The 72,089-nt window shown below is 34.6% G+C and overlaps 1 protein-coding gene across 1 annotated transcript; it reads right to left on the reverse strand.

Annotated features, from left to right (window-relative positions):
- Positions 1–11,123: 11,123 nt before the first annotated feature.
- On the reverse strand, positions 11,124–47,097 carry LOC134246102 (neuroglian-like). Its single transcript, XM_062728378.1, has 4 exons — positions 46,792–47,097; positions 39,768–40,138; positions 28,238–28,472; positions 11,124–11,314 (listed from the first exon to the last, which is right to left on the reverse strand). Exons 1-4 carry the CDS (start codon positions 47,015–47,017, stop codon positions 11,139–11,141), a joined length of 1,008 nt encoding a protein of 335 aa, XP_062584362.1. The 5' UTR covers positions 47,018–47,097; the 3' UTR covers positions 11,124–11,138.
- Positions 47,098–72,089: the final 24,992 nt, after the last annotated feature.

Below are 72,089 nucleotides of genomic sequence, written 5' to 3' on the forward strand. Positions count from 1 at the left end.
TCCATAGCGGCGCAACCTTGAACACGACGTTTTTGCGACCTATGTGTAACTGAGAAAAACTATTTTGATATGAACATTTGACATCCAAAAATCCCGTTAATTCAGGTAAGTGTCTGGACACAATTGTTCATAAAATACGAAATTTTCACTTCATTCTGGAAGTTCTATGAAATTTTATCGCAAATTTTACACGGAACGTCCAAGCAAATGAGGCCTTGAAAATGACGTCAAAAGGGGGGAGGAGCTTCCATTTTCAACATTCTATAAAGTTTTGCCCCTGAAAAAAACTGGTTATACCTAAAATATCTTGAAACTGGCTACAGAGAAATAAAATGCATCAAGAGTACTTGTCTTTTAATGTCAAAATAGATTCAGAAAGAAAAGGGATACACGGTTAATGTCGATGTGCAGTCAAGGTGTGAAAAATCAATCACGTCAAAAATGACGTTAATCATGCGTTGTAGATATTGAACTCCCAGAAGCAAATTATGCCGGCACAATCAAGCGCGGATCTCTCCCAATGTATTAATCCATTTGGAATATTATATTCATTGAAGGCCACAGTTCATGACATTGTAAAGTCATATAAACAAGGCGGGTTTAAGTCCTTACTCAGCTCCAGGGTTTCTCATTAAGAAAGTGTATGAGGTAGAACAAGCAGACAATGAAAAAAACAATGACGTTATCGGACGTCATGAAAATAAACGTCGACAGCGCCGGGTGATCATACAGTGTCGTTTTCATTTTATGATAATTTGGCAAATAATGGACGTATCAAGCTAAAATTATCAACATTTCTTCGTGTTTTGTTGTTTTATGTTCCATATAAATTTTGAAAGCACAGACTACATAATACAAATTTTATAGCCTCAGTCCACGAACTTTTTGATAACCCCTCGTATACTTAGTTACTTTGTTTAATAACCAGGAACGGAGAAGATTTTCAAAGAATTAATGCATTTTCACTATAAGGTCAATAGAGCCCCTCCCTAACACCAGAATCCCTGACCCTGGGGCCATAAAATTCACAATTTTGTGAGAGGCATTCTTCCTCATCATAACTATATACTTAGTTACTTTTGTTAAACCCAGGAGCAGAGAAGAAGATTTTTCAAAGATTTTATGTATTTTCACTATATAATCAATAGAGCCCTGCCCTAACACCAGAACCACTGATCCTTGGGGCCATAAAATTCACAATTTTGGAAGAGGAATTCTTCCTCATCATAACTATATACTTGGTTGGTTTGTTTAATACCCATGAGTAAAGAAGAAGAATTTTTTGCAAAGAAATAATGCATTTTCACTATATAATCAATAGAGCGAACCCGGAGCGGACCGTTTCGGGTTCGCTCGGGGTCTGCTGGGCTGACCCCGAGCGAACCCGGAGCGCACCCAAAGCGAACCCATAGCGGACCTCGAGCGAACCCGAAGCGGACCCAGAGAGCGAACCCCAAATTCAGTAGCGGTCCCAGAGAGTGAACGCGCGTTCGGTATTTCTTTACAGAGCTGTCAATCAGTATTAGCGATTAACCAATCAGCGCGTCAACCAATCAAAATAGCATATTGATCTGTCGATTGGGATGAAAGATCGAACGTGTCGATTTAATTCAATATAAATCCAAACATTGTACATACAAGCAAAACGTGTAAAGTTAAAGTGTAAATCTATTATGATAATAAAAATATTATATTATATTTATTTATTTTATTTCTCCTGTTTTTATTTTATATTTTATATATTCATTTTTTTTTTTTTTTATTAAAGCAATTAATAAATTATATATTTTAATTTTCCACGTAGAATGATACATGAATATTTACGTATTTATTTTCTTTAGTTCTTTATACCAGTATTTAAAGCCCATGGGTAAATACATCAGTCAATGCGTAAAAAAAAGAATTCAATAATTGGTATTACAATTTTTTTTCTGACAAAAAGAGGAGAGAAGAAAAATAGTTGGTATTTGACAATTATTGTAAAATTTCATCATCTCAAAAACAGGACTACTAACAGTACAATATTTACGTACCCATTATTCAATAATTTTATTTCCATTTTCTCTATTTACATGTTCCTTTAAATTATTTAAAATTCACAACAAAATTATTGATTTTTCTAATTGTGCATGAAAAAAAAAATTACATGTACATGTACGTCTTCCTATATATTTTTGAAAAAAAAATTATTGCAGCAGGCTTATAGAAAATAGATTGGGAGGACGACTCATAGAAATTTAAGAAAAAGTCATCAGGTTTTTTTTTTTTTTTATTAAAATCTAGATTATGATGAGAGTTAGTGCATTTAAGATATCTCTCTCTCTTTCTCTCTCTCTCTCTTGGTCTTGATGTTTCCTGTATTTATTTATATTCAAATATTTAAAAATATATTTTTTATAGATAATTTTTAATTTCATTAATGTGTGTGTGTGTGTGTGTGAGGGTGTGTGTGTGTGTGTGTGTGTGAAGTAGGGGGATATATTATTATATTGATTTCCTAGCGGACAGGGAGAACAATCATTATTATTTGTCATTTTATTTTTTTTTTTTCATTCTGATTAAAATCATACTCGAGCGTAAAAAAGATATGATTTTTTTTTGAAAATGTCCTGTAAATATTTATTACGAACTTTTATTGTGTGATTACTATGAATGAAATCTTATTATATCACGTGTACAAAAGGTTAATGTAATTTATAGATGCGATGTCATAATTCACGTGTCTGGCAAAGATTTAAACTACGATTTTCAAAACTTTAGGAATAACAAATATAATCTTAAAGTAGATAATGCATGACTTTAAGAGGCATTTTGTTTAGATGCTAACTTCAGTATCACTTGCACGCCATTCGATACATTTAAATTAATTCAACACCTTTTTCTTCCTCTCCTGTTTTTGTTTTCACGTTATAACTTAAGAAAAATAAATGCCTAATAACCCGCTGTCAAATACATGTAGCTTTGAATTTCTCGGGATCGAAATTCCGAGATCGGAGATATCAAGGAAATCAATTATACATGTAAATCTACGTCGAATGTTCTATTGAATTTTTGAAAATTTACATGTATCAATGTTCTCCATAATGTCACTGCTTACATGTACAGTGTACATGTATCGATCGACGCATAAACAACAATGATCGATCACAATTCCATTACTGTATCGGAATAAACAAGGGGTGGGGCTTAGTGGCGGCAAGATTAATGCGGGGTCCGCTTCACGCATCAGTGCGTAAAGCGGTCCCAGAAAGCAAACGCCAGGTTCGTTCTAGCGGACCCAGAGCTGACCCCGAGCGAACGCGGAGCGAACCCAGATCGCACCCAAAGCTCACCCAGAGCGGTCTTAAAATTTCTGAAATCGAACCCGAAGCGGACCCGGAGCGAACTCTAAATGAGGAAGCGAACCCAGGGTCTTGAGAAGAAGATTTTAAATAGATTTTTCCTATGTAAAAGTTTGATCAGCCTCTGGTGTTAGGGCTCATGATTTGAACAAACTTGAATCTACACTACCTCAGAGGACTTCCATATTAGTTTCATCTTTCCTGGTCTAATGGTTCTGGAGAAGAAGATTTTAAAAAAATTCCTATATATTCCTAGGTAAAAAACTTTGATCTGCCATATTGTGGCCCCGCCCTACCCCAGTGGGTCATGATTTGAACAAACATGAATCTACACTACCTGAGGATGCTTTCATATGAGTTTCATCTTTCCTGGTCTAATGGTTCTAGAGAAGAAGATTTAAAAAAAAATCTTCCTATACATTCCTAGGTACAGTACAGGCCTCACAAAACACGAGGCCCCGTGGCAGATTCAAGCCCACGTTTTGGCGTGGACCTTGAACCATGTCGGCATCTTTGAAGTCAGCGTTTCTGTGCACTGTGCAACACAGTGTGTCACTGTTCTGATGATAAATATTTTTAAACATTTTCATTGTCCTTATTTAATCAAATTAAAGCAACTTCCTTTTGAAATGTTTGTTGTACTTTTCCATAAATTAATATTGGTAATTTATCGTATACGGATATTTAAACTAATAAGATGTCTTAAAATTTAATATCGACGTACTTGTGTTCAGCAAAAAAAATGTACAATCTCGTTTCAAGTTAAATCCTAATTATATTAGACATAAAAAAGTTCAATATACTATCATTATGTAACACTAAGAGGAAACACACTTTCATAAATGCATTACTTGATAGTTTCTACTTTCCCTTTTAATTTTAATCGTGTTGAATTAAATTGTTGATACAAGATCGTTTTTCCCTATGCATGCATTCATATGTAGTACATATCCGATGTGTAAATTTACTAAGTCAATTAATTAGGGATGTCAAATCGGTCAATTTTTGATACTCGGTTACTCGGACGTTTTTCCGATCGAGTACCCGGGTACTCGGTAAAAGTGTAAATTAATATGAACAAGTAAATTGATGAATGTAAAACATTGTAAACTCTTGTAGAAATAAAACCACATGCCCTGATATGTACCCGTAAATGCATTTCTGTTGTAACAATGATGATCACTTCGTGCCCGACGAAATTTAATACATTTTTTTAAGTTCACCTATCAGATAAACACAATAAATAAAATCGTAAGTGGTTCACGGTGTTTTTGTTAAAAAAAATCTACTCCATAATTGTAATGTAACTCCTTGTTGCGTTTGACGTCCAGGTATCAGTCGTACAGTTTGACTTGAACTTGACCAATTTCTAACAGAGCGGATTTACGATTTTCGTATACTTTTCGATCCTAAATTTTATAGTATAACGGGACGGTATTTTGTAGTGCAACGATGGACATAAGTTTTTAAAGCCTTTGCCTTCAACCATTTACAAGAACAAGTACATTTATTGGCATGTAATCAAACACAATCATATCAACAATCGCGCATGTGATATCATCTATCTCTTTTCCCGCGAATTTACGGCTTCTCAGAGAATTGACAAAATTATTTAATCATTACAGATCTTAAACGATTTTCAGTGAAAACAAATAATTAAAGCAAATCAAAAAATTAGGGTAGAAGACGGCCGAAGGTGAGAAAAGCCAGGTAACAGGTGCTTGGTCACGATAATTACTGTATAAACACTGCCACGGGCGATAACGGTCATTTAGAGGAGTAGGAAACCCTAATTACTGCATGTACAAGTGCAATGAGTATTTTACGTTTAAAACAGATTGTTTAATGCATTAATAAATAAGCTGAGAAATCTTCAAAAATATACATCCGAGTAACCGAGTACCGATTTTAGTATTCGATACTCGGACGATCGATCGAGTACCCGGTTAACCGGGTACTCGTTGACATCCCTACAATTAATTATTTTGTAAGAATTTAAAAAAAAAATATATGTACTGTGTCTTGAATAAAATTTAAAAAACAAGAGGCCAAAGGGCCTTGAATCGCTCTTTGATAAATTGTACAATCTATCAATTCTATTAGAAGCCTCCAACTCTAAGTATCATAAGACCCAAAATGCATCAACTGACAAAGTTTGATAACATTTAGCCAGTTAAGACTGAAGATATTATAATATAATTTTAAAATACCATAAGTAGGTCACAGTGACCTATCTTTTGATTGAAATTTTCTGAGGACTCAAGAGGCATTAATTGACAAAGACTGATGATTCTAAGTAAATAAGTACCTGAGATATTCAACAGTAGGTCACCATGACCTACTTTTGGTTTGACATTCTCCGAAAACCCAAGATGCATCAACTGACAAAGCTTGATGATTCTAAGCCAGTAAATACCAGAGATAATTAAATATAGCCATCAAATGTCAAAAGTAGGTCACTGTGACCTTCTTTTTCATCGACATTCTCTGAAAATCTAATATGCATCAACTGACAAAGTTTAATGATTCTAAGCCAATAAGTACCAGAGAGATACTTATATATAACCATAAAATGTCAAAAGTAGGTCACAGTGACCTACTTTTTGGTCGACAATCTCCGAGAACCCAAGATGCCTCAACTGACAAAGTTTGATGATTCTAAGTCAATAAGTACCTGAAATACTTAAATGTAGCCATAAAATGTCAAAAGTAGGTCATCGTGACCTACATTTTGATTGACGTTTTCCGCAGACCCAAGACGCATCAACTGACAAAGTTTGATGATCATACATCTGAAAGTATTCAAAATGTGCCTTTTAAACAATTTGAAAACAAATGCCTGCAAAATTCAACAAGAGGCCCACAGGCCTTATAGGTCACCTGAATATCATGTAACAACTTTCCAGCGATCCTATTTGGTTCATGTTTTAATCCAAAAGCCATGAAATTCACAAATTTTGAAAGAGGCACCATTGCCTATCAAAGGGCAGATTTCAAAGCATTAATTTATTTGTAGTCAAAGTACCCCCATGGTGCCCCTGACCCAGTGGCCCTGAATTTATCTATTTTGAAAGAGGCCCCTCTCTTCATTATAAGGCCAGCATTTTTTTTTTTATGTTTAGGTTTAGTTATGAACATGAGAATAAAAAAGTCCCGAAGGAAAAGGAAATAAAAAAAATTTTTTTGATAAATCAATTGTACATTCTTTTTTTATGCTATTCTAATAGGCTCCTTACCACTGGACACATAATGCTTACAAATAGGAAAGTAGAACATTTAATTGCTTATTTCATCATCTGCCAGTTTGGGCCAGTTATATAAATTTTGTGATGTTGGTCAAAATATATTTTAAAAAATCAATTCTTTAAAAGTCTTTCAATATATCTCCATTCTTTTAATATGTGTTAGGTGAATGTGTAGACATTGTTCTAAAATCTACTTGATGCCTAAAATTATAATTCCTATAATAAAACAGACAGGGAGTATTGGGGAGTACGGTGAACATTTTTTCAATTAAGTGCAAAATAATTTCTCTGGCTGATACAAATGATACTACATGCCTGTATATATTTGTATATTCTTGCCTTTTAATAGTTGAATTTTTTTTATTTCTTCAGGTTATTGTTCATTTCTTCTGACCTCAAATGGACTTAACTTCTCCCATAGTTTTATTCATTACATCTGATGCATAAGCAACCCTTATCTGAAGAATGATGCTTAGACTGTAAGCTATAACAGAGACCTAAACAATGTCGCTGGCAATATGCAATAGCTACCACGGGCAGTTTAAAACCTGGGGGAGGAAAGTAATTTACAGACAGATACTTTTGAAACGAATACATAATTATCTCACCAGCATGTCATTGTGCAACAAAGTCGTCAGCATTTTATTTGTCCTTTGAACAGGTGAAACATTTTGAATGGCACTCGTATCGACGAATTTTACACTAAACCAAGCTATCTTCTCAGATCTAGCTTTATTTACCCGCCGTTTCATCTTAAAACCGGAAGTGCGAGTTCGTAAATTTGAAATCTTGATCCCGACTCATATTTGACATCGGAAAGAAAAAAATTGTTTTATTTTTTTCTGAAAATTCAAAACCTTGAGCGGAGGCTTTGTACAACTGAAAATAAAATAAATCCTGGCCTTAAATATGTAATTAGATCATTAGCATATTAACCAGGAGCAAAGGATAAGATGTTCAAAGAATTCATGCAATTCACTATATAATCATTAGAGCCCCACCCTAAAACAAGAACCCTGACCCTGGGGCCATAAAATTCACAATTTTGGTAGAGGCACCATGACCATATACCATCGCCAAATGAATTTGTATCAAGGTCATGACACACCCTTGGGCCATGGGCAATCTTTGTGTGAAATGAGAGCCTACCAAGTTTATCCATAAGAAAGATATGGACCGGACACGAATTATGAAATTTTTCTTCCAGTGACCTTGAAGTTCCATAAATGACCTTGGGTAAAGGTCATGACACACTCTTGGGCCATGGGCAATCTTTGTGTGAAAGGAGAGCCTACCAAGTTTATTCATAAGAAAGATATGGACCGGACACGAATTATGAAATTTTTCTTCCATTGACCTTGAACTTCCCCAAACGACCTTGGGTCAAGGTCATGACCCACCCTTGGGCCATGGGCAATCTTTGTGTGAAATGAGAGCCTACCAAGTTTATCCATAAGAAAGATATGGACCGGACACGAATTATGAAATTTTTCTTCCAGTGACCTTGAAGTTCCCCAGATGACCTTGGGCAAAGGTCATGACACACCCTTGTGGCCATGGGCAATCTTTGTGTGAAAGGAGAACCTACCAACTTTATCCATAAGAAAGATATGGACCAGACACGAATTATGAAATTTTTCTTCCAGTGACCTTGAACTTCCCCAAACGACCTTGGGTCAAGGTCATGACCCACCCTTGGGCCATGGGCAATCTTTGTGTGAAATGAGAACCTACCAACTTTATCCATAAGAAAGATATGGACCAGACACAAATTATGAAATTTTTCTTCCAGTGACCTTGAACTTCCCCAAACGACCTTGGTTCAAGGTCATGACACACCCTTGGGTCATGGGCAATCTTTGTGTGAAATGAGAACCTACCAAGTTTATCCGTAAGAAAGATATGGACCGGACACGAATTATGAAATTTTTCTTCCAGTGACCTTGAAGTTTCTTAAATGACCTTGGATCAAGGTCATGACACACCCTTAGGTCATGGGCAATCTTTGTGTGGAGTAGTATATTCTTATGTCCCTCTGTAAGAAAGATATGGACCGGACACGATTGCACAGACAGACAAGGTGATTCCTATATACCCCCCCAAACTTCGTTTGCGGGGGTATAATGATTCTTAGCCAATTAGTACCCGAGATACTTAAATCTAGCCATAAAATGTCAAAAGTAGGTCACAGTGACCTACTTTTTGGTTGACATTTTCTGAAGACCAAAGATGCATCAACTGACAAAATTTGATGATCATAGGTCTAATAGTATTCAAAATATGCCTTTTAAACAATTTGAAAACAAAATGCCTGCAAAGTTCAAAAAGTAGGTCACAGTGACCTACTTTTGATAAATATGTTTTAAGGCCTCTAGATGCATCAACTTACAAGATTTGGTGATTCTAAACCTCTTAGTGTCTGAAATAATGGGATTAAATGTTTTAGAAAAGATTAGCCATAAAATTCAAAAAGTAGGACACGGTGACCTACTTTTGAGTTGATGTTGTTTGTGGACCCAAGATGCACCAACTGACAAAGATTTATGATCATAGGCCTTAAAGTGTCCAAAATATGCCCAAAATCAATTTGAAAACAAAAGCCCGTAAAATTCAAAAAGTAGGTCACTGTGACCTACTTTTGTATTAACATGATGTCAAGTCCTGAGATGCATCAACTTACAAGATTTGATGATCCTAGTCTTTATAGTAAGCAAAATATCAACGTTTTTAATAAGTGTAAATTTTGGTCAACTTTGAAGTGACCTTGAGACCACGCCCTTTTTACCAGGGTCATGCCTTGAACAATTTTTAATCTTCAACATATCCCAACCCTTGAATATAAGTTTGGTGAAAATCTGCCTGGTGGTTCTGGAGAAGAAGATTTTTTAGCAACCAGTACTTTTGGTTTTATTTTTGTTGATTATCTCCTCTTGTTTTAGGGTCCCACCCCTAATTTTAGTACAAATGGTAGCCCTTAGGCCAAGGATACCCTGTGACAAATTTGACAATAATTGGCCAAGGGGTTCTTGAATTATGGCCCATATTCTAAAAAGTTAATGCACACCGCACGACGCACACTGCACAAATGGCCATAGCATTAGCTCTTTGAGCCTTTGGCTCAGAAAAGCTAAAAATCACCAGCCGAATTTTTGTCAAATGAAATGCACTAACTTCAGTACGAATATTAATTCATTCTGAGATATACATGTATCATATGAAAAATGAAAAGAAAAAAAATTTTTGCAAAAACATATACTGTTATAGATATTTAGCGATTTTAGAAATGATTTTATCCCCCCCTTTCTTGAAAGCCATACGAATCAGCTGGTTAAAACTTTATCAGTAGTCTGAAAATTTATGTTATGTTTTTAAAAATCTTAATCTATGAGATATATGCTTTTTTGTGTCTGAAAAGGGCTAAATAAATTAACAAAGTACATGTAAGTTTATAATCATTGTTGTAGTGAAACCTGGAAGAATTTTACTTGATATCAGTTGATGGTGTTATACACTTGCTGTGGTCAGAGCTGAAGAATTTGAAAGGTGTGATAAACATACGGCACCCCTGGCCCACCGGCAGAGACCCAATATATTTTTGAAACAGGTATGAACTCAGAACTGACCACAAGAATGTTTCAAGTCACAAGATAAATTCTTTCCGCGTAAACAGACTTTCAGAGTCACCTAGCGTCATGGGATTTTGATTGACAGGTGATGCACAAGGATTTCGTGCATACAGCATACATGTATACAGAGAACGAATTGATTGCATCAAATGGGTTTAATATGAACCAAAGTTGTGGAAATTAAATAGAATTATAGAATGAATAATCTTGACTTCCGTAACTTAAATAAAATGAAGAATTTTTAAAAAAAAATTACAGACTATATATATGTAAGAAGGGGTTGTATGAGTCTCTCTCTCTCTTTGGTATTGCTTTTTACACACTTTACAAGAAAAGAAAACCTTATTAAAATAAAGAAAATCCTTCTTAAATAATTACTTACACTGAAAGGATTTTAAAAACATAAAGTAGTAAACACTAGTCTATGAAAATAATGTTTGCTGTTGCCAGAAATACGCTTGGAAATTATTGCATTGATTTCATATTACTGTCGTATTTCGTACTACATACAGTCTATGTGACAGGAATGCAGCTCACAGAAATTTCTCTTAGTAAACATGGCAACACCATTCATGGAAATCAAACTGATGCACTTAATTATGTATCTTAATGTAGTCTTCCTGTGTGTCAAGTTATACTGAATTCAGATCAGAAACTGAAGGTGGAGTAATGTTTCTTCAAGGAATTTCACAGAAATTTCTATTTTTAGTAACCAAGGCAACACCGTTCATCTAAATCAAAAACTGATGATAGAATTATGTATCTTAGTGTAGTCTACTTGTGTGCCAAGTTATATTGAAATCAGACCAAAACTGTAGGAGGAGAAGCATTTTGAAAAATTGTTTACAAACAGAAGGACAGACAGACAGCTAGATGGAGGGACATCTTACTATCACATAAGTACTTTTAGTCTCTGACCAGTAGAGCTAAAAATGGGGAAAAATGATATCTTTTATTTTTCTAATACTTACTACATATCCATCAAACTTTCCTTTCAACTCAGTAGAATTAGATGGAACTGCATCCCAAACAAATGTAGCTGTTTCATGTGTAAATGATTGTGTTTCATCCAATGCAAAATTCTTTGGCCTAATGGTTGGTACTGAAAACATTATACATAGTATATTAAATTTCTGATATAAAAATCCATCAAATGAATCTCTCCAATTCTTTAAGTGTGAAAACAAGAGACCCAAGGGCCACCAGTTTTTTTTTTTTTCACCTTTGCAATACCTATTGTGACCCAAACTTCTGCCAGGGGGTCATGATTTGGACAATTTAGAACCTACACTACCCAATAGTCTGGTCCTGATTTTTAAAAAGAAGGCTAGAAATAACTTCGAACGGCAAATAATTATTATTTGGTCCAGCATAGATTTTAACCTATTTCAAGTATGCTGAATCCAAAAAAATATGCTGGCGTTCATGAAAATAAAGAGGTCAAAATGGCGATTCAACATGGCGGACATCCAATTTTTTTCTAATTTTCTCTTAATGTCATTCAAAATGGAGAAGTAATGTGCGAATATCTCACTGAGTGTAATACAACTATAAAATTGATAATAGAATGCTAACATTATTAGTTTAACTCAGAAAATTTAGTTGTTTCTACACTTAATTCGAATTTTCTCTGATTTATGTCAATTGTTTCTATATTCTGCTTTGGTAAGGATTTTACATTTGCAAATAACTATACACTGCAGATTTGTATTTTTTTTCTCTGCATCTCACTATTCTACAATTGAATGATGGTAATGTAATGTGTTTTGTGGGTTCGACCACGGATGAAGTGTATAGATAAAGAATTTTCCTTTACGTTACTTGATGTATTCATCTGATTGGATTAAATATAAGAACAAACACAATCAATAACTAGAAAGTCTGCTATTGCAAGCAATAGCATATGTCACCCCGTACTGGACCAGACTTTCATTTTTATCATCACTAAAAACAATACCCATTAGCTAAGCTTGGACAACCATCGAGTCGTATCAGTCCTTTCCGTTGGAAACGGAAGACCTTAATTACAAAATTCCGGGTAAGGTTCAGTCAAAACATGGCTGACGCAAAATAATTCCTGAATTTTCCCCTTCAATTCGAGCATTTCTGCATTGCACAGGGCTGATGTTTGTTATGAGATGATAAATCATGTGTAAACTTTCTCAGTTTAGCGGAATCATGAACATTTTCGGCGAGATGAATGTTTTGTTTACAGTGGTGATGAAGGCTTCGCGCACCTGCAGGAGTGGATCCAAGGATTTATGAATGAATAAAAACTATGGAAAAGACGTACCAATTTTCTAATTTATACATGCATTATCTAATGAAATTATTAATATACAAGTAATGGATATACAAGAAAACACGAAATGCTAATAAATGCAGCTGACAATCGTTAATTTTTTACAGATAAAATAAAATAATTATAAAATGTAGAGACAAGACAGAAGAAAAATGAATGTTGGCAAAATACGAGGGGCATTTCAAAAGTTCTGGCAACTGTTTCATAAAAAGTTAACCGTTTTACGAAAATTATTGAGTTTGATATCATTGGAAAGATCAGAAAAATATACACATATTGTGACATCACCTTATAATTTTTATGACGTAATAACTCCGAAAATGACGTCAGAATATAGAATGTTTAGCATACTGAAAAGTTGCGTTTTTATCCACATGAGACAATCGTAAAATTGCTGCCAAAGGCTTATTTGAAAAAATATTTCAAAGAAAATTTTAATTTGCAAAGAGGTAGAGTAGGACTATGATACTGTTTATCAGCAATTCCATTATTCATTGTATGGTTTGTTTACGAGCATGGTTTATGTCCGGTTATGCTATCATAAACATTCATTTAAGATTTTTATTTACCTGATACGGTTGGATTTTCTGTCTTTTATATAGCTCTCCATTGTTTGAAATAAAACATGTTCTGTATTAAACTGAAGTATATTAATGCAGTTTTCATGAAATATATTTTGAGTAACAGCACTCTTACCGTTTACGAATAAAATGTACTAAATCTTGTCCCCGACTTGATTCTGTGCCTATTTTTTCCATACAAATTCAACTTCAGCGCCCCAAACCTCACTACTGCTTTTGACTTTTGAATCCAAAAAATGAATATAAGTTAGTCAGACATGTAAAGTCTTATTTATTTTCCCAACATTAAAATTTGCGAATATGTGGAGGTACGGTTGGGTTACAACTGCGCTGCCGCCATTTTGGATTTTACGACAAAATATGGGGCACACTAAACTTACCTACTATTAAGCCTTCATCGATACCACAAATCTGGTTAAAATACCTGACGAATTTATGCCATCAATTTTGTAACACGATCACCTATTTTTCTTTGATTGTCAACTTTGTCTTTTTCTCACATTTAGGTCTCTTTTCCGCAAAAGTTTGAGCGAGATTTGATAAAACCATGGTAAGTTTGACACTCGCTAAAACCATTTCAGAACAAGAAGATCTCCGAAATAAAATACCATATGATAGATTGTAGTCTATGTAAATGTTCCACCAACTGGCATTTGCGTCCGTTAGCTTGCGTCCGAGTAATGAGCAAAAGTTGTCTTGAAAATTTTAATTTTTTCAAATTGTCTTTTGTTACGTCATTTTTATGGTCAGTATGCTAAACATTCTATATTCTGACGTCATTTTCGGAGTTATTACGTCATAAAAATTATAAAGTGACGTCACAATATGTATATATTTTTCTGATCTTTCCAATGATATCAAACTCAATAATTTCCGTAAAATGGTTAATCTTTTATGAAACAGTTGCCAGAACTTTTGAAATGCCCCTCGTATCAAATAACATCAGGGGAACTGAATTTTATGAATGAAACTTTTAAAACGTTACTTGTAAGTTGTATATGATATATCTGTGTATTCTACCTGGCTGTGCGCTTCCTACGGTGGGGGGGGGGGGGGGGGGTTCTCTTGAACATAGAACCTTAGCCATAACCTTTGAACGGTAAGGGCTAGGGATTTCCTATTTCAAATATGTATTCTTGTGAAAAGAACTTTTATTGGATACGAAGAACTTTGACCTAGACCTTGGAGAACACGTGTACATCTTAACCTTTTTTTCTGTTTATTTTCTATGGCAACTGTGAGCGACTCATTACAATTATTTTAAAAATAGAAATCACTTTGACACATTGCAAGGAATTAACATTGAAAGTTTCAAAACGATTGCTTGAGTATAAGTTATTGAGAAAATTGAAATAAAAGAATTTTAACTCTCCCCTGGTTTCCATGGCAATAACTGATTATTTGAAAATTTTAAATGCGAATCGCATAACTACAATTACTAATCACTGAAATAAAAAAGTTTCATGACGAATGTTCAAGGGACCAGAGAGAACACTCGTGGACAAAATTCGTCGCTTTTTGCAGGTTTCCATGGCAACGGTAGCCATTTTGAAACTGAATGACCACATGGCACAACAACAACCAGTGATCATCCTTTGAGGAAAGTTTCAGGAAGATTGTCCCAGCCATCTCCAAGAAAACGCCTGGACAAAAAAAACATGCGTACAATCGCAATATGTCGTCCCCGACTTCATCTGGGGCGACATAATAATCAACAACACAGTGATTTAAACTTATCGTCTATATAATCATAATTTTCCTTAGTTTGTTATCTTCCTACTCCAAGTACTAAGGATCTGTGTTACACAAATGGTCCGTCTGCAGAACTTTGAGACACCCCAAATGAGAAAACACAAATACCTTACTAAAGAGACATCCTCTTCTTATGATGGCTTCTCCACAACTGAACACAGGGACTTGAATGAGCCAGCTTAAGGGGGGACCTATGTCGTTCTACGTCAAAGCAGCGTTATGTGACGTCACAATAGCGACGTTTGCTTTTACCTGTTGACTTTTGCAACTGTGGTATAGGCTTACCATTGTTTATATTCAATAGCGTACACAATTTACAAAAAGAAAATTTATACATCTTTAATAGCAGCTTCATTTGATTAATGGAGTTTGTTAATATTAGAAATCTCTTCCTTGGGTTGATAATTCGATCATAGCAATTTCAGTTGTGAAAAAATACCTCGATAATATGCTGATATAAGTGCAAAAAGATAAGATAAAATTCAGCAAAGAAAGCGGCTTAAATCACAGAAATATGTTTAATTTTATATTTACCATTAATTGTATTTTCTCGATAAAACTAAGAAAAAAATTTAAAAATGTACTTGTACCTATATTTGCCTAATGATTAGCACATTTAGATTTAATTGTATATAAAGTCATTCCTAGGATAATTCTTAGAGGAGTTAAATTGGTTGTTGACGAGGAAGAGGTGGGGGGGGGGGGGCAGAATGATTGGAATCAAACAGAAAAGATTAAATCAGTGCAAATTGTAACTAATCAAAACGAATACTTGTTTTCCGCAAAATAGTGTTAAATTCAGATGTTTGTCAGTGCTTACTTACCCTTGTCTTAGTGCAGAAAGGTCAATATTTATGACACAAGAGTATGAAAATAAAACTTCACATTTCTCGTTTATTTTATCATAAAGGTATACTTTTTTCTTTATTAAAATAAAGAGATAATTCATTTCTTTCAAAAAATATGAATTACAACATTTTCACACAAAGACTTTTTCAGATATTACTTTTTATGCATGTCAGAATTGCAAAAAATACGACAAGAAAAATGGGGTAATACTTACATTGTGCTCCATTATAATTTTTCATGCGAGATGAATTACAATGATTTTACCCTCGTTTTAAAGATACAAGTCAAATAATTTAAATACATGTTGATTTTGAATGTGATTTGACATTTTTGATTCTTTATAGCGCATATTTGTGGTAGAACAATAATGTCTGAAAATAATCTATTTTTAGCATTTTACACTGTTTTTGCACGTGCTCCTGTGTAAAAATAAGCATATAAAGGTATTGTTTTTAATACCTAAAAATTAAGAGCAAGTGGTCATGAAAGAAATGTCAAAGTTTTGAAAATTTCACACAAAGACTTTTCGGACATAGGTCCCCCCTTAATATATACTTTCCCAAGATCTGCTGAGTTAGATCTTGATCTTCTGAATGTTTGATACATTGACTGGACTAGGAGATAACTTTTGATTGCTAAAACTATTTTAAACCCTCATTATATAAATATTAACTCGATCAAAGGAATTTCACTATAGTAACAAGAGGCCCACGGGCCTTATAGGTCACCTGAGTATCATGTAACAACTTTCCAGCGATTGTATTTGGTTCGTGTTTTAATCCAAAAGCCATGAAATTCACAAATTTTGAAAGAGGCACCATTGCTTATCAAAGGGCAGATTTCAAAGCATTAATTTATTTTTAGTCAAAGTACCCCCCTGGTACCCCTGACCCAGCAGCCCTGAAATTATCTATTTTGAAGGAGGCCCCTTTCGTCATTATAAGGCCAGCATTTTTTTATGTTTAGGTTTAGTTATGAACATGAGAATAAAAAAGTCCCGAAGGAGAAGGAAATAAAAATTTTTTTTTGATACATCAATTATTAACATTTGTACATTCTTTTTTAATGCTATCCTAATAGGCTCCTTACCACTGGACACATAATGCTTACAAATAGGAAAGTAGAACATTTAATTGCTTATTTCATCATCTGCCAGTTTGGGCCAGTTATATAAATTTGTGATGTTGATCAAAATATATTTTTAAAAATCAATTCTTTAAAAGTCTTTCAATATATCTTCATTTTTTTTAATATGTGTTATGTGAATGTGTAGACATTGTTCTAAAATTTACTTGATGCCTAAAATTATAATTCCTATCATAAAACAGACAGGGAGTATTGGGGAGTAGGGTCAACATTTTTTCAACTGAGTGTAAAATAATTTTTCTGGCTGATACAAATGATACTACATGCATGTATATATTTGTATATATTCTTGCCTTTTAATAGTTGAATTTTTTTTATTTCTTCAGGTTATCGTTTATTTCTTCCTCAAATTGACTTCACTTCTCCCATAGTTTTATTCATTACATCTGATGCATAATTGAACCCTGTTCTGAAGAATGATGCTTAGACTGTAAGCTATAACAGAGACCTAAACAATGTCGCTGGCAATATGCAATAGCTACCACGGGCAGTTAAAGACCTGGGGGAGGAAAATAATTTACAGTTACTTTTGAAATGAATACATAATTATCTCACCAGCATGTCATTGTGCAACAAAGTCGTCAGCATTTTATTTGTCCTTTGAACGGGTGAAATGTTTTGAATGGCACTCTTATCGACGAATTTTACACTAAACCAAGCTATCTTCTCAGATCTAGCTTTATTTACCCGCCGTTTCATCGTAAAACCGGAAGTGCGAGTTCGTAAATTTGAAATCTCGATCCCGACTCAAATTTGACATCAAAAAGAAAAAAAAAATGTTTTATTTTTTTCTGAAAATTCAAAACCTTGAGCGGAGGGTTTGTAAAACTAAAAATAAAATAAATCCTGGCCTTAAATATGTAATTAGATCATTAGCATATTAACCAGGGGCAAAGGATAAGATGTTCAAAGAATTCATGCATTTCACTATATAATCATTAGAGCCCCACCCTAAACAAGAACCCCTGACCCTGGGGCCATAAAATTCAAAATTTTGATAGAGGCACTCTTGCTTATCATAACTATGTACTTAGTTTGTTTATTTAATACCCAGGAGCAGAGAAGAAGATTTTCAAAGAATTCATGTATTTTCACTATATAATCAATAGAGCCCCGCCCTAACACCAGAACCCCTGACCCTGGGGCCATAAAATTCACAATTTTGGTAGAGGCACTCTTGCTCATCATAACTATGTACTTAGTTGGTTTATTTAATACCCAGGAGCAGAGAAGAAGATTTTCAAAGAAATAATGCATTTTCACTACCTACTTATTTAGCCCCACCCTAGCACTAGAACCCCTGACCCAAGGGCCATGAATTTCACAATTTTGGTAGAGGACTCATTGCTGATTACAATCATGCAAACAGTTTGACTGCTTGTTGTCCAGGAGTAAAGAAGAAGATTTTTAAAGATTGCATTAATTTTAGTGGTTTTGGCCCCACCCCTCAGGCCCCAGGGGGGCAGGAATCATGAAATTCACAATTTTTGTTCCCCTCCACCCATAGATGCTTTGTGCCAAATTTGGTTGAAATTGGTTCAGTGGTTGCAGAGAAGAAGCTGAAAATGTTCAAATGTTAACACACGACGAACGACGCACGCTGACGGACGAAAATAGATAGCAATAGGTCACCTGAGTTTACTCAGGTGACCTAATAAAGCTGTAGGTTGAAAGTCAAAATGGCGATTCAAAATGGCTGATATTCAATTTTTTTTCAAATTATTTCTTAATGTCGTTTACATAGGAGAAAGGATTTGTGTATATCGAACTGAGCATAGTACAAATACATGTATATAAAATGACAATAAAACCATAATGTTATCACTTTAATTCGGAAAATTTGGTGGTTTAGATTTGAAATGTCAGTGTTAATTAGCTCAAAATGGCGATTCTAAATAACGTCATATATACTCGAATTTCGTAAAATACTAAAAACTGCTTAATTCTGAGTCGTTTTGCAGAAAATAAATTACAATTTGTTTTTTTTTATTAAAAAAAATAATATTCAAATATGCAATGAAAGTTGGAGAATATTTTTGTTAATGACTTATGGTTTTTATGACACGGATCTTTGTTTAATTACTTCTATTATTATTTAGATAAACTTTTGACGACAATTCCAAAGACATTTTACCTATTACCTGTCTCACCATGCTTCTTCATATAAACTGTTAATAATACCATACAATTATTGCTGTTTAGAGGACAATATGACAAGTATAAGCTACCCAAAGAGCAGTATTCCCCCGAGCATTAGGGCGAGTGAACATTGTAGTTCGAGGGTTGCTAAATCATATCAGTTGTTAGAAATTCTTGATCCATTGTCCAGTGTAAAAAAAAATAAATCTTTATAATGTTCATGTGGAAGGTCTAGTACAACATAACTTAGTATGGTTTTTAAAATGATGGACCACAACCAATTAGAGAGCTAGGAATTGTTACATCACATAAATCTGAATATATTATAATATCCAAATATCAACATATTTATTAAAAATTATCAGTATAATATACGTAAACCATATTTGTTCTTGATTGTCCAGGTCTGATTCCATATCCCTGCATTTGCATTTTGTAATTCTCAGTCACTCAACAATTCATTTGCATTCACAAATATTTCATGTTGTGAACGGATAATCTTGTATTGAACAGTGTATTTAAATTTAAATTTTGAAATTTACAAAATCTGAAAGGGGAAAATGTGTATGTTCAATTTCCCCTTTATTCTTTATACAACCTTACACTATCCTAACAAAGAAGTGTGGATCAAGTTGCCTTGTAAAGTTCTTAGAGTGTTCAAGAAAATTTTGTTGTCAAGAGAAGTGTGGACTAGATCAAAGTCAAGAATGGCTTAGGCCTATTGGTACGAAAGCTTGTACATGATAGGAATCATGAGGAATCTGCAGGTTCTCTTAAATTGGACAATTATACAACTTTTCTCACCAAACAATGCATACAATGTGATTCCAGATGATAAAGTTTGAGAATTTTCTTGCTAATAGAATGGCCTTTCTACCCAAAAAGACACATCTATACGGTCACAAAATAGAAATCTACAAGTCTTTAATATCAGAGATTTTTTTTTCATTTTGCATAAGGTTTTGGAAAACAAAATACACTTTTAACATTTGAACATAAATGTGTTGTTCCTTGAGTGTTGAAAATACCAAAATTCCGAAGACAGACTTAAACTAATAGCAAATAAAGCTGGAATAGAAGATTTTAGGGGATAATACTTAGCTCTTACAAGTGCTAATTTCAAAAGCTAGTACAAAGGGTTCAATGAAATCAGACAAGAATTTCTTCAGTTATATTTGATGGTGTGCTGAGGGATGTGGAAGTGCGAGTTGTTAATAACAGCGATTCAGGATTTATTTTAGGTGGACGGGCCGGCCTGGGCTCAAATGCTTTGGAACACCGTCAAAAGTTGAGTTTGTTTAAACTATTTTGAGTAAAAAAATGAAACTTTTCTAGTATTTTTTGTTTGTTCATATTTTATGGACTAATCAATATAATCGGCTAAACTCAGAAGAAAGGGAAACCAAGGAAAATTCCTTTCCCTATTAACTTTGCTATACCTTGGAAAAAACAAATTACCCTGTCTCCTCACATCAACCATTATGAAAAACATTGTTACTGCAAGCTGTGTGTGGAAGGGCTAGGGTGAGGGGAGATTGGATGACTGAAGATGGACTGGAATGTGGTGATATTGGTTAAGTCGTTGTTCGCTGGGTGAAGAAGCAGTCTTTAGCTCTTCAAGCAGTGCCCTAGTACTGTTTATGAGTACTCTCTTGCACCTCTACCTGTTATCATACAAGTATATAGATATGTCATTGCTCATTCTTTCTAGAGATAGACACCTGTAGAATGCTAGTGGAACCTTTCTAAAGCCTGCAATTTTTCCTTTTAAATTGTTTCGGCAATAAATCTGTCTTTTCCAGAGCTTCAGAAAAATATATATATTGAATACAATTCATTTATTGTAATACATATCAATGGACGATTGAGGAGAAGGGAAATTAACTGATAAAAAAACGTCTTTAAGTTGCATTACAAATACACAGTGGCCACTTATGTGCATCAAAAATCATTTAGAAATTGTGCTTCCCATTCTGTTTATATGCATGCAAAGCGAGCACAATGCCAGGTAGTATGTGATATAAATATATAGTGGAAGCCTCGTATTACTAAGACCAATCAGATGGGATGGTTGTTCTTGGTTGGTTTCTGCCAACTTATGGATGGGCCAGTGCAGAGATTTTTCCAAAAATTTAAATTGTAAGTTATAGCTGCACCATCATTCGGTCGTAGAATAGTGAGATGCAGAGAAAAAATACAGATCTGCAGTGTTTGGATATTTGCAAATGTAAAATCCTTACCAAAGCAGAATATAGACACAATAGACAAATAAATCAGAGAATATTCGAATTAAGTGTAGAAACGACTAAATTTTCTAAGTTAAATTAATAATATTAGCATTCTATTATCATTTTTATAGTTGTATTTCACTCAGTGAGATATTCACACATTACTTCTCCATTTTGAACAACATTAAGAGAAATTAGAAAAATTGGATGTCCACCATTTTGAATCGCCATTTTGACCTCTTTAACGCCATTTTCATGAAGGCCAGCATATTTTTTCAGATTTACCATACTCGAAATAGGTTAAAAAACTATGCTGGAACAAATAATAATTATTTGCCGTTAGAAGTATTTTTTCCTATAAATCGGATCAGACTACAAGGATGTTTCAACATATTTTCCAGTTTTTCTGGCCCAGTGGTTCTTGAGAAGAAATTTTTAAAAGGCTTTCCTATATATTTCAATGTAAAAGTTAGATTCCCTTAATGTGGCCCAACCATAGCCCCTGGGGCCATGAATTGAACAATGAAGCATTGAATTCATATTTTTGATTGTTGTACAGTCCCAAAACACACCTGACCATGCTGATAAATTGAATATGGCATGTTACTGCAGTATGATGTTTTGTTGGCATGGACAGTTGTATTATAGGACTGATAACATTCAACAAGAAGATCATGGGCCGCATCGCTCACCTGAGCACTGTGGCTAGGAAAAAAGTAGAAATCAGTTTATTTCTGCAAAGTTTAAAACCAAAAGTGGTCCCAACCAATCCTTAAAAGATTGAACAAACTTGAATATACACTAACTAAGGATCTTTATTGCCCTTTACATTTGAACTTACTTTGTGGCTTTGATGAGCCATCATTGTGCCCCCCCCCCTCCCGGCTTTGCTTTTCTTTGAGAAAAAGATTTTTAAAGAATTTTTCTATATATTTCTATGTAAAATTGGATCCGCCATTGTAGCCCCGCCCTACCCCCAAGGGTCATGATCTGAACAAACTTGAATCTACACTACACAACTACACCACTACACAAGAATGCTTCCATATAAATATGATCCATTATGCCTTTGCCATTCTTGAGAAGAAGATTCTGAAAGAATTTTTCTATATATTTCTATGTAAAATTTTGATTCCCCATTGTGGCCCTGCCCTACCCCCGGGGGTCATGATTTGAACAAACTTGAATCTACACTACATTAGGATGCTTCCATATAAATATGATCGATTATGCCTTTGCTATTCTTGAGAAGAAGATTTTTAATGAATTTTCCTATATATATTTCTATTATGTAAAATTTTAATTACCCACTATCATCTATATGCCAAAATTTGCACCGGGCTGCTAAAATAACCCGCTATACAGGTATTTGTTGACAATATGACATAATGTGTTAAGTGACATATTTCATAGGAATACAAGAGGCCCAAGGGCCTTGAATCACTCTTCTGATAAATTGTACAATCTATCAATTCTATTAGAAGCCTCTAACTCTATTAGTATCATAAGACCCAAAATGCATCAACTGACAAAGTTTGATAATATTTAGCCAGTTAAGACTGAAGATATTATATTATAATTATAAAATACCATAAGTAGGTCACATTGACCTACCTTTTGATTGAAATTTTCTGAGGACTCAAGATACATTAATTGACAAAGACTGATGATTCTAAGTAAATAAGTACTTGAGGTATTCAAAAGTAGGTCACCATGACCTACTTTTTGGTCGACATTCTTCGAAAACCCAGATGCATCATCTGACAAAGTTTGACTATTCTAAACCAATAAGTACCAGAGATAATTAAATATAGCCCTACTTTTTGGTCAACAATCTCCGAAAACCCAAGCTGCATTAACTGACAAAGTTTGATGATTCTAAGCTAATACGTACCTGAGATATGTAAAAGTAGGTCACCATGACCTACTTTTTGGTCGACATTCTCTGAAAACCCAAGATGCCTCAGCTGACAAAGTTTGATGATTCTTAGCCAATAAGTGCCTGAGATACTTAAATATAGCCATAAAATGTCAAAGTAGGTCACTGTGACCTACTTTTTGGTCGACAATCTCCGAAAACCCTAGATGCATTAACTGACAAGGTTTGATGATTCTAGGTAAATAAGTACCAGAGATACTTAATTTTAGGCACAAAATGTCAAAAGTAGGTCACCATGACCTACTTTTTGGTCATTACTCTCTGAAAACCCAAGATGCATCAACTAACCAAGTTTGATAATTCTAAGCCAATAAGTACCGGAGATACTTAAATAAAGTCATAAAATGTTGAAAGTAGGTCATCATGACCTACATTTAAGTCGACAATTTTTTTAAGACCCAAGATGCATCTTCTGACCAAGTTTGATGATAGTAGGTCTGAAGGTAATCAAAATATGCATTTTAAACAATTTGAGAACAAATGCAGGCAAAATTCAAAATACAGGTCACAGTGACTTACTTTTTCATAAATATGTTTTAAGGTCCCAAGATGCATCAACTTACAAGATTTGATGATTCTAAACATCTCAGTGTCTGAAATAATGGGATTAAATGTTTTTAAAAGGATAAGTCATAAAGTTCAAAAAGTAGGACACGGTGACCTACTTTTGAGTTGACGTTGTTTGAGGACCCAAGATGCATCAACTGGCAAAGTTTGATGATCACAGGCCTTAAAGTTTCCAAAATATGCCTTCAAATCAATTTGAAAACAAATGCCCGCAAAATTTAAAAAGTAGGTCACCGTGACCTACTTTTGAGTCAACATGATGTGAAGACCTAAGATGCATCAACTTACAAGATTTGATGATCCTAGTCCTTATAGTAAGTATAATATATGTATATACGTTTTTATTGTAAATTCAGGTCAACTTTGAAGTGACCTTGAGACCACGCCCTTTGCCCCAGGGTAATTCCCCATGCAAATTTTAATCTTCGACATATCCTGATCCTTGTATGTAAGTTTGATGAAAATTTGCCTGCTGGTTATGGAGCAGAAGATTTTTTAGCAACCAGTACTTTTGGTTTTGTTTTCCTGATTATCTCCCCTTGTTTAAGGGTCCCAACCCTTATTTTAGTATAAATGGTAGCCCTTGGGCCAAGGATACCCTGTAACAAATTTGGCACTGATTGGCCAAGGGGTTCTTGAGTTATGGCCCATATTCTAAAAAGTTTACGCACACCGCACAAATGGCCATAGCATTAAGCTCTTTGAGCCTTTGGCTCAGAAGAGCATTAAAATGCAAAAATGGGTCTGCTAATAGCGAGACACAATTGGAAGCCATCAAAATTTTGAAAGATTGTTGGAGAACTTGATCTCCAAGAACTTCATGGATATTGTCAATTTACAGGATATTTACAGCAAATTTTTGTATCTGATGGTTTGGGCATATGTTAGTCTGTTTGTCCTATTTGTGAGGTGTTGATGTTTCCCATTTGTCTCCTCTGGATGGGGCGCTTGTCCATAACTTGTAAGTTATCAACAAGTTTGGGGCGTATCTGTTCTCCCATCTTTTAGGCAAATTCTTCTAGTCATACATGGATTCGTATTTTTCCTTTTCCTTATGTATATTAATATCCTTGTCAGGTATATATTCAACAATGGACATGCATAACTTTTGTACTTTTTGGTTAATTTGTTTGGCATTTTGATAAATGCCCATTTAAAACAAACATTTTGTTTTTTATATTTGCAACAAAAAACAGAGCAGAGTAGACTCATGGATGGAGATATAAATTACATTAAGGAAGGTTGAAGATGATGGTATAATACAAGTTTACCTCAAAATATATAACATTTCCAGGAGCAAACTAATAAGGAGAGATCATATTTAATTTTAAACAAGATTCGACGAAGATCTTAAGGTAGGACAAGGTGGATCCTACTTCAACACATTTCTTAAAAAGTACTGGAGAAAAAAAGATTAATATTACTATATTTACAACAATGAATGATCCCTGTAAGAAAAACAAGAGGTCCAGGGGCCACATCGCTCACCTGAGCAATTGCCTAGGTAAAAGCAAATGTAAAACCTTGATCACCCATTGTGGCCACATCCTTGCCCAAGGGGTCATGATTTGAACAAAATTGAATCTTCCCTTTCAGAAGATGCTTCTGCATGAGTTTAATCTTTCATGGCCCAGTGAATCTTGAGGAGAATAGTTTTAAAGATTTTTCCTATTTATTCTTATGTTGAACTTTGATCACCCATTGTGGCCCCAACCTACCTCTCGGGGTCATGATTTGAACAAACTTGAATCTACATTACCTGAGGATGATTCTACATGAGTTTCATCTTTCCTGGCCCAGTGGTTCTGGAGAAGAAAATTTTAAAAGATTTTTCCCATGTATTCTTATGTTAAACTTCTATACCCCATTGTGGCTCCACCCTACTCCCGGGGGTCATGATTTGAACAAACTTGAATCTACATTATCTGAGGATGATTCCACATGAGTTTCAATTTTCCTGGCCCAGTGGTTCTGGAGAAGAAGATTAATTTTTAAAGATTTTCACCAAGTATTCATATGTTAAACTTTGATACCCCATTATGGCCCCACCTTACCCCCCGGGGTCATGATTTGAACAAATTTAAATCTTCATTACTTAAAGATGATTCCACATGAGATTCATCTTTCCTAGCCCAGTGGTTCTGGAGAAGAAGATCTTTAAAGATTTTTAATATGTATTTCTATATTGAATTTTGATACCCCATTGTAACCCCACCCTACCCTGAGGGGTTTTGATTTGAACAAATTTGAATCTACACTACCTGAGGATGATTCCACGTGAGTTTCATCTTTCTTGGTCCAGTGGTTCTGGAGAAGATTTTTAAAAGTTGCCATAAATTTTTCATAAATTCATAATTATCTCCCCTTGGAAGAGGGCTTGGCCCTTCATTTGAACAAACTTGAATCCCCTTCACCCAAATATACTTTGTGGCAAGTTTGATTGAAATTGGCCCAGTGGTTCTTGAGAAGATGAAAATTTGAAAAGTTTATGACGACAACAGACAACGGACAAATTTTGATCAGAAAAGCTCACTTGAGCCCTCGGCTCAGGTGAGCTAATAATAAGTTTTGACATGTTTGTGTCATATTTTGTGAAAAAATCAGAGAATCCTATATATTGGTCACTTGGGGGCTTACATTTTGGAATGTGTTTATATACTCTATCAAAGTGCAATGTACAAGCATGTACCGGGTAACAGTCTGTTATAAAATGCAGTGTAACTTTTGTTCCATAAATAGTTGAGGGCTGACATTTGGACACATATATAAGGAGTCTCCATTCCTTATGTACAGGTACTACAAATGTCAAGGTCACATCAAGAGGTCAAAGGTCAAATATTGTGGCGTCATCTACTGAATCTTAGTTTTTTTGCCATTGATTTTTTTTTAATCATCAAAATATCTGAAACCACTGGTTCAATTTTCTATATTTTTACACATTTTATTCTCCCTTACAGAAAAAACTAATAGAAACTTAAAAGTGTTTTATAATCCACTTATTAGCAATTTATAAGTCACTTTTAAGTTTTGAAATTTACTTATAAGTGTACTATAAGTCAAAGTAAGTATAAGTGAGGAACGGATTTCGTTAATACTTCACTTATAAGTAAAGATGAGCTACATATCAGTGAATATTTCACTTATACCTCACTTATAAGTGAAGATCAGTATGGTATGAGCAAGTATAAGTGTGGACTTTGAATTTTTACCCTACACTAGACTTCTCTCAAGGAGCACTATGGGTATTCAAGGTAGCCAATCAGAAAGTTTGTCTCTGCAGAGATCAGCAACAAGAATTTGAAACCAAGTTTGTGTCTGTGAAAGGATGTTGGAGATTTTAGATTTATTTTGAGTATGCCTTCTCATCAGGTACAACAAGTTTGAGGTTCTATTAACATCATCTCTCTATTTTAATTTCCTTTGCCTGAAATTTTGAATCAATTGACTCAGTTGCTTTCAGATTTCATAAATTTGAAGAAGCCTCAAGGTCATTAATCTTATTGCCTTTTTGTTCAACATCTTGTTTGTAAACTGAATTAATAATAAGTATGCATCATCAAAGGAATGTCATATAAAAGGGATTTTTTTCATAAAATTTTTACTTGATTATTTCATCTAAAGTGCAAATACATGTGTATATGTAAAAAATAGCTTTGAACATATCATGCAACCCTTGCATGGTTGGAAGTTCTGTTCTAAATTAAGATCTTACAGGTAGTGTTGTACTTCACTTATAAGTGACTTATAGATGACTAATACTTCATAGAGTATGAAGGGTTAATGCTTGACTTATAAGTCACTTATAGTCACTTATAAGTGACTATACTTGCATAAAGTATAAGTGGCTAATACTGGCTTATAAGTCACTTATAGCCAGTTATAGGTCAAGCAGTTCATTTGCATATAAAATCCTAATGAGTAATTTACTAGTCACTTATAAGTTAAATGTATCAGTGAAGTGTAAGTCCAGAATAAACAACTTATAAGTAAAAGAATAAATCACTTATAAGTCACTTATCAGAAATTTCTGTAAGGGCTAGGACCCATTTAAATCATTCTGTTGAGTTTTTGTAAAAATTGAATTATACATTTCCTCTTAAGAAAACTTAAACTGTCGAAAATTTACATGTGAATTTTCAATTCCGATGCTATGTATGTTCTATTTTTACTTAATATTTTACTCAAATTTTACAGTATCAATGTGACTTACTGATTTAAGTAACAAAAAGGTTATCTTTATTAAAAGTATTACACAAATTTGCAATAGATCAATTGACAATTCTAAAATAAGGCTCATTCTAAAGTTGAATGTCAGATTTCACAATCTTCTTACAGGGGTCTGATAGGCTATATTTCAGACTATGTGGGGAAAAACTGTGTGGTTGAATTTCTTTCATATCATATATAATGAGAGATTTTGTATCCAGAACAAAATATCAAAGTTTCAGGAAAATTGGATTTGAGGAAAAATTTGGCTCATCTATTGTGTCCTACCTTAAAGCACCATGCACAATTAACTTACCACCCATTCCTGAATACCCAAAGATTTCTACTGGCCCTGGTAGGGGTGTGCCTTTTATGTTCCATGCTGCTACTTTTACTCCATACTTTTGGTAAGTGTCATTAGTTTTAATTAGCTTTGAATTCTTTTCCCCAGCCACAATATATGAACTGATTTTGTCATCTTTTGCATGAAGTTTTCTCACAAATATTTTGTATGAGAAGTTCTCTCCATTGAAATCCATTGGATCCATTGCCTTAAAAGAGAATAAATTCTAGATAAACTATGACATACATGCAGTTTGTCTTCATGAGAAAAGAACCCTTAAATTAAGGTCAAAATTCCACAAAATAACTTTTTTGTAAATTTTGATAGGCCAACACAATCATTCTGAATGCAAATAAGAAATTGGGTATCATTTTAAAACTTTTACCAGGATGTAAATACAAAGTTGGTCATGTGATCAAATTCAATATAAGTTGGAAGATTTTTTTAATTTACCTATTAAATAAATACTGTTATTCAGTGATCATGAAGCTAAAATAGGCATATCATGGAAAATTTGCCGGCAGAGCATTTGCTATTCCTAAAGATCGACATTTTCACTAAATAATTGTTATTAAGAATATCAGAGGAAATCCTTGCCTGCAAAAAGGCACTGTTGCTTGTCTACAGTGACTGAAAATATGACAAACAAGGTTGATTTTTTATAATATTAGGTCAAACTCCAAGATCAAAAGGGTCAAATTTGTTGGTATCTAATAAAAATTCTTTTCTCAAGGATTAAATATGTGAAGTATGAAAGCCCTATCCTTACCATCTTTGCTAGCCAAGGATTTCTGATACGCTACTCTCCTCACGAACTCTTGGCGTACAGTGTTCATAGAAGTTGGGTTTTTTTTTTCTCGATCGGTTGATCAATCATCAAATCAGTTTTTTGTAAATGATGATATTTGCATTCAGGATACTTCTTGACTCTTTCATCTCAGAAATGAAAAACGCAAGTGAACAAGTATCCGTAAGAATAACATGCAATTCTATGAATAGATATGGTGTCATCCAATATCTTCTAAATATGTGATTAAGAATCTATATTAAAGCTTCCGATTTGTACTATAAATAATAAACAAACTTAACTCAATTATTTCTTCTTAAATATTCTTGAAAAAAAATTTGATTTAATTTTTTTAAACATGCATCTTTATTTCTGTCGATGACGCAATCTGTGCGTACCTGATTGATTCCAGATCACGTGACGAAAACAATCTCATCTTTTGACTTCATTGTATACCAAGGGTTCATGAGGAGTGTAGCGTATCAGAAACCCTTGGCTAGCGAAGATGTATCCTTACAAAAGTTCTGGTCAAGGATTGTTTTTAAAAAGTAAGTCAAACTCCAAGGTCAAGGTCAAAGAATCAATGTTCTCGTTATCAAATGAAAGGTCTTTTCACTAGGATTACATATTTGAAGTTTGAAAGCCCTTGCCGTTTAAAAGTTATGTCTGAAGTTAAAGGTTTTTTTTAAACCAAAAATCTCCAAGGTCAAGGTCAAAATGTCAAAGTTGGTGGTGTCCAATTTGGAAGGTCTTGTCAAAAAGAATTGTATATGTGAAGTATGAAAGTCCTAGTTTCTTCAAATTTTATGGCCAGAGTAAAAGTTTGAAATTTTTGTGTAAAAGTGTGTCAAACTCCAAGGTCAAGGTCAAAAGGTTGATTTTGGTGGTACCCAAAGAAAGGTATAGTCACATAAAAGTCATATAAAAGTCATAGCTCCACTAAATCAAAAGTTATGGGCAAGGTTAATGGACAAACAGACAGACAGACATGACAAATACTATATACCCCAAATCTTTGAATATGGGGCAAAAAGAATCAGTAGATCTGATTAATAATTATTCAACCTTATCTCTGTCAATAAATCAATAAATCAGATACAATATACAATCAAAGTATAATTTTGCTTCTTTACCACATCTAACAGTCATTTGAATACAAACTGCGCAGTCTTCAACTATTCTTATTAAGGATGATTCTCTTTAAAGTCATTTCCAGCCTAATATGAAATCATTTAAACACTCTGCAGGCAACACAATGTGATTTTACATAATTTTAATCCCTCTATTTAAAGTTACACAATGAGTCAAAATCATGTGTTTCTTTCAAGATATCTGTATCATACAGCGAAAGATTTATGAAAATTATGATTATAGCGAAAGTATGACAATTCAACTGCACTGTACAGTGAGAAAAGACTACACAATAAAAGTGACAGAAAAACAAAGGTTGTACATTGTATCTACAATTTTGTTGTTTTTGTGTATGTCAAGGTCACTCCACTTTTATTTTTTAGATAAAACCTGTAAACAACAATTAACTGCATGGAGCATAAAAAAGTGAGAATTATGTTCTAACAACTTTTTATAAAGATTAACTCAAAATTCTTGGGCTATCGATATACAGACTTTGGGCAGAAGAGTATTCACAACTGCGTCATTTTTTAAACATGTTTACAGCATGTTGAACAATTTGGGTTGTCTCTCTTAGTGGGTTGTCTCTCTTAGTATATGCATGTGTAATGGTTTGGGCCGTGGATATCGGCCTGGATAGCTCAATCGAAAGAGCACCTGACTAGTGATACAAAGGTCCCTGGTTTGATTCCCGGTCCAGCCATACATTTTCTCCTTTCCTGTTACAGATTTGGTGCTGTTGACCATCCCTGGACTTGCAGGTGAAAGTCCTGCCAGTGGCAAATAGGAACTTGGGTTGTGTCATCAAGGGTGGAAACAATTAAAGGAGGGAGGAATGTAATGGTTTGGGCTGTGGATATCGGCCTGGATAGCTCAGTTGGAGGAGCACCTGACTAGTGATGCCAACTTACATGCCAACTTTCCCAATTTAGACAGGATCCTCCCGATTTTACCCTTTCATCCAGCCTTCCCAATCGGGAGAGAAAAATTGCCCCAATTTGAAAAAATTTACCCTAAAATTTCCGATTTTAAAAGTTTAAGGGATAAGAATATCAGACTTATTTATTCAATGCACACAGATAAACATGATAAAGTTCAGTGTTTATTTAACAGGTCGGAGAGAATACTCGAAATCGGGTATTATCCGTGAAATCGCGTATAATACCCGATATTAGGGTATCGTTGAATCCGCGAATTCGGGTATTCCGTGCAACTTTCTATAAAAACTAAAGAATAAAGCAGTTACTGTTACTTGTACATCAGTATCTTGTGGATTTATTTTTAGTTAACCTAATTTATATGGTTGTCAAATAAGTTTAAAATCACACGACAAACACTGCTGGGGTAAGAAAGAGGACACAATATGGCATTATTTTTTTTCAATATAATTTCCAAAAATAAATAACTACACTTCGTTTGTATTTATTTCCCATTAAAGTATTCCATATACTTAATTTTCTAATTTGTGCACTATTCACAAAATGTGAAACTTTAAAGAAATTGAACGACTAACATCGTGTTATGTATTTTTTACTGAAAAATGTATGGCGTCCCTTTCACGTGAAATATAAATTATTATACCCCACGCAACTAGTTGCGTGAGGTATAATGTTTTTGACCAGTCCGTCAGAGTGTCAGTCAGTCAGTCAGTCCTCTTTTTTTGTCAGCGCAACTCCTCATAAACTGCTGCACAGAATTTCGTCAAACTTTGCAGGTATTTAGGACACAATGTGTAGATGTGCATATTACCAGGAAATTCCAATTCCATTTTTTTCCCCCGGAATTTCCGCACTTTTTAACTTAGGCATTTGGCCATACCTTGAATATAGAGATGAACAGTTTGTCAGCGCAACTCCTCATAAACCGCTGCACAGAATTTCGTCAAACTTTGCAGATATTTAGGACACAATATGTCGTTGTGCATATTACCAGGAAATTCCGATTCCTTTATTTTTTCCAGGAATTTCCGCACTAAAAACTTAGGTTTTTTGGCCATACCTTTTATACAGTTTGTCTGCACAACTCCTCTTAAACCGCTGCACATTATTTCGTCAAACTTTGCAGATATTTAGGACACAATATGTAGATGTGCATATTACCAGGAAATTCCGATTCCTTTATTTTTCCTGGGAATTTCCGCACTAATAACTTAGGTTTTTGGCCATACCTTTTATACAGTTTGTCAGCACAACTCCTCATAAACCGCTGCAGAGAATTTCGTTAAACTTTGCAGATATTTAGGACACAATGTGTAGATGTGCATATTACCAGGAAATTCCGAATCCTTTATTTTTTCCGGGAATTTCTGCACTCAAAACTTAGGTTTTGGGCCATACCTTTTACATAGAGATGAACAGTTTGTCAGAGCAACTCCTCATAAACCACTGCACAGAATTTCGTCAAACTTTTCAGATATTTAGGACACAATGTGTAGATGTGCATATTACCAGGAAATTCCGATTCCTTTATTTTTTCTTAGAATTTCCACACTTTTCAACTTAGATATTTGGCCATACCTTGAATATAGAGATGAACATTTTGTCAGCGCAACTCCTCATAAACCGCGCTGCACCGAATTTCGTCAAACTTTGCAGATATTTAGGTCACAATTTGTAGATGTGCATATTACCGGGAAATTCCGAATGCTTTATTTTTTCCCGGGATTTTCAGCACTTTGAGTTTTGGGGGAGGGTGGGGTATGTGAGCTTGCTCACTTTTTCTTTCATTCCTAACAGTATAGAGAGTACAGTATAAGCGAGTCATAATTGTACATCTCTGCCATAATAGAATTGTAACGTTATTATAAAGAAGAAAACAAAATAAGATTAAATAAATACCCAAGGGAAAACAGGTTGAAAATAGCTAATTGAAGGTGAGTATCTTTTTTATGTAAATTTAGCATGGAAATGTTTATTCTAAGACAACGTAAATTTTTTGGTTGCATTTTAATCGATACAAGACATGCTATTTTACCTCTAATTCATGCATTTGTGTGAAAATTAAGAGCGAGATATCATGTGAACAGGATTTTCTTTTTTTTTTTTTTTTTTTTTTTGTCAAAAGTCAAATGTGTACATCTTTTCATGAGCTTATAATATATTGAATTTCTCAATATAGATCGAGGTACAGTCATATTCAAATATGAATTACATAGTCAAGTTTTCACATTTCTTATAGTTTTTACGTTTATGAACATGTTAATGAACAAACTGAAATAATGGAAACTTTTGTCTTACTTTTTGGGATTATAATTCCTCATCGAACATTAAAATTTCATAAAAATTGTAGCCACTTCCTTTCTTTATTACACTATTTGATAGACAGGGTAGAGTTTACCTTCTGTTGTCCATTTAAAGCATTTTTTTTTTTATATCGCTGTCTTAAAACCTCATTATAATATGCTATACAACGCACTATCTGAATGGTTCTAGACAATCACTATGTCACAGTTTTCTTTTAGTTATTTTATCTGTGATACTTATTACTCATGGCAATAACTTTTCCTAATGCTCATCTACAATGAAAAATTGTGTTAAAAATAAACATGAATTTTAGTTACTTGTAGTATCATATTGTGTTAGAAAATAACAGGTTGCTTTTTGTTTACCTATATGATTTTTATTTAATGAATAAAATCCCTACAATTAAAAATATATAACCGAGTTTAACCGACCGTGACATTCAAAGACGTATAGCAAAAAACTTTGCATTAACATTTAATTAAATGATTGCGAAAGGAGAGGTCTCTTGGACACATGCAGAACACAGTCGAGGTTGTTTTGTCAGAGGTAGTCAAGAAGCCTTTAGCCCCCCTCCCTCCTTTTGAAGTCGCTAAGAAATGGTTAAATATTGATGACTTAGTGAAATTAAACGATCATCAGTTATGTTCTCTCATAAGCTGTACTCCTGAAACTATCACTGTCTCTGCTAAAATGTCAAAGAGATATACTGCAAATATGTATGAATGATAAAAAAAAAAGATTTTCAAAAAAAAAAGAAAAAGAGGGTTTTTTTAGCCGAAATTTTAGACATTTTTATCATTACATTATTTATACATTCATAAATGAATTTAATTTTATGCACAAGATGAATGTGAAAGTAATTAATGTCGCATAATTAGATACGATAGACAATCCCTTGTTTATACATGGCATTATATATCTTGTGTGTGAAATGTGTTTCCGTATAATTTGATTTATTTACAAATTGTTCATGTTTGTCGTGTTGATGTGGAATTATTATAAATTCCCGAATTCTGATACTTTACAATTCTGTTGTGTTGGGAATGAACATGAGGAAGATGCATATACTTTCAACATTATGAAAAATATAAAGCAAATCGAACGCCTTTTTGTGTGCAGATCATGAAATGTTCTGAGCTCCATGGGTATTTGTTGTTCTGAGCGCATTAATCTTGACGCCCAAATTCTTACTTGCCTAGTGATACCTTTAGAAAACATTTGTATCTAGATGAAAGTTAACTCGGCAACATCCACCATCCCATTGTTCTAGTTTTATTAGGTGATTACACCTCCTATACCCAATTTCACGGATTCAACGATACCCTAATATCGAGTATTATACGCGATTTCACAGATAATACCCGATTTCGAGTATTCTCTCCGACCTGTTTAATGCATGCAGAAGACTGAGAGGTGTTTTACCCACAGGAAATCACTTCTCATTTGAACACACACACAGCTGTCCAGGTACAGGTAACATATAGCCTGGAGCAGTAAGGGGATTTAAAGGGTATGTAAAGTGAAAAACAACAAGGGATAATTGTTAGTCATTTGATTAAAAACAAAAATCAAGGACAACAAGAGGCCTACAGGCCTTAAAGGTCACCTGAGTATCATGTAACAACTTTCCAACAATTGAATTAGGTTTGTGTTTTAAACCAGAAGCCATGAAATTTACAATTTTGAAAGAGGCACCATTGCTTATCACAATTATAAACAAAGCATGCTTACTCTATATATTTAACATCCAGACGTAGATCAAAGTAACAAAGAGAAAATGCACTTCTACTTTAAAACCAGATGTGCACCCCACCTCAAAGGAACCACTGACCCTGGGGCAACATATTTGAAAATTTTGGAAATTTTATCATAAATTTATTTCATCATAAATGGTTGATTGTTAGCTAAGAGCAGATTTCAAAACATTAATTTATTTTCAGACTATGTAACTCCCCCATCCCCCCCCCACCCCTGACGATACCCCCGACACAGGGAGCATGAAATTAATCATTTTTCTAGATGCATCTTCATCATAAATATATATACTTGGATCATTAGCATAATACCCATGAGCAAAGGAAAAGATTTTCAAATAATTTATGTATTTTCACTATATAATCAAAAGAGCCCCCCCCCCTTTTCCCCCTTTCCCCCTTCACCAAATAGCAAATCCCGACACAGGGGCCATGAAATTCACGATTTGGTTGAGACATAATAACTATATACTAGGTTAGTTTATTTAATACCCAGGAGCAGAGAAGAAGATTTTCAAAGAATTAATGCATTTCACTATATAATGAATAGAGCCCCACCCTAACACTAGAACCCCTGGCCCTGGGGCCATAAGTTTCACAACTTTGGAAGAGGCACTCTTGCTCATCATAACTATGCACTCAGTTAGTTTATTTAATACCCAGGAGCAGAGAAGAAGATTTTCAAAGAATTAATGCATTTTCACTATATAATCAATAGAGCCCCTACCTAACACCAGAACCCCTGACCCTGATGGGGCCATGAAATTCACAATTTTGGAAGAGGCACTCTTATTCATAGTAACTATGTACTTAGTTAGTTTATTTGATACCCAGGAGCAGAGAAGAAGATTTTCAAAGAATTAATGCATTTCACTATATAATGAATAGAGCCCCACCCTAACACTAGAACCCCGGGCCTGGCCCTGGGGCCATAAATTTCACAACTTTGGAAGAGGCACTCTTGCTCATCATAACTATGTACTTAGTTAGTTTATTTAATACCCAGGAGCAGAGAAGAAGATTTTCAAAGAATTAATGCATTTTCACTATATACTGTAAACCAACTTTTATTCGCGTGCGAGAAATTTTCGCGAAGTTCGCGACAGCCTCGTCATCGCGAATATTTCTCGCCGCGAACCAGTTTTTAAAGTCTCTCTTTCTATTTAAAACAGATCGAAAAAGGCTTGATCGCGAAAATAAGTCGTCGCTAACTAGTTTATCCCTGGTAAATCGCGTAATAAAGTCGTCGCGAATAAAAGTTGGTTTACAGTAATCAATAGAGCCACACCCTAACACTAGAACCCCTGATCCTGGGGCCATAAAATTCACAATATTGGAAAAGGCACTCTTGCTCATCATAACTACGTACTTAGTTTGTTTATTTAATACCCAGGAGCAGAGAAGAAGATTTCAAAGAATTAATGCATTTTCACTATATAATCAACAGAGCCACACCCTAACACTAGAACCCCTGATCCTGGGGCCATAAAATTCACAATATTGGAAAAGGCACTCTTGCTCATCATAACTCCGTACTTAGTTAGTTTATTTAATACCCAGGAGCAGAGAAGAAGATTTTCAAAGAATTAATGCATTTTCACTATACAGGTAACTCTCGATACCTTGAAGTCCGTGGGACCGAGGAAAAACTTCGAGAGATTAAGAGTTCGAGTTTTCAAGAGTCTGGAATTTTCCGGGTTTGCTTGGCCACTTTTAAAATTAGTCTTACTGGATGTAATGATTTTCATGCAGTACTAACTTTTCACACGTGGTTTTTATAAAACAGCGATATGATTTCGTATTTTAGATGAATATTTATTAATCTGAGTAAAGCTGAAAATGTACTTTGTCATTTTATGTTTATCTTTTAATTCTTTATAATATGGACATCATACTACGCATTTGTTAAATGAAAAACGACATTTTACAGTGCTGCATGGTACATAGCATTGTGTTTTTTTCAAATCAGGTGCATTGAACAAAGTTCCGTAAGCATGGTAAGTATTTGTCCAACAATAGTCGTCATATTGACACTGAGGCTGTTTCTGGATTTTCATATTTCGTTTAACTTTGACACGAACTCGAAATAAAAACTAAATTTACTGTATCGTCTTGTAATCTGCAATTACAATTTCTCAGTGACACTGCGTTTCTAAATTATCGTAATACAGTTGATGATAATTATTTTAATAGCATTTAGGCAACATAAGATTAATAATAAATCAATTATCACCTTGCAGTATAAGTGTCACCAGAATAAACATCCTGTTTCACGAGACACGCTTCTTCCGCCTGCATGGGGCCATTAAATGTCCAGGTAAAGTTGCTAATTATGTAACACATTATATAGACACATAGCCACTTCGAGGTATCGAGGGTAAATTTCAATAGAATATACATAGCGGGACTGCATTTTGACATCGAGGGATCAAGGGTTTCGAGAGATCAAGAGTTCGAGAAATCAAGAGTAAATTTGCTTAGTTATATAGGGGAAAAAATTGGGACTGGACACTCACTTCGACCGTTCAAGAACTTCGAGAGATCGAAGTTCGAGCCATCAAGAGTTACCTGTATAATCAATAGAGCCCCACCCTAACACCAGAGCCCCCTGACCCTGGGGCCATGAAATTCACAATTTTGGAAGAGGCGCTCTTATTCATAATAACTAGGTACTTATTTAGTTTATTTAATACCCAGGAGCAGAGAAAAAGATTTTCAAAGAATTAATGCATATTCACTTTATAGTCAATAGAGCCCTGCCCTAACACTAGCTGCAGATCTGTAGCGTTATGGTTTTATATATTTGTCTTTGACCACAACACTACAGATCCCGTAATGCAAAAAAGATGCAATTTACGGTGCAATATTTTTTGCGTACTTTTTGGGAGAATTTCTTCACTTTCTAGCATTGGTCAATCAACTACCTATCACCCTAATTCTAGACACATTCTGTAGCCAATATGTATATTTTATCTATCTCCCAACCATTTATAGTTGTCTCTACAAGCAATAATCTCGCTTGAAGTGAATTATCAGCAATCTAACATATAATTTTAATCAAGCGAGTTTATCACTTGTTGAGACGACTATAAAGGGTAGGTAGATAAATTAAATATACAGATAAGTTAAATAAAGTGCTAGAATTAGGGAGTGAAAGGTAGTTAATTTACCAATGCTGGAAAGTGGAGAAATTCTTCCCAAAAGTGCGCAAAAAATATTGCGCCATAAATTGCACCTTTTTCGCATTACAGGATCTGTAGAATTATGGTCAGAGACAAATATATAAAAGCATAATGCTACAGATCTGCAGCTACCCTAACACTAGAACCCCTGACCCTGGGGTCATAAAATTCATAACTTTGGAAGAGGCACTCTTGCTCATAAATAACTATGTACTTAGTTAGTTTATTTAATACCCAGGAGCAGAGAAGATTTTCAAAGATTTAATGCATTTTCATTATGACTATTCAATAGAGCCCCACCCTAACACCAGAGCCCCTAACCCTGGGGCCATGCATTTCACAATTTTGGTAAAGGACTCAATGCTAATGACATTCATGCCAACAGTTTGTCTGCTTGATGTCCAGGAGTAAAGAAGAATATTTTCAAAGATTTCATTAATTTTAGTGGTTTTGGCCCCACCCCTCAGGCCCCAGGGGGGCAGAGACCATAAAATTCACAATTTTTGTTCCCCTTTAGGTGTAGATGCTGTATACCAAATTTGGTTGAAATTGATTAAGTGGTTTCAGAGAAGAAGCTGAAAATATTCAAATGTTGTCCAGGAATATAGAAAAAGATTTTTAAAGATTTCATTAATTTTAGTGGTTTTGGCCCCACCCCTCCTGCCCCAGGGGGTAGGGGACCATAAAATTCTTAATTTTTGTTCCCCTTCATCCATAGATTCAGTATATCAAATTTTGTAGAAATTGGTTCAGTGGTTTCAGAGAAGAAGCTGAAAATGTTCAAATGTTAACACACAACGAATGAAAACAGATTGCAAGTGACTAAGGTGACCTAGAAATCACTGCTTAAGGTCACAAAATGAAGTCAATTTTTCTGGTGATTTTATACATCATAATACCGATGTCATTAAGCCCAGTTCTGCAAGAGAGTGGTGGAGATGTGCGTCTGTCATATTAGATTTCTCTATCTCAGATATCAGAAGGGTTTTACCCTTGGCATTCAATGTCAAACGTGTCTGTTTTCTCATCTCCAATATCAGCATGAAATGAACTATTTTACATTTACTTTTGTTTACTTATTATTGCAGTTTACATAATTTGTGTTTGGTTGTTTACAGCACTGACTTGCAAGTGAGAATTCGACGATAATTTATAAAACTTTCTCTTCTACTTTGGAAGCAGTTACTTTTGTTGCTGTAAAGAATGTTTAACAATAGCATGTATCATATAACTCTCTCTCTACACAGTTGGTAAAAACTGATTACTCTGAGCAGTTACTAAGTATACAGCTTATATATGGGCCGGTTAAATATATGAACGGAATAAAAGAATATGCCTGCAAGAAACGTTATTAAGAAGAACGAAATAGTTAAACAAAATTTTTGGTATTAAGCTCAATAACAATACCTTCCATTCTATGAATAGATATCCTTCTTTCCAATTCTTTATTTTCACGCCATCTGGATGTCTGGCTGGTTTCTTTGCATCTGTTTTACACAGGGTTGTTGGTTTTGATGCAATACTAAATCCTTTTACATTTAATGCTTTAATTCTGAAGGTATACTCAACCCCAGCAGAAAGAGGTAAACCATTAATTTGTGTTCTATTATCTGAAGTTTGAAACAGAAAAATCCACTCATCTGGGTGAAAAGGTGTATTGTATTCAATAGTATAATTAACAATTGGATGGAAATTGTTAAACCCTGCAGACCACTTTAGTCCCAACTTCCAGTCTCCACAACTTGTGATCTTAACATCATTTGGAGGATGAGGAGGTGCTACAAAGAGATTACATGTACCAATAAAAAAATTTGTTTAAAAAAGAAATAAAGTAGTGTTAGTACTGTTATTGGGACTTTTACTCCCCAAAATACAGAGCATAGTTAAACTAGAAATTAGGGCTGTGCAATATTACCGGTATATCGGTATATCGCTCCCCAAAATACAGAGCATAGATATTTATAAAAATATATAAAATAGAAATGTGGCTCCAGAGAAATGCACAATGCAACCCAAGGCACTTCTGTATTGCAACATGCAAAATAAGAGGTCTTTTTATCATTTTTTGGCCACACTGCTCACCTAAGCACATGGGCTAGATAACAAGCTTTAATTTTAGGCCCATATAGTATGTATTGTTTTAATCATTAAGTTACATTTTATGCTATTTCAATAAAACAACTCCCCCCCCCAAAAAAAAAAAAAAAACGTATAAAGAATATACCACGCATAAACTTTTTTTTCAATTTGAAAATACATCAAATGAGTACATTTTGCAATGTGGTCTTATCCCCCCCCCCCCCTTTGAACTTGAAAAAAAGCAATATAGTAATCAGTTAATTATGGTTTTTGAAAAGTTTAAACCTAGCAGTGGTCCAAACCAATCCTTCACCTGAGCAAAGGGAAAGGGTATAATTTGGTCCAAACCAATCCTTAAAAGGGAAACAAACTTGAATCTACACTAACTAAGGATGCTTGCATATTTCTTTGACTACCTGTGGCTTTATTGCCCTTTACATTTGAACTAACATTGTGGCCCCGCCCTACCCCCTGGGGTCATGACTTGAACTACACTACCTGAGAATGCTTCCATATGAATAGGACTAATCATTGAAAAGAAGATTTTTTAAAAAAATTTCTACATGTTTCTATGTAAAACTTGGATTCCATGTTATGACCCGCCCTACCCCCTGCGGTCATGATTTGAACTAAATTGAATGTCCACTACCTGAAGATGCTTCCATAAAAACATGATCATTCATGCCTTTGCTATTCTTGAGAAGAAGATTTTTAAAGAATTTCCTATATATTTCTATGTAAAACTTTGATCGCCCATTGTGGCCCTGCCCTACCCCCTGGGGTCATGACTTGAACAAAACTGAATCTACACTACCTGAGGATGCTTCCCTATAAGTTTCAGGTTTCCTGGCACAGTGGTTCTCGAGAAGAAGATTTTTAAAACATACCATCAAATTTTCACTATTTCTGAATTATCTCCCCTTTAATAGGGGCGTGGCCCTTCATTTGAACAAATTTGAATCCCCTTTACCTAAGAATACTTTGTGCCAAGTTTGGTTGAAATTGGTCCAGTGGTTCTTGAGAAGAAGTCGAAAATGTGAAAAGTTAACGACAACAGACAACGGACAAATTTTCTAACAACAGGCCCATGGGCCTTATAGGTCACCTGAGCATCATGCAACAACTTTCAAATGATTGAATTTGGTTCATGTTTTTAGCTAGATGCTCTGGCATTCACAATTTTGAAAGAGGCACATTGCTAATCATAACTATACACTTAGCAAATGTTTAGATTGTTTACTTAATACCTATAAGCAGGGTAAGGGAATAGAAATGCATGTCAACTAATCAGTAATATTCAGCAATAATCAGGAGTGCCCCTACCACAAATGAACCCCTGACCCTAGGTCTACACATTGCACATTTTTGAAAATGCACACTTGCTTATCAAAAATGTTTGATTAATACCAAGGAGCAGATTTCAAACAATTCATTTTTAGTATATAAGTAAAGCACCCTCCCCCTTCTTTGGTATCTCTGACCCAGGGGCCTTGAAATTCACAATTCTGGAAGAAAAGCCCTTGCATATACATAATCATATATCTGCTTATTACCCAGGAGTAGTCAACATTCTCAGAAAACCCTAGAGAAAAAGATTTTTATAGATGTAATGTATTTTCACTATATAATCATTATAGAGCCACACCCTAACACCATAACCCCTGACCTTGGGGCCATAAAATTCACAATTTTGGTAGAAGCATTCTTGCTCATCATAACTATGTCCTTAATTAGTTTATTTAATACCCTGAAGCAGAGAAGAAGCTTTTCAAAGAAACCAGAAGTCTCTGTCGAGACTGTAGCTCTACTGGTTTGTACTTATCAAAAACCATTGCACTATTTTATGAACCTTAGTGTAGTCTACTTGTGTGCCAACTTATTTTGATATCAAACTAAAATTGTAGGAGGAGTAGCGTTTTTAAGGAATTTAACAGAAAATTCTATTTTTAGTAACCATGGCAACACGGTTCATCGAAATAAAAAACCGATGCACTATTCTATGTATCTTAGTGTAGTCTACTTATGTGCCAAGTTATATTGAAATCAGACCAAAACTGTAGAAGGATTAGCGTTTTTAAGGAATTTCACAGAAAATTCTATTTTTAGTAACCATGGCAACACCGTTCATCAAAATTAAAAACCGATGCACTATTCTATGTATCTTTGTGTAGTCTACTTGTGTGCCAAGTAATACTGAAAACAGACTAAAATTGTAGGAGGAGTAGCGTTTTGAAAAATTGTTTACAGACAGACGGACAGACAGACAGACAGACAGACAGACAGACGGACGGACGGACGCCGGACGCATTACTATCGCATAAGCTCTTCTGGTCTCTGACCAGTAGAGCTAAAAATTATGTATCTTAGTGTAGTCTACTTGTGTGCCAAATTATTTTGAAATCAAATTGAAACTGTAGGAGGAGTAGCATTTTGAAAAATTGTTTACAGACGGACAGACAGACAGACCAACGATGGATGCAATACTATTGCATAAGCTCTTCTGGTCTCTGACCAGTAGAGCTAACAAGAGGCCCAGGGGCCACATCGCTCACCTGAGCAAATCGGCTAGGAAAATTAAGCACACATCAGATTAGAACTGAAAAGTTTACTGAAGGGGGGAAGGGGGGGGGGCTTGAATTTTAACACTACTTGAGAATGCCTTCATATTTAATACTGCAAATGACTTTGCTGTTCTTGATCAAAAGATTTCTTAAAAACATTTTCTTCCTAAATATAACTTCATAATAATTTGAATTTGATTCCCCATTGTTTCCCTCCCTACCCCAAAGGCCATGATTTGAATAACTTAAATCTTCAATACATGAGGATGCTTTAATGTCAATATGACTAAACATAGCTTTTCTGTTCTTGGGATTTTTCCCTTTATTTTCTATTAAAACTTTGATTACACCATTGTGGCCCCACCCTACCTTTGGTGGTTATGATTTGAACAAATTTAATTCTACACTACCCGAAAATACTTCCATATAAATACTGGAATCACTAATCATGGCTTTGCTAGAAAAAAAGAAGATTTTTTTAAATATATCTTAATGTAAAACTTGGATCCCCCAATGTGGCCCCACCCTATCCCTTGGGGTTATGATTTGAACAAACTAGAATATATAGTACATGAGGATGATTCCACATTAATATCACTAATCATGGCTTTGAAGTACTTGAGAAGACAATTTTTAAAAATTTCCATATCTAGTCCTATGTAAAACTTTGATCAGCCATTTTGGCCCCCCCCCCCCCCCCCCCCCGCGGGGTCATAATTTGAACAAACTTGAATCTGCACTACCTGAGGATGATTCCACATGAGTTTCATCTTTCCTGGTCCAGTGGTTCTTAAGAAGATTTTTTTATAAAGATTTTCCCTATATACTCCTTTGTAAAACTTTGATCAGCTATTGTGGCCCCACCCTACCCCCCGGGGTCATGATTTGAACAAACTTGGATCTACACTACCTGAGGATGATTCCACATGAGTTTCATCTTTCCTGGCCCAATGGCTCCTGAGAAGAAGAGTTTTTTTTTTATCCCGCTTCAGACAAATTTGTCGATTACTGATTGGATAAAAGCTAATCACATGACGCCCTGAAATTTTCCGTATTACGTCTCCGTTTCCATATTACGTCTCCGTTGAGGCGTAATATGAAAATCGGGCACGCGATTCCGTTTGAAGCGTTGTTATTGTAAATAAAAATGGCGGCTAAGAAACGGTTAACGTAGGTAGCTAAGTTGAATTTCTTGTTACCGTAACGATATTTTATGTTGATTGTTATTGGATTAAAACTCATATTTTCATAATATGCACAAATATTTTTTTTTATATTGAAAAAGGTCTTCAGCGGGATAAATTCGTTACACAGTCAGTTACTGACCTAATACGGATTCATACAGGATGTGAAATGGAAATCCGTATTGGGACTCGGCTTCGCCTCGCCCAATACGGATTTCCATTTCACACCCTGTATGAATCCGTATTAGGTCACTAACTGACTGTGTAACTAATAATATATTCCTATGTAAAACTTTGATCAGTCATTGTGGCCCCACCCTACCGCTAGGGCTCATGATTTGAACAAACTTGAATCTTCACTACATGAGGTTGATTCCGCATGAGTTTCATCTTTCATGGCCCAGTGGTTCTTTAGAAGAAGATTTTTAAAGATTTTCCCTATTTACTCCTATGTAAAACTTTGATCCGCCATTGTTGCCCCACCCTAGCACCAGGGGTCATGATTTGAACAAACTTGAATCTACACTACATGAGGATGATTCCACTTGAGTTTCATCTGTCTTGGCCCAGTGGTTCTTGAGAAGAAGATTTTTTAAAAATGCCATTAATTTTTCACTAATTCATAATTATATCCCCTTGGAAGAGGGCGTGGCCCTTCATTTGAATAAACTTCATGCCCCTTCACCTAAGGATACTTTGTGGCAAGTTTGGTTGAAATTGGCCCTGTGGTTCTTGAGAAGAAGATGAAAATGTGAAAAGTTTGCGACAACGACAACAACGACAACAACAACCACAACGACAGATGACGGACAAATTTTGATCAGAAAAGCTCACTTGAGCCTTCAGCTCAGATGAGCTAAAAACCTTGAATTTACACTACCTGAGGATGCTTCCATATAAGTATGACTCTTCATGGCTTTGCTATTCTTGAGAAGAAGATTTTTAAAGAATTTTTCCTATATTTCTATGTAAAACTTTGGTCAGCCATTGTAACCCCCTCTCTACCCCCTGAGGTCATGATTGGAACAAAGTTGAATCTACTTCACCTGACAGGTTGATAACACATGAGTTTCATCTTAACTGACCAAATGGTTCTGGAAAAGATTTTAAAAGATTTTTCCTATAAATTCCTATGTAAAACTTTGATCCCTGATTGGGATCCTTTGATTTTAGCTCTGCCCTATCCCCAGGGGTCATGATTTAAACAAACTTAAATCTAAACTACCTGAGGATGCTTCAACAGAGTTTCATTTTTCCTGGTCCAATGGTTCTTGAGAGGAAGGTTTTTAAAATATGCCAATAACTTTTTACTTATTCATAACTAATCTCTCCTTTGAATTGGGATCAAGGATGAATGATCAAGGATAATTTGTGTGAAGTTTGGTTAAAATTGGTCCAGTGGTTTTTGAGAAGAAGAAATGTCAAAAGTTTAAGACTACAATGAGAATGACAACAACGACAGACAACAGACATAATTGATAAGAATAGCTCACTTTAGCCTTCGGCTCAGAATTCACAATTTTGGAAGGGGCAGCCTTATTCAACATAACTATGTACTTGGTTAGTTTTTTTATTATTCAGGAGCAGAGAAGAAGATTTTAAAAGAAATAATTCATTTTCAATATAAATCTATATAGCCCCGCCTTAGCAATAGAACCCCGACCCTGGTGCTATGAAATTTATAATTTTTGAAGAGGCAGCCTTATTCAACATAAATTTGCACTTTGGTAGTTTATTTCATACCCAGGAGAAGAGAAGAAGATTTTCAAGGAATTTATGCATTTTCACTACATAATCTATATAGTCCCATCCTGCTACTGAAACCCCTGACCCTGAGGCCATGAATTTCACAGTTTTGGAAGAGGAAGTCATTTTCAACATAACTATGCACTTGTTTAGTTTATTTAATGCCCAAGAGCAAAGAAGAAGAATTTCAAAGAATTTATGCATTTTACTATATAATCTATATAGCCCGCCCTGTCGCTGAAACCCCTGACCCTAGGGCCATGAATTTCACAATTTTAGGAAGAGGCAGTCATTTTCAACATAACTATGCACTTGTTACTTTATTTAATACCCAGAAGCAGAAAAGAAGAATTTCAAAGAAATAATGCATTTTCACTTTATAATCTATTTAGCCCCGCCCTGTCACTGAAACCCCTGACCCTGGGGCCATGAATTTCACAATTTTGGTAGAGGACTCAATGCTGATCACAATCATATCAACAGTTTGACTGCTTAATGTTCATGAATAGAGAAGAAGATTTTTATAGATTGCACTAATTTTAGTGGTTTTGGCCCCACCCATCCCCAGGTAGACAGGGACCATGAAATTCATAATTTTTGTTCCCCTTCACCCATAGATGCTATATGCCAAATTTGGTTGAAATTGGTCCAGTGGTTTCAGAGAAGAAGATGAAAATGTTCAAATGTTAATACACGACAAATGATGGATGACGGCGGATGAAAACGATAGCAATAGGTTACCTGAGTTTACTGAGGTGACCTAAAACTCACTTAAAATAACATCTCCCAAGCCTAGATAATGAGGAAAATTTGAATTTTATAAGAGACAATTACAGTTTGACTAAATTGGAAGTTACCTACCTTTCACTTTCAACCTAACAGTTCTTTGATCTTCATCAATTCTATTACTGGCAATACATGTGTAGTTTCCTGAGTGTATGCTTTTGACTTTCAGAATTTTAAGCACTGTGCAGTTTTTCTCACAGCTCAGCTGGTTGACACCCAAGTCTTGCAAGTGTTGACCATTCTTTCTCCATGTGTATTTAATGTTTTCTTTTGGATCCGACATAGCAAAACAAGAAAACATGACATCTGTGCCTTCATCAACAGTTTTTTCATTGATCCAGTGTATTATTTTGGTTTTGTCTTTAAAGAGAAATTAAGAAGTATTCATGAAGACAAACAAATAATTCAGTTGTATGAACAAAAATATAGTAAAAATTAATTAAATTTGTCCAAAAGAGACAAATTCATTATCCTTGTATAAAATATGATAAATTTAATGATCTTGTAGGAAAACAAGTGATTATTTTTCCAATTTAACATTTTGGTCTTTTGAGTGATAACCTTATATATTTTATGCAATGACAGCTAGTGCATGAGCACTGCAGTCCAAACTATTCTAAAGTTATTGATTGTGAGAAATCTACAAGGGTTGTTAACAAGAGGCCCATTGGCCACATCACTCACATGAGTACCTTTGGCCATGCTATTCTTTGCCAGATTTCCCCATTGTAATACGTAATGTGACCCCACTCTACCCCCTTGGGTCATAATTTGGAGAAAATCTAAACTACCCCAGGATGCTTCCACATAAGTTTCAGGTTTTCTGGTCCAGTGGTTCTTGAGAAGACTTTGAAAGATTCTTCCTATATATTTCATTGTAAAACTTTGATTCCCTATTGTGCCCCCCCCCTACCCCCAGGGTTCATGTTTTTAACAAGTTAGAATCTACACAGCAGCATGCTTCCACATAAGTTTCAGCTTTTCTGGCCAAGTGGTTCTTAAGAAGAAGATTTTTCCTACATATTTCAAATGTAAAACTTGGATTCCCTATTATGGCCCATCCTACCCACGGAGGTCATAATTTGAACAATTTTACTTTACATATGGATGCTTCATCATAAGTTTCAGCTTTTCTGGCCTAGAGGTTCTTGAGAAGATTTTCAAAGTTTTTTCCTTTACCGGTATACTTCAATGTTAAAATTGTTTTTCCTATTGTGGCCCCGCCCTTACCCCAGAGGGTCATTATTTGAATAATTTAGAATCTACTCTACTTAAGAATACTTCCACATAGGTTTCAGCTTTTCTGGGGCTCAGTGGTTCTTGAGATGAAGATTTTTCAAGATTTTTCCTATATACTGTATCCGGGTTATTTTCGCCCCGTGTTATTTTCACCCTTTCACACTTGCAAACAATTTTGCCCCGTTTTAAATTCACCCAGTCGTAGTTTTGTTTAAGAAATTATACTGTATTCTTTGAATTCGCCCCGTTTTAAATTCGCCCAAATGATAGTAGGGAGAAAGGGGCGAAAATAAAACGGGGGCGAAAATTTCCCTGTATACAGTATTTCAATATTGTGGCCTGCCCTACCCATGTCGGATATGATTTTTTGAGAAGCCCAAGGGCCTTGAATGGCTCTTTTTATAAATTATACATTTTATCACTTCTTTTCGAAGCCTCTAATTATCCTGAATATATAAATAAAACCTTGAAATTGCAAAAGTAGGCCATCATGACTTGCGTACATTTTGGTTTAAGCACTCTGAGAGCCCAGGATAATCAACTGGCAAAGTGTGATGATTCTAAGCCCCTTATTGATATTATCCGAGGACTAATTGACAATTAGTTTAATGATTCTAAGCAAATTGGTTCCTGAGATATTTAAATATAGCTTTAAAATGTCAAAAGTAGGTCACTGTGACCTACTTTTTGGTTGACTATCTCCGAAAACCTAAGATGCATCAACTGACAAAGTTTAATGATTCTAAGCCAATAAGTACAAGTGATTCTTAAAAATAGCTATAAAATTTCAAAAGTAGGTCACAGTGACCTACTTTTTCATCAACTTTCTCCGAAAACCCAAGATATATCAACTGATGAAGTTTTGATGATTCTAAGCCAATAAGTACCCGAGGTACTTATATATAGCCATAAAATGTCAAAAGTAGGTCATTGCAGTGACCTTCTTTTTGGTCAATATTCTCCAAAGATCCAAGATGCATCAACTGACAAAGTTTTATGATTCTAAGCCTACGAATATTTGAATATAGCCATAATATTTCAAAAGTAGGTCACAGTGACCTACTTTTTGGTCAACAATCTCCAAAAACCCAAGATGCATCAACTGACAAAGTTTTATGATTCTATAAGCTTATAAGTACCTGAGATACTTTAATGAAGTCATAAAATGTAATAAATAGGTCACGGTGACAAACTTTTTGGTCAACAATCTCTGAAAAGCCAAGATGCATCTGTAGTAGATGTATATTTTATTAAATAATTTAATAAATGATAAATAAATTTAAGATAGTTAAAAAAATTAAAATCTTAAGTCTTTCTATTACTTAAATTATGAAGTGTTACCACCCATCCCTCTTGATCCACCTAAACATTTCACACAGACATTTCATTCGTTTTAGATTTGCATTCTATTGGTCAAGAGTTTTACATTGTCAGTGATTATTACTCAGTTTGAAAGATCCCAGAGTCTTAGTCATGTAGAGAGCTAGATCTGGTGAATTACTGAATTATTTGAAATCTACATTATTTATATTCTTGACATTTTCTGGACAGAGACATGTAAGTACTAATATTTTAACCTTTTATATTAATTGATTAGAATGTGATATACATGAGAAACTACGAATTTGATACTTGGTAAAAATTATGTGTATAGAATATTTTATGTCTATGATTAGATCAGATGTGGATAAATCTGATACAGTAGAGACCCGTTATTACGATGTTCACTTTGTCACGGTAAAATATCGTAATACCGAGGGCAACGTAATAAAAGTTCCCTATAAAATCCAGTAAAACTTCGTTTGGAAAACGTGTACAGGGGGTATATTTCTCTCCTTCTGTCTCCTTTTTATGCTCAAATTCTTCTCCAATATGCCATATACACTTAATTCATTGATTACTTATCTTTAAAACTTATTTTCATGATGCTATTTCTTCTTTTTCCATCTTAGTAAAAGCATAGAGCACATTTTTTAATAGAAACTTCGACAATCTTCCTTTAATTGCTGCCATTTTCTGTAACATGTACTTTCACTTTCGTTTCTGTCCAGATAATGCGTTCGTGAAAATTTCAATGTCTTCGTAGTCATAGTCATTTCTATATAAACAACAACCAAATTTCTGATTATTTTTTTCTCTTTGTATTCAATTAAAAGTCATTTCTAAATAAACAACAACATTTTTTTTATTCAAATAAAAAGGTCAAAGTAAATAGACAAGCAATCTGTCAAAATAATTTTTTTTTAATTACTGAACAGAGGTCAATTAGCAGTTCAGCAATTATCGATTTGTATTTCTGCTGACAACTGAGAGGTAGTCCAAGCCACTATCCAAGCTGTTAAAACGTTTGTAGTGGAGTTCAAAATTTGTCCAAATTATGTTTGATACCCAAGCTGTTTATTTACGCAGTTTATTTGCAAACGAAATTACACATTATGTGTACCTGTGTACAGCATACATGCATAATATTAAATATAACCTTTTATTCATTTAATTAATTTATTAAACTAAGTATGAAATAAAGAAAAGAATTTAAAAAAAAAGAATTACAGCGATAGATAAAGAAGAAGCTAGGTTTATGAGTAAACTTTAATTGTTTAACAATGGCTTTGGCACGTCTCCAAATCTACTGGGCTCGCTGGAACAGTCCAGGTGGGTGCAATCAAGCGTCACTAATCACCAAACTGCCCTGTTAGTTAACACTCTCTCAGAGCACAGGTGTTCCAATGTTTATTTAGCGTCTCCTTAAGTGTCTACCAGCAATCAACACTGAATAAACACGGAGTGAAAAGATTTTTGACAGAATTTTTACATCGTATTACTGAGACCTGGCGATTTTGGACAACGTAATAAACAGTTCTTTTTTGTATAGATTTGTTAAGAAATGGATTTGTGCTTTGAATTTACAACGTAATAAGCGTTCTATCGTATAAAACCGTCACCGTAATAGCGAGTCTCTACTGTAATTCATATGATTTAATATATTCAGATCCAATTAAATGTAAATAAAAGTCAATATTTTCATATTAAAGAAATATTTTTGTGTAAATACAGAGTTATTGTAAAGAGCATATCTTTAGGAATTTATTTATTATTGATATAGTGTAACATCATTTTATTATCTGGAAAGACCCATACAGTATGTCAGATGGACTTGGTTCCACAAACCGGTATGCATGATTACTGTTTTTATGTTCCCCAAACGGAGTTTGGGAACATATTGTTTTTACTTGGTTTCTTATTATTAAGGTCTTCCGACTTCCTTCGGAAGACCTTATTGTTTTCCTTCTGTTTTTTATTATTGTAACGGTTGATTTTGCGCATATTAGAAGAATGCGAAATGCGCACCATAGTTTATTAACCGACGGTCTATTTATAGAGTTTCTGTTCTTGCGCCAGGTATTTAATTTTATTTGGAGATTATATTATTAAAAACTTTAAAAAAAATTTGAATATTAATCTAGTTGTTATCTATTTTTAATTAATTTTCAGTGCAGTGATTTGAATTTATAAAATTATTATTTTAAACTGGTTCGTCGGGTTATCTATAAATACTCACTATGCTGAAGCCCCTGTTATGAACAAAACGTGTTCGAGATAGAGATTGAGAGTGATGCGTGTTATGGTAAGAATGTTGTTAATTTTGTGTTTTATTAAACTTGAATTATACTAAATATTATATCCTTTTATCGTTAATATTATAAATACCGGTAATTCTGTTTATTTAAATGTAGAGACCACATGTGCAGTAAAAGTACGAGTGAGTGACTGGGTGTGGCATCACCATATTTTGGTGGTATGTGTTCAGTTGAATTTAAATTCATATACTGATTAACTCTTTTATATTTGTTTGTGTGTTCTTTATACACTGAATTGACCACGGATTTTTTCCGTTTTTTCCTGATTATGACAACGAGCACACGGCGGGTGTGACCGGTCGGCAGGGGATGCTCACTCCTCCATGGCACCTGATCCCACCTCTGATGTTTCGGAGGTCCGTGTTTGCTCTGCTCTTATTTTGTATATTTGTTTAATGGACGTTGAGATTGAATACTGTTCGTTATTTCCATATCCTTCTATACGAAATCCAGTATTTTTGTTTTGCACGACGGAAAAACAGATCGTATATCATAGTTATAAGAAATAGTTTTTCAAGAAACAATATCGATGTATATCTGAAGTATAAAGCTTAACTATTGTTTTCCCATGCACACTTGTGTCAGATTATACAAACAGAAGAGAAAAATAAGAAAATCATATTTTAATAGATCGTTTAATGGAGTTTATATTTACATTCTTTTCTCAAAGATATTTAAAGCTATTGAACATAAATGGTATCTGGTTCCTTGACCGTCGTAGGGCGAGACATTAGAGGTTTTTCAGCGAACCATTTCTACCTTTTCAGTAAGGTGTAACTAATCGGGATAGTTCACTTTGGGGATAAACGGGAAATTTAAAATAGTTAAAAATGATAACTATTTCACGTCTTTAGTGTTACTTACCTATATACGATATAGAATATGTACAATGTGTTAAATACTGTCTAAACCTCGAAATTTAGGCTATAAGAACGTTCTTTTTTTCTTAATTTCATCGAAGCCGTCACACCTATTTAATGGAACATTCCAAAGAAAAGGCGCGAAGATTTACTCGTGGCGTTTGGCGCGAAATTATGGATAGTGGCGCGCCTTTCAAAGTTCTTAGACAGGTGTATTGTTGAAGAAGTATATACAAAAACATTCTGAGCAGTTGACCCAGTAGCGTAATTATTCTTATTATTATTCTTTTTTTTGACAAAATTTTGTACAGGCGATTTCTCGAAAACTATTCAGCGGTTTTTCATTAGACTTTCACAAAATATGTGTCATTATATGAAGTTGTTACATCCGTAGAGAAATTTGGAAAAATCGCTTCTGGTGCCAAGTTATGGACAATTTCCTGATTTTAAAACGCAATTTTGTCGCCCCTTTTTATCAAAAATGGCTCAAGATAAGACCTGGAGACTTTTTGGAGACTATAGTTTGTCACTTTGTGGTTTGCGGAATCACCTTCTCGTGCGTCGTCAGTACTTCCGGTGTTGTAACGAGATGCAAATTTAAAAAAATCGTATTTTCAAACTTTTTTGTTTTTTAGTATTTTTCATTTATTTTTCGTATATTCATAGAAGTCCTCCTTATAATGCTTACTATATAATTTGTTTGAATGTTGATTAATCTAAACTCTAGATATGAGCATTCAAAAATCTGAAGCGGGTCCAAAATGGCGGCTGTCTCTGTCAACGCCGGTATTTCGCAATAGGTGTTTACGGATGCAGCCGAGCGTTTACTTGAACGAAAGTAACATAAGGATAAATGAAATGTAAAGGAATATTTAGATTGTCACGTCGTACTTTCGTTGCAGTTCTGTGTCAAACTAACGTGTTCTATAATTGGTAAAAGACTAAATGTGCAAAGGAAATTCGACATCTAATATCTTTTGTGCACCTTGAAACAGATCTTTAATCATCCTTATAAGTAATGCTTTCTCAAAAAAGAATATCAATTAATATTTTAATTATAAATCTTAACCACTGTTTTTCCTATGCACAAATGTGTCATATTAAAACTAATAAATAAGACAAAAGTAAGATTTTATTTTCAAAGATCGCTTCATGGAGTTTATTTTAGCATTCTTGGCTCAGAGTTATTGAGCAAGAATGATATCTGATTCCATGACCGTTGTAGGACGAGCCATGTTTTTCGGCGAAACATTTCTTCCTTTGTCGACTTACTGATCGGGATAGTTCACTTTGGGGATACAAAGGAAATTGATCATAGTTAAAAATTCATAATTGTTTCACCGCTTTATTGTAAAATGCATATATTCAATATTGAATTTGTAAAATGTTTTAAATATACTTTCTAAACCTTGAATAGACTATAAGAACGTTCTTTTTTTAACTTCATTGAAGCTATCACACCTATTTAAGAGAACATTCCAAAGAAAAGGCGCAAAGATTAACTCGTGGGTTTGTCGCTGAATTTTGAATAGTGACCTGCCTTCATTAATTTTATGACAGCAGCACTGTTTTGTATATGAATACAAGTAGATTTAGAGTAGAGGTCGCGATAGCGGAGTATTAAGTGCATCAGAGTTTCATGCTGGCGACTTGGGTTCAATCCCCCTCGTGTGCAAATCTTTTTCAATTTTCTGCTCGATTTAACGTTATCCTTCCGGAAGCGGACGGAAGACCTCTCGTTGCTCGCAACGAGTTTCATGTCTAGTTATTATTATTATTATTATTATTATTATTATTCCACTTTTCATAGTACAGGTCATATCTCAGCTGTGCGTGGTTCAATTTGAACAATTTTTTCAGGGATGGTGCATCATGTTTATATCTCCAGGGGTGTCCCTCACTTTTTCGAAATTTACTTCCGTTCACGTTTTTTGGGGAAATTTGTATTTTTTAAATGGAATTTTGTCGCAAAAAATTCTCGAGGATGACAATAGATATGAAACTGAAACTCACGGACGTGATAGAGTATCGAATGTAGATGTGTTGATCGACCTTCATTCTTCGTCATTCTGACTTCCGGTCGCAAACGGAAGTGAATTCTAAAAGTCTAATTTTTCAACTTTTTTCTTTTTCAATATTTTTCTTTGGAAATCACAGGGTTGATAGAGTATCTTTTAAGAACTCTAAATATGTTTTCAACATTTTCATGCGTGCATTTGTTGCAAAGATATGACCGATCTAAACTTTGTCTCACTGTCGGGGGTTCGAATCCCGCTGGGGGTGTTGCAAAAATTTTTTCTTTGTTTCTGTCTTTTTTCAGTTGCATATGAAAGTAAACGATAAAAATACATTCTGAAATCTATTTCATGGCCTGACGGAGCAGAGATTTCTAACGAAAAGTCGGGCGGAAGACCTGCTTGTTGCCCTAGCAACAAGAACGCATCTAGTTATTATTATTATTCTTTTTTCTTCTGACCAAATTTTGTGCAGGCGATTTCTTGTAAACTATTTGGAGGATTTCAGTAAAAATTTCAGGAATTATAGGTCATTATATGAATTTTATATAAAATTCCGTTTGTTGGAAAATTCACCACCAGTGCCAAGTTATGGGCAATTTCCTGATTTTAAAATGCAATTTTGTCTTCGAATGTTCTAGAAAACGGCTCAAGATATTAACTGGAGACTTGTTAGAGATGATAGACCATGAGTTATAGATGTGCAATTTTCCCTTCATTTACGTCGTCAGTACTTCCGGTCGCTACAGGAGGCGAATTCAAAATGTGCACTTTTTCAACTTTTTTGTTTTTCAATATTTTTCTTTGATATCATTAACGGTAATTAAAATCCTACTGGAAAGGCCTAACCTATAATTTATTTTAGAATTGATCAATCCACACACTAGATATTCGCATTTGAAAATCTGAAGCGTGTCCAAGATGGCGGCGGTCTCCGTAAACTCTGCCATTAAGCAAGTCGGGTACTAGAAGGTCAGCTGAGCGTTTGGATGATCGAAACTTCTACCAAAAAGATTTATGAAATGTAAAGGATTCTTTGGATTGCCACATCGCAATTACGTTGCATTGATTATAATTTTAATATGGGGTTTCCTCTAACGTCTCATAAAATTGGTTTTGCCTGCATCTCAAAGTAGAATACAACATGAGAAAAAGTGGAAATACGACGACTACAACCTTTTGTTTTGCACCAGGGTAAACTTAAAGCTGACATGAATTCTTAAAAACGCAACTTTTTCATCTATGTACGACTTGTTTCATACCAACCATAGCCGTATTCAGCCATATTTCTTTCAGATACCTTGTCTTATTGTAACGATATATACCCGAATGCCCTCGTTACACTTGAATGATTTTTTGGCTTGGCTATCGACTTGTGCACATCTCCGATGGTAAAACATTTGAAAACACATGGGTTGATCAAGACATTTCAAAACCACACAACATAATAATCATATTTCTGAATAATTATAGATTTGAATCAAATGAAATAAAAAAAGAAAGAAAATGCAAGTTTGAAAGAAAGATTTAGTTGCACGAGTACGCATTTGTACACTGCGCCGATTCATGCAGAATAAACATGAAATAAAAAGCACTAAAACCCGTAAACACACTTTGAAATCATTATCATTTGAATGGAACAAAACAATCAGCGTCTTTGATTTGCAGGTTTTATATGCAGACTTTGATGCATGTCGAGAAAACGCGTCGAACGCTATAAACGTACCCATACCTGGTAATAAGATCACTGCATCGGTTGGAAGATGTGCACAAGTCAAGTGATATACACCCTGAATTCCATTTATTGAAATATGCATCACAAAAAAAAATAAACTCCATAAAAACTCAATAAACACACTGTATCTACTCCGTACAGTCTAGCGCATCGGTACACTTAGTCCGTGCTGATCAGATTTTGGTCAGGGAAAATATCACAAGTGGAAAAGAGTGGTATTTGCGCGGCTGAAATGGGGGGGGTCTAAAGTATAATTATAACGGCTTCATAAGATATAACTGAAAATTGTCTATCTAGTTCTAATAAACATTCTTTATATAGTCTGCAGTTGTTTTTCATCGCAAAATTCATTTGTCAATTACAACTGATTATTTTAGTACTAATCTCAAATCTAAACCAAGTAATTTGATATACCGTAAATATTTAGTTCAAGACTTAAAAACATTTAATCAGAATACAAAAGTGTATGTGTACATCTGTACGTTCTTTAACACACACGCGGAAAAAAAATCCCCCTTTTAGACTGATATTGAGGCATTTGTATTTTTAAGGGGGGGGGGGGGCAGAAATAATTGACATGGCCGTTACCTAAATATTCTTGGAAGACAGACACTTCTGCCAATTACATTTTTGAAGATTTTTTATTGTCTCACTCCGACCACAGAGTATGAACATTTTTGCGGAATGTGGCTGTTTTATAATTATTACAGGAAGTCTTTCGAGATTTCAGTATCCCTGTCTGTATTTTGTGCTGTACCATTTATTAGATCTTGCGACAGATCAAAGATTTTTTTTGTCAGGCGGGAATGTCGAAACTTGTTCAAAAATTGAAATAATAATTTTACTTTTGACAAGAAAATAAACCTAAACGCCGAAATTGAAAGGAAAATACATGTAAACGTGAAGTCTACATCATAGGAATGGAAACATTGGGAACTTTCTCAAATACATGTACCTTCTCAGGTAAGGAATCTGGACAAAAATTATTCAGACAAGAGGTATAAAAAAGCTAATTTTTGGTAGAATGTGGAACTCTCATCGGCAGTTTGCTTTCCCTTCCTATATGCTTCGACTATTAATAATTTATATCCTACCCAGATATTTCTTGACATGCAAAAAAAACCCCGTAAACTCGCCCAAACTTCAAAACCCATTTCGGGGGGGGGGTAGCCGATGACTTCTAATGCTTCAAACTTTAGCCTTTTCATACCAATTTAACACAAATTCGCGTTTACCAGGGAGTCTGCGTTTTCCGATGGGGTTCCTACGTAACTTTTTTCTTGCTTTAGTAAATAAATTTAATAACCTTGCAAACCAGGGGAGGGGGGGGGGGTCCTAACCCCCTCTAGATCCGCGCATGGCACTCATGCATAGAATCACAACACAGCCAATTCAATTTATATTGATGGGTAACCTCCAAAATCAGTTGATAAGCAAAAAAAAAAAAAAAAAAAAAAAAAACCTAGGCACCACACTCTATACAATCCTTTTTGGTAGGGGATAAAGGAGGCTTCCTGTAACTTTTCTGTTCAGTACATTACTTTTGAATGCTTGAATCTGCGTATATTCCTGCAAACAAAAAATGTGGAGGGAGCTTCCAAATCAAAATTTTAATTTATTTAAACTGCAGCAAAGATTATCCTCAGATAAAGTGAGCCCCCCCCCTCCATCTGCATACTATGGGAACATTTTAAACCTTTATCGAAATATTTCATGCATACTTCTTAAAGTTAGTTACTTCTGAAAATGGTCCAAAAATGGTTAAAAAAAAGTTCGCTGGAATCTTCCTTGCATGTTACTTGTGGGTGGTCGAAGCCCTTAGACAGGGTTACCAAGACAAGATAGAATTTGTCCCCATTGTAATTTAAAGGAACTCAGAGATGAGTTTCATTACATACTAAAGTGCTGCTCGCTACTTTCAGAAAGAATGCTATGCTTAACAGAAAAAAAGCATAAATTTTCAGAATGTGATTAATTTTAAACACATTATGAATAACAATAAACACTGTTTTCTGAGAAAATTGTGCTCGTTTATAAAGAAAAAAATAAAACATGCCCCCGCCTAAATTCCCATAGTTCACATTTATAGCAACGTACAATTTTTTTGTTTAGTTTCTTATTCACGCATGCTTTATAGATCTACTGTTATGTATAAAATCACCTATATATTTTTGTGATTTTTGTATACTGTTGTAAAATGGTGAAGAGATTCAAATAGTTGATTGAAAAATGATGGAAGGTACGCGGAGGAAAGCAAATCCGCGAAAATCTACAGATCTAGAGAACTGAAAGGACAGAGATTTTTTTGTTTCTTCAAATTACTAGTATTCATATTATTAGATGTATAAATATCTATACTCTTAGTCTATATTACAGAAACACACACACACACACACACACTCTCTCTCTGTATGTGTGTACAAAAATAAAGGCCGGGGGGTTCCAATCCCTGAAACCCCAATCCACCTCTGGATCCGCCAATGAATTCTATTTTGATTATTCATGTACCATAGAATCAAACTCGTTTATTGTGTATAAAATTATGAAAATAAGTTTAAATCAAGTTATATAAGGTCTTTATTTAAAAAAAAAATAAAGCCAATACACATTATTTATAATGAAAATATTTGATTGTAAAAAAAAATCCGATCTTTTTCAGAGAGCGTTATGCATCCCCCCCTTTCACGGGGGAATCTCGTCAAAGGATGAATGATTCGTAATGTTGCATGCTATAAAATAAATTTAATGTAATTAAGCCATGTCTAAAAATTTTGTTTACAGTTACATATACAGACAAGAGTAATATTTATTTTTGAAAAAAAAAATGCACTTTTTCAGTCAACCAAAATACCAGTAAGCTTTCCACCTTTGAAATTTCCCCTGACCAAATAGACTATCGTCGTGGACCACGTGTGTCCAAGTGCTATGTGGTGACAATTTTTACTGTTCAGTTAGCAATGGATTACATGAATTCTGAGATGCATATTTCAATAAAAGTAAAATAGGATATTTCTTTCGACATGTGCACATCCCTGTAACGATAGCAGTATTCAGGTAAATATCTTTATCATTGCGTTCGATGCGTATTCTCGACCTGCATGCGTGCATATCCAAACGGCTTTTGCTGTTTTCCGTGTTATTTTTTCTAAATTGCAGCAAATGCATTCAAAAATAATTTACTTCTCAGTATAGTTCTAGTTTTTGTTAACTTTTAAAACATGTATTTGGTGAGTTTATGGACTTATGACAACTATGCTATCGGAGATGTGTACATGTCGACAGCCAGGCTTGAAAATCACTCAAGTGAAACAAATGCACCAGGCTTTATATAACAGGTACAGGTGGCCAAAAATTTTCAAGTAAATATGGCGGAATCGAAGAAATATGGCGGAATAAGGCGTACAGGAATGTAGTAAGTCGTACAAAGATGAAAAATGATGCCTTTTTAAGAGTTCATGTCAGCTTTAACCTAAACCATGGTTATAAGTAATAGCTTTTCAAGAAACTTGCCTGACTTAATATTCACTATGTTTCTGAAATATAACTTTAAATATACTTTCTAATACGCGAAATTCGGGTTATAAGAACACACATTTCTAATTTTCATTGAAGCTATCACATTCAATAGATCAAACATTTCAAAGGAATAGCGTTAAGAACTACTTATGACGTTTGGTACGAAATCATGTATTGTGACCCGACTTAAGTAGTACACAAATGGCGACAATAATGCAGAAATATATAACATTGGCATGCCTGTATACAGAAATGCATGGAATAGAAAGTTGAATACATATCGAAAAAAGGAGAGAAAACAGTATCATCTGTTCATCACTAATAGATTATCTCTCCTAAAAAATACTGTTAAAACTCAAGTAACAAATTCCAATGTGATCATCTTGAGCAAAGTTTGGCAAGCTAGCTCTCATTTTATAATTCCAAACTGAATTTTTAAAAAAAATGTTATGTATGTTGGAATCAAAAAAGCAATCTTCGATATTCGAATGTTAAATTTGAAGCGGGTTTCCAAAGTGTAATGGGTACCGTAATGGATTTTCACACTGGCGACCCGGGTTCGATGCCCCGTGTGTCCGATTTTTAAAATCACTTTTTTCAGTTTGATTCTACGTTTTTTTTTTTCTGAATCGGACGGAGACCTCTCGTTGCTCGCAACGAGCTTCGTTTCTAGTTATTATTATTATTATTATTTTTCCGCCCATCTAATTTTGTGCACGCGATTTCTCGAAGACTACTGGATGGATTTTCATGAAATTTACGGAAACAATGTGTTATTATCTGAAGTTATTTTATCCGAGAGATTTTTTAAAGATTCACTTCCGGTGCCAAGTTACGGGACATTTCCTGATTTTAAAATGACATTTTGTACACGGATTATCTCAAGAACGGTAAAAGATATCAAAATGAAACTTTCAGGGATGATAGACCGTAGTAATTACTATCCAGGACGCAACTTTTCGTTCGTCGTCAGTACTTCCTGTTGTTACCAGATGCGAATTTAAAAAGTCGATTTTTCTAACTTTTTTTATTTTTCAATATTTTTGAAGTATTTTTAGCGTGGGTAAAAGAGACCTTTCCAATGATGGTTACTATATAATCTGTTTGAATATTGACAAATCCCAAGTCTAGATATTAACATTCAAAAATCTGAAGCGGGTCCAAAATGGCGGCTGTCTCCGTAGACTCCGCCATTTCGCGAGTAGGGGTTTATGGAGGCAGCTGAGCATTTGATTAAACGATTCTGAAATAAGGAAACATGAAATGTAAAAAACTACTTCGACTCTCACGTAGTAGTACGTTGCAATTGAGTGTCAATCTTAAAACTTAATTTCTGTTTCACTGCTTTAGTGTAACTGGGCTAGATACGATGTGTAATGTGTATAATGTGTTACATATACTTTCTTAACGTCGAAATAAAATAAAGGCGCTAAGAATGTTTTATTTTTGAAATTTAATTGAAGCTATCATACCTATTTAATAGATCAGTCCAAAGAAAAGGCGCGAATATTTACTCGTGGCGTTTGGCACGAAATTATGAATGCTTTTTTATAATTCTTAGACAGGTGAACTGTTGCAAAAGTATACACAAAGTATATTTAGAGCAGTACTCCCAATAGCTTAATGGTAAGCGCGTTGGGGATAAAAAAGTATTTTTTAAAAAAGCGCATTCACTTTGGCGACATGGGTTTAATCCTCCTTGTGACCAAATTTTGAATCTCTTTTCAGCTCGATTTTTCCTGGGTTTCTTTTCCTAAAGCGACGGAAGACCTCTCGTTGCTCGCAACGAGATCGTTTCTAGTTATTATTATTATTTTTCCATACACTAAATTTTGTGCACGCGATTTCTCGAAAACTACTGGGTGGATTTTCATAAAATTTACAGAAATTATGTGCTGTTATCTGAAGTTATTTTTTCCAAGAGATTTTTTGAAAATTCGCTTCTGGTGCCAAGTTACGGGACATTTTTTGAATTTAAAATGACATTTTGTCCACGGTTAATCTCAAGAACGGTAGAGGATATCAACATGAAACTTTCAGGGATCATAGATCGTGATATTTACTATCCAGGACGTGACCTTTCGTTCGTCGTCAGTACTTCCGGTCGTTACCAGATGCAAATTTAAAAAGTCATATTTTCTAACTTTTTTGTTTTTCAATATTTTTGAATTATTTTCGCATGGTTAATAGAAAACTTTGTATTGATGCTTGATATATAACTTGTTTGAAAATTGATGAATCCAAACTCTAGATATTAACATTAAAAAATCTGAAGCGGGTGCAAAATGGCGGCTGCCTCCAAAGACTCCGCCATTTCGCAATAGGGGTTTATAGATGCACCCAAGCGTTTGCTTGAATGAAATTAATGTATGGATAAATGAAATGTAAGGGAATACTTGGAGTGACACGTCGTAGTTACGTTGAAATTCCGTGTCAAACTCAGTTTTAATCCCGAGTGTTTTCAAACGTCATCTATAATTGGATTTAGCCGGTTCTCAAAGGAAAAAAAAAAGATAAGACTACGTGTACAAATGAAATACGATATCTACAACCTTTTGTTTTGCATAATAGAAAAACACATCTGAAATCATCGTTATAAGTAATTGTTTTTCAAGAGACAATATATATAGTAAGTGTAAAACGTGACCTCTGGGATTTTTCCCATGCACACTTGTGTCATATTAAACTTATAGAAAAGACAAAAATAGGAAAACCATATTTTTAAAGATCGCTTAATAAAGTTTATACAAGATTTTTTTTCTCAAAGATCTGATGCAACTTAATGAATATATTAAATGGTGTCTGATTCCTTGACCGTCGTAAGGCGAGGTATACATTTTTTTTTTTGGCGAAACATTTTAACCTTTTCATGAAAGTGTAACTAGTCGGAATTCTTTTATTAATTTTATTCAAGCTATCACACCTTTTTAATAGAACATTCCAAAGAAAAGGTGCGAAGATTAACTCGTGGCGTTTTGTGCGAAAATATGAATGGTAACCCGCCTTTCATAATTCTAAGACACATGCACTATTGTAGACGTATGTACAAGTAGGAGAAGAAACAGTGGTCCGAAGAGCGCAGAATTTAGCTTTGGATTTTCATGTTGTTGTCTTGAGTTCAACCCCCCTTGTGTCCATTTTTTTTACTTTTACAGCTCGATTTTACGTGTTTTTTTTTTCAAAATCGGACGGAAGACCTCTCGTTGCTTGCAATGAGATCGTATCTAGTTAAGGTCTTCCGTCTTCAGCGGAAGACCTTCTTGTTATTCTTCGGTTTCTTTTTCACTTTTTTTCTTACCTATTATTATTCTTTTTTTTCTTACCGATTTTGTGCACGCGATTTCTCGAAAACGGCTCGATGGATTTCCATGAAACTTTCAGGACTCATGTAACATTACTTGAACTTGATTCATTTTTTTCCGTTTTGATGACGTCACTTCCGGTCCGAAAATATTGTCGATTTTATTATTTTTGAAGGGTCAGGTTGTCCGCGAACGTTCTAAAAAATGGCTTAAGATAGAAACGTGAAAATTTCAGGTATGATAGTCTTAAGTCTATAGATGTGCAAAATGAATTGCATTTTTATCGGAAGTGCCGCGCGTCGGCGCTCTCTATGGCCCGAAAATTGTCATATTGCGAATTTCAAAATTTTTACAACCTTTTCTATGATATCTTTTTACTTTGAAATATTTTGTTATAACATATAGAACAAAAGAAGTGTAGTATTCCAAGATCTTTCAAATGATATCTCGAAAAAAGGGCTGGCCCCTAAAATTAAGGGACTGGAGGGGCCATAAGTTTTTCCTTTATATCTCAAAAAGTATTGAGAATTTGTAATACATCAAAGAAGCAAAGTTGTTCAAAATGTCAAGCTTAATCTACGGGCGTCGTCAAAATACGTCCGATGACGTCACTTCCGGCCAAACCGGAAGTAGTCAGAAAACGCGTATTTTGGTCATTCTTGACAAGTTTTTGGGTATCTTTTGTCACTAGGAACATAAAAATAAATTTTCCGTCCGTCGTCGTCACTTCCGGTCAAACCGGAAGTAGCAAAAAATGGCTTATTTTTGCATTAATTAACATAGATTTTGAGGATTCAACCAATTTTGGGGTGTTATTTCTCATTTTCGTTAAAAATGAATACTACTTCCGGTCAAACAGGACGGAAGACCTACTCGTTGCTTTGCAACGAGCTTTGCTCTAGTTAAGGTCTTCCGTCTTCAACGGAAGACCTTATTGTTATTCTTAGGTTTCTTTTTCACTTTTATTATTATTATTCTTTTTTTTCTTACCGATTTTGTGCACGTGATTTCTCGGAAACGACTCGATGGATTTCCATGAAACTTTCAGGACTTTTGTAACATTGCTTGAACCTTATGTTTTTTTTTTCCGATTTGATGACGTCACTTCCGGTTTGGAGATATTGTCAATTTTATGATTTTTGAAGGGTCTCGTTGTCTCCAGACTTTCTCAATAATGGCTCAAGATAGAAACTTGAAACTTTCAGGTATGATAGACCAAAGACTATGGATATGTATAAAGTATTTCATTTTTTTCGGAAGTGCCGCACGTCGGCGATCTCTATGGCCCGAAAATTGTCGTATCGCGAATTTCAAAATTTTTAACACCTTTTCTAGGATATCTTTTTACCTGGAAATATTTTGTTAAAACATGTAGAACAAAAGAACTGTAGAATTCCAAGATCTTTCAAACGATATCTTGTAAAAGGGGCTGGCCCCTAAAATGAGGGGCCTAGAGGGGCTGAAAGTTTTTCCTTTATATCTTAAAAAGTATTGAGAATTTGTAATACATCAAAAAAGCAAAGTTGTTCAAAATGTCAAGCTTTATCTACTGGAGTCGTCAAAATACGTCCGGCATTGTGACTTCCGGCCAAACCGGAAGTAGTCGGAAAACGCGTATTGTTGCCGTTCTTGACAAGTTTTTGGATAACATATGTCTCTGGGAGCATAAAAATTAATTTTCCGTCCGTCGGCGTCACTTCCTGTTAAACCGGAAGTAGCCAAAAATAGCTTATTTTGAAGGTTTCTGATGCAAAATTGAAATTATTTATATAAGTCACTGGAGACGACTTAGTTCATTGCTTTCTTTTTTGATGTCACTTCCGGCACTTCCGGTCAAAACCGGACGGAAGTCCTACTCGTTGCTTTGCAAAGAGCTTTGCTCTAGTTATTATTATTATTCTTTTTTTTCTTACCGATTTTGTGCACGCGATTTCTCAAAAACGGCTCGATGGATTTCCATGAAACTTTCAGGACTTGCGTAACATAACTTGAACCTTATGCATTCTTTTCCGATTTGATGACGTCACTTCCGGTTTGGAGATATTGTCGATTTTATGATTTTTGAAGGGTCAGGTTGTCTCCAGACTTTCTCAATAATGGCTCAAGACAGAATCGTGAAACTTTGAGGTATGATAGACCAAAGTCTATAGATATGTATAAAGTATTTCATTTTTTTCGGAAGTGCCGCACGTCGGCGCTCGCTATGGCCAGAAAATTGTCGTATCGCGAATATCAAAATTTTTAACACCTTTTCTACGATATCTTTTTACCTGGAAATATTTTGTTAAAACATATAGAACAAAAGAAGTGTAGAATTCCAAGATCTTTCAAATGATATCTTGTAAAAGGGGCTGGCCCCTAAAGTGAAGGGCCTAGAGGGGCTGAAAGTTTTTTCTTTATATCTCAAAAAGTTTTGAGAATTTGTAATACGTCAAAGAAGCAAAGTTGTCCAAAATGTCAAGTTTTATCTACTGGAGTCGTCAAAATACGTCCGGCGTTGTCACTTCCGGCCAAATCGGAAGTAGTCGGAAAACGCGTTTTGAAGGTTTTTGATGCAAAATTGAAATTATAAAGTCCTTGGAGACGACTTAGCTCATTGCTTTCTTTTTTGATGTCATTTCCGGCACTTCCGGTCCAAACCGGACGGAAGACCTACTCGTTGCTTTGCAACGAGCTTTGCTCTAGTTATTATTATTATTATGTCGTCCCGAAAGAAGTCGGGGATGACATATTGCGATTGTCATATTTTTGTTGTACAAGCTGTTTCTCAGAGATGGCTGGGACAATGTTCCTGAAACTTTCCTCAAAGGAGGATCACTCGTTGTAGTTGTGTTGTGTGGTCATTCAGTTTCAAAATGGCTACCGTTGCCATGGAAACCTGCAAAAAGCAACGAATTTTGTCTGCGAGTGTTCTCTCTGGTCCCTTGAACATTCTTCATGAAATTTTATTGATGTAATGATTAGTATCTGTAATTGTTCTCGTTGGATTTAAAAATTGGAAATTGTCAGTAGTTCCCATGGAAACTGGTGAAAAGTGAAAATTCTTTAACTTTGATTTTTAAATCAAAGTACTGAAAGCACTGAAAGGACTGATACGAGTTGATGGTTTTCCAAGCTTAGCTATAATGGGTATTGTTTAATTGATGAAAAAAAATGGAAGTCTTGTCCAGTATGGGACGACATAAGCTATTGCTTGCAATAGCAGACTTTCTAGTTATTATGTTCCCCAAACGAAGTTGGGGAACATATTGTTTTTACTCTGTTTCTTATTATTATTAAGGTCTTCCGTTTCAGACAGAAGACCTTATAGTGATTCTACTGTTTTTTCTTTTTATTATTATTTTTTTTCCCTTTTCTTTTTTTGACGATTTCTCAGAGATGACTGGATGGATTCTCATGAAATTTTCAGGGATGATAGAGAGTAAAAATATCTTTCAAATGAAGTTTTCAGTTTTTCAAAATTCACTTCCGGTCGTCAGATATGTCCGATTTCCGCTTTTTTCAAAAAAGTTTTGTCCCAGTCATATCTCAGAAACGGTAAGAGATAAAGACGCCAAACTTATATGAGTAATAGATCTTGATAAGTAGGCAAATCCATTTGGGTTAACACAGTCCGCCGTCACTTCCGGTCGTCACAGGAAGTGATCAAAGAAATCGAAAATTTCAACTTTTCTTTTTTGAAACTTTTTTTGCATCACATTATAGCATCTCATTTGTAGTTTCGAAATATATCAGTCCCAGCGGAAACAAAAACGATAACTTCCGGTAATGAGAGAAAAACTGCATATTTTCAGTATTTTTTCTTTCCCATAAATATTTTTTATAGATAAAGTATTTGTAATGATTTTTGGACATGATATTCAGACTGCAAATGACTACAGTATCGTCAAATAACATTGTTAAATTTACTTCCGGTCGCGTGATTTCCTGTCCTCAAAATAAGAAGTTATCATAGCTAGATCTCGTAAACGATAAGAGATTAAGACACCAAACTTATATAAGTGGTAGATCTTGAGAAGTAGGCAAATTCAGTTGGGATAAGATTGTCAGCCGTCACTTCCGGTCGTCACAGGAAGTGATCCAAAAATCAAAATTTTTAACTTTTCTTGCGTGAAACATTTTTTGCATCACATTATAACATCTTATTTGTATTTTTGAAATATATCAGTCCCACCAGAAACTTAAACGACAACTTCCGGTTATAAGAGAAAAACTACATAATTTGTGTATTTTTTTTCCCATAAATATTTTTATACATAAAGTATTTGTAGTGATTTTTAGATATGTTATATAGACTGCTTATGTCTACAGTAACCTCAAATATCTTTGTAAAATTCACTTCCGGTCGCGTGATTTTCTGTCCTCAATATGAGAAGCTATCACAAAGAGATCTCGGAAACGGTAAGAGATGGAGACGCCAAACTTGAATGAGTAATAGATCTTGATAAGTAAGGAAACTCATAAGGGTTAAGATCATTCGCCGTCATTTCCGGTCGTCACAGGAAGTGATCAAAGAAATCAGAAATTTCAGCTTTTCTTTTTGGAATACTTCTCGGCATCACATTATTGCATCTCATTGGTTGTTCTGATATATGTCCGTCCCACCAGAAACAAAAACGGCAACTTCCGGTTATGAGAGAAGAACTGCATAAATTGAGTATGATACTATCCCATAAATATCTTTTATAGAAAGAGTATTTGAAATGATTTTAGAATATGTAATTCAGACTGCAAATGTCTAGAGTAACTACAAATATCTGTTAAAGATTGATTCCCGGTCTCATGATTTCCTATCCTCAAACTGAGTAGTTAACATAGCCAGATCTTGGTTATGGTAACACATCAAGACACTTAACTTATATGAATAATAAACCTTCAAGAGTGAACAACAGATATAGGGATAAAATGTCTCCGCTGTCACTTCGGGTCGTCACAGGATGTGATATGAAAAATCGAAAATTCCAACTTTTTTCTTTCCAATTTTTTTTTTCATTACTTTATTGCATCTGATTAGTAGTTTTGAAATATGTCAGCTCCACCAAAAATAAATTAAAAAAATAAAAACAACGAAAACTTACAACTATAAGAAATAAAACAACACCAAAGGTCAAAAAGTCAAGGTCATTGGAAAGAATTTAAATTGCTTATATATGCTGCATAACCTTGACCTTTGAGTTTGATGTTTGACCTTGACCTTTGACCTTGACCCTTGACCCAAGAGTTACTTTTTTATATTTAACTTGATACAGCTTCAAGTGTTAAAGTCGAGTTCAAAAGGTTTTTGAATGACCTTGACCTTTGACCTCGATAAATGACCTTGACCTTTGACCCCATTGACCCAAATGTCACAATCAAGCTTGAGTCCGTGGGGATGTTTACATCTCTCACTTTAACAAATGCTTATATACCCCCCCTTTTTTTCTTTTTTTTTAAAATCAATAGTAAGCTAGAAAAATTTTCTACAGTTCAAACGACGCCACAGATCGACATGAAATTTAAGGATTGCAGTAGAAGACACGTCAAAGAAAGTGTCCTGAGTGTTTAGCAGTGAGTCTCTGAAGTATATAATGCAATTCTAATGAGTATCGGCAAAAACTACATTTTTTTCTGTCTGAAATTTAGGTGCTGATGAGCATGAAAATTAATTTAAGCTTGTATTGGGTATTTCTTCACTTTTTGTCAATAACATTCGATTCTCCTGCTCAAATACGAAATTTTAATACCAAGTATTCTTGATCTCCTTTGTATGTAGCGTTTATTTCAATTTTATTTACATTGAATATTAATTGAAGGAATCTATTAAATAACGATTTTTCCCTACCAAATCAATTTCTACGCAATTTAGATAGCTTAGAAAAACTGCAGTTACCTCGCTTTGAACGGCGTGGTGAAGAGAAAATGTCCATGACTCACAACTGCATGAGATGTTTTGACCTTCGATCTTGAAGAGTAGGTCAAGGTCATTGGAAGACTAGGTAAATTGTCGATTTAAGCTTAAAATCCAAATGACCTTGACCTTTGACCTTGATATTTGATCTTGACCTTTGACCCCTTACTCAAAAAGTAATAAAGAAATATTCATTACCTTTATCTAGATTCAGCTTCAAGTGTTAATCTCAAGTTTATCTCTCTCTCGCTTTTTTTTGGATGACCTTGAACTTGATAAATGACCCCCTATTGATCCAAAGGTCACAATCAAGTTTAATGTCGTTGAGGTATTTGCAACTCTTACTCTAACAAATGCTTATATCCCCTCCCCCCCCTTTCTTTAAAAAAATCAACAGCAGTATAGAGAAAATGTCTACAAGTCAAACGACACAATATATTGACATAAGATTCGAAGTAAAAGCAAGAAAAGACCTCCAAGAAAGTGTCCTGAGAGTTTTAATGTGAGTCTCTAAAATATAATGAAATTCTAGGGAAAATCAGCAAAATCTGCATTTTTTTTCTGTCTGAAATTTTGTATTGCTGAGCATAAAAATTAATTAAAGCCCGTATTGGCTATTTTTGCAATGTTTGTTAATATCATTCGATTCTCCTGCTCTATTACGACATTTTAATACCAATTACTCTTGCTTTCTTTAGTGTATGGAATTTATTTCAATTTTATTCGAATTTAATATTAATAGAAAGAATCTTGATTTCATTTGAAATTTGATTTTTTTTTTCTAGCATAACACAATCCCAAGAAATAGCGACTTTCAGCATAGTAAAAAGAAATACACGTTTCTTCCCTGTGTTTCCCATCTAGAATTACATGTTTCGAATTTTATTTATTCTACTTACATTAAATTTCATGCCTATGTCGGTCAGGAGTGTTAAAACCCGAACCCGATTCTCTGTTTTCCTTTTCCATAATTACAAACTGCCTTGCATGTCTCGCTTATGTTTCTCACATGCTCTTAAATAATTTATCGCCATCCATTTCAAACATAAAACAACTCAAATCGGATATTTTCAAACATCTCTTTAATACATGTATAATGCACATATGATGCAGGTACACATGGGACATTTCACAACGTTTTCACTTACGCTTCCGTCTTGATGCGCAGATCAAATGCATGTTATTTATATTATTAGGTATATCGTAATTTTAATCAGACCCTACCCCTTACATCTTAACTCAAAAACAATCTCATTCAAGCTCATATATACACCTAGGAGCGTGTTACAATGTTTTGAACGTGCTCTCTTTGCGTGATCAATGAAATCGTGGTTGTCCCCGAGTCGACTCGTATAATCCAGGAAGTCTGTTTGGAGTATATTTATACAAACTGCGAGCCCGATCTAAAATCCTAGTAGAGAAATGAGAATTTTCCTGTTTTATTTATTTTCTTGCTTTTTTTTCTACTTCTTTCAGCCCAAATGATATTGAAATGCATAAAAAGGTAGAAAGCCGATAATTGTTCACTGAACAATTAGTCTACTAGTTATGTTCCCCAAACGAAGTTGGGGAACATATTGTTATTACTCTGTTTCTTATTATTAAGGTCTTCCGTCTTCAACGGAAGACCTTTCTGTTATTCTTAGGTTTCTTTTTCACTTTTATTATTGTTTTTTTTCTTACCGATTTTGTGCACACGATTTCTCGAAAACGGCTTGATAAATTTTCATGAAACTTTCAGGACTTATGTACCATCACTTGAACCTTATGCGTTTTTTTTTCTTTTTTGATGACGTCACTTCCGGTCTGAGATATTGCCGATTTTATGAATTTTAAAGGGTCAGGTTGTCCAGAGTTTTTCTGAAAATGGGTTAAGACAGAAACATGAAACTCTCAGGTATGATAGACCTATGTCTTTAGATGTGCCTTTTGCATTTCAATTTTTCCGGAAACGCCGCACGTCGGCGCTCGCTATGGTCCGAAAATAGTCCTGTCGTGAATTTCAAAATTTCTAGCACCTTTTCTTCGATATCTTTTAACCTGGAAATATTTTGTTAAATCATATAGAACAAAAGAGGTGTAGAATTCCAAGATCTTTCAAATTATATCTTGTAAAAAGGGCTGGCCCCTAAAATTAAGGGCCCAGAGGGGCCAAAAGTTTTTCCTTTATATCTTAAAAAGTATTGAGAATTTGTAATACATCAAAGAGGCAAAGTTGTTAAAAATGTCAAGCTTAATCTATTAAAATCGTCATAATACGTTCGGCGTCGTCACTTCCGGCAAAACCGGAAGTAGTCGAAAAACGCGTATTTTTGCCTTTCTTGACAAGTTTTTGGAAAACATATGTCTCTGGGAGCATAAAAATCAATTTTCCGTCCGTCGTCCTCACTTCCGGTCAAACCGGAAGTAGCAAAAAATTGCGTGTTTTTGCATTAATAATTCTTATTATTTTTTTTCTCCCCGATTTTGTGCACGCGATTTCTCGAAAACGGCTCGTTAGATTTTTATGAATCTTTCAGGTCTGATAGAACATATTAAAAACTTGATGCATTTTTTTTCATTTTTATGACGTCACTTCCGGTTCGAAAATTTTCGCAATTTTGTGATTTTTAAGGGTCATTTTGTCCGTCGCTCTTCTTAAAAATCGCTCATCACAGGAAGATGAAACCTTGTCTGGAAGATAGAGCAACAAATGTAGATTTGCATTGTGTTGTTAACATTCACCGGAAGTACTGCACGTTAACGCTCGGTATGGTCTGAAAAAAGCCATATTGAGCGTTTCAAAATTTTTTACACTTTTTCTATTATATCTTTTTACTTGTAAATATTTTGTTAAAACATATAGAACAAAAATTGTGAAGAATTCCAGGATCTTTCAAATGATATCTCGAAAAAAGGGCTGACCCCTAAAATTAGGGATATAGAGGGGCCAACATTTTTTACTTGATATCTCGAAAAGTATTGAAAATTTGTAATACTTCAAAGAAGCAAAGTTGTTCAAAATGACAAGCTTAATCTATCTGAGTCGTCAAAATACGTCCGGCGTCGTCACTTCCGGCAAAACCGGAAGTAGTCAAAAACGGGTATTTTTGCTGTTCTTTTCAAGTTTTTTGGTAACATATGTCTCTTGGAGCATAAAAATTAATTTTCCGTCCGTCATCGTCACTTCCGGTTAAACCGG

This window comes from Saccostrea cucullata, unplaced genomic scaffold (genome assembly GCF_032062105.1).
Source record: "Saccostrea cucullata isolate Sc308-1 unplaced genomic scaffold, CSIRO_AGI_Scuc_v1 ctg4336, whole genome shotgun sequence".
NCBI classification, from domain to species: domain Eukaryota; kingdom Metazoa; phylum Mollusca; class Bivalvia; order Ostreida; family Ostreidae; genus Saccostrea; species Saccostrea cuccullata.

Bases quoted from the DNA above. Each gene is read 5' to 3' on its own strand.
- LOC134246102 (XM_062728378.1), bottom strand. From the start codon at position 47,017: ATGTTTTCTTGTTTTGCTATGTCGGATCCAAAAGAAAACATTAAATAC. The intron at 28,473-39,767 runs GTATTGTTATTG...TTCTCTTTTAAG, and splicing joins ATCTATTCATAGAATGGAAG to GCAATGGATCCAATGGATTT. The intron at 11,315-28,237 runs GTAAGTTAATTG...TAATGTTTTCAG, and splicing joins TGGGTATTCAGGAATGGGTG to TACCAACCATTAGGCCAAAG.